The 71,707-nt window shown below is 46.5% G+C and overlaps 1 protein-coding gene across 1 annotated transcript; it reads right to left on the minus strand.

Moving 5' to 3' along the window:
* Positions 1 to 8,028: 8,028 nt before the first annotated feature.
* On the minus strand, positions 8,029 to 43,504 carry BPI (bactericidal permeability increasing protein). Its single transcript, XM_027558214.1, has 16 exons — positions 43,441 to 43,504; positions 37,255 to 37,533; positions 33,960 to 34,074; positions 32,546 to 32,674; positions 30,589 to 30,750; positions 29,074 to 29,137; positions 27,304 to 27,367; positions 25,780 to 25,871; positions 22,347 to 22,523; positions 21,280 to 21,339; positions 19,321 to 19,488; positions 18,201 to 18,268; positions 15,409 to 15,451; positions 11,320 to 11,383; positions 10,029 to 10,105; positions 8,029 to 8,417 (listed from the first exon to the last, which is right to left on the minus strand). Exons 1-16 carry the CDS (start codon positions 43,502 to 43,504, stop codon positions 8,379 to 8,381), a joined length of 1,665 nt encoding a protein of 554 aa, XP_027414015.1. The 3' UTR covers positions 8,029 to 8,378.
* Between the last annotated feature and the right edge of the window lie 28,203 nt (positions 43,505 to 71,707).

Raw genomic sequence — 71,707 nt, forward strand, 5'->3', positions numbered from 1 at the left:
CCTCACCTCCTTTCTTTGCTGCTTCAAGCCTAGGGAGGCTAGTTCCTGGAGGCTTCCTATCCTTCATGGGTTTCTTTCAGCCTGTCCCCCAGCTCTATAAATAGCCCCTTCATTCGAATCCTAAGAACCGTCTGAGCTGGATTCTGTTTCCTGCCTGGAGCCTGATCGACACAGTTGGGACACTGAGTATTTCAAGCAAATGCGGAGAGCTGGGGATTCTTCTCCGAGGTCAGCACAGGTCTCATGTGGGGACAGTAGCCTGTCAAAGACAGAAGAGGACACAGCAACTTTACTCTGCCACCAAGGATGTCTCTGGGGGCCACATTCTGCAGAGAGCTGACATCCTTTTGGGCCTTGAAGGTCACATGAGGTTTTGCAGAGGAGAGAGCCAAGAGCTGTCCAGGAGAAGGATGCAGCAGAAACACAGAGCCAAAACATGTGATGGGCTGGCAGCTAGGAAGCCTGGATCCCTGCCTACTCCTGATGGTCTGTGTGACACAGGGGAAAACCACGGCCTTCTCTGATCCTCACTTTGCCTCTGAAGGCAGGGAAAGGTGTTAGACTAGGACAGCATTTCTCAGATTCTGGGGATCTTGTTTATTGATCTATCTTATTTTAAAATGTATTTTCATTGAGATGTAATTGACAAATTTAAGGTGTACAGTGTGTTGACCTGACATATTTATATACTGTAATAGGATCGCCACTGTAACATCAGCTGACACTTCTACCAAGCATACAATTATCACTTCTTTTTTGTAGTGGGAACAATTAAGATCTAGTCTCTTAGCAACTCTGAAGTTTATGATAGAACATTGTTGTCTGTAATTCTATGCTGTGTGTTAGACCTACAGGACTTATTTTTCTATGAGTTCCAAGTTTGGAGCCTTAAACACTGTCTCCCTAATTTACTCCCACCCCCGGCTCCTGGTAATCACCATTCAACTCTGCTTTTACGAGCTTAACCTTTTTAGATTCCACATATAAATGGCATCACACAGTTATTTACTTATATTTTGCTTAGCATAATGTCTTCAAGGTCCATGTTGTTGCAAGTGGCAGGATTGCCTCCTTTCTTACGGCTGAATAATATATCATTGTGTATATATGTAAACTTCTGCATGTAGAGATAAGGGAATGCTTATAGACTGTTGGTGGGAATGCAAATTGGTATAGCCACTAGGGAAAGAATATGGATATCTCTCAAAAAATTTTAAAAAAGACCTACCAAAAAAAAAAGTAGACCTACCATATGATCCGGCAATTCCACTTCTGGATATACATGCAAAGGAAATGAAAACAGAATGTTGAAGCGATATCTGCACCCTCATGTTTATTACCCCATTATTCACAATAGCCAGGACATGGAAACAACCCAAGAGCCTGTCAGCGGCTGAACAGATAAGGAGGTTGTGGAATGCATAGATACGCCAGGGGTCTTGTTAATGCAAATTCTGATTCATTAGTTTCTTTTGGGAGCCGAGACTTTGTATTTCTAACAAGCTCCCAGGTGGCACCCATCTTGAACCGTACTTTGCAAACAAGAGACTAACTGGGATCCAAGTTCCCTCCAAGCTCAGGGATTCTACATCTCTGTTCGTTCTTTATTTTCTGAGCAGTTTTCTATGATGGTGCCTGCACTCCTGAGCACATCGACTCTAGCTGAAGAGAAGGATGTTGTGAAGACCTGCCATTCTGGATCTCTGTAGGGCACTTCAGAGTTTGATATTAATATTTATGGCAGCCTCCTCCTCCAACCTGGTTACTTGCAAATCTGTGTGTGTGCATGGAAACACACACACACACACTTACACACATACACATGAGCCCCGAGGCATGTGGATTTACCAAAAAAGAAAAGAAATAGTAGTCAGTGACGTTCAGTTTGGTTCAAGACTGTGTCCCCTACTTAGGATGTCAGGACACCTCTGGAGCAGGAAGGCATGAAGGCACACAACTCCCCCCCAGGAAACTATAAGGAACTCAAAGACCCTCCTGTGTCTCCCTCCACCCCTTCTCTGCCTCTGCAATTGGCAGCATCTGAAATCCAATCTAGCCTCATTTCACCGGGACTTAATAGCTTTGGGGACCCTAAGGAGCTTCTGTTAAAGTGAAAATGTCTCAGCAAGAAAAAATTCTGTAATATTTGCCGGAGCTCACTTTATTGGATTCTTCTCGTGGAAGTCCAGAGGGCCCTTGCTTTTACAGATGGGGAGGCTGAGACCAAGAGAGGGAAGACCGGCCACACAGTGAATCCATCACTGAACCCAGATTTCCAACCAGGCCGTGGTTCTGATTCTTGGGGTCAGGCAGCCAGCCTTGGCTCATAATTTGAAAATCATCACAAACTGGCTTTGAGCCACGCAGAGGTGGATTCAGATCTGGACATTTTAAAAATAAATGCTTATTGACTGTCAACCATATGGCAGGCATTGAGAATATACTGTGGCAAGTCAGATATAGTCCTTACGGTAGAGTGAAAATTAGTGGTTTGTTAATGTTTAATGCTGACTTTGATTACCGTTTGTCAGATCCCATAATACAGATTTCACACAGATCTGATTCTCATAACAGCTCCCCGAGGTGGTTATCACTATTTGTTGTTGTTCAGTCGCTCAGTCGCTTCTGACTCTTTGTGACCCTGTGGACTGCAGCATGCCAGGTTTCCCTGTCCATCACTATCTCCCATTATTACTATGATCCTCATTTTACAGATGAGAAGACTGAAGGACAGGGATTTAATTGCTCAAAGTCACACAGCAGATAAATATCGGAGCAGGGACTTGAACCCATGGTGTCTGGGACCACGGCCCCTGCTCTTAATCACCACATCACGAGCTTATCATTCTTCCCAACAACCTCACGCCAAAGAGGAGGGCAAGGTTTTATCTCTACTTTACAGAGGAGGAAATAGAGGATCAGAGAGATCCATTTGGAAAAGTTGTGCAGCTCAGGATGGCTTGAGTTGACACCTCCCCTTCTCTAGGGTACCCCTGCTTCATATTTAAGTCAGAATTGCTGGAAGGAACCCCAAGAGGGCAATGCTTAACCAGAAGTGAAGCCGCTCTGATGATGAGCTTTCAGGCAGTCCAGAGAGAGCAATTCTTTTTTTTTTCCTTCCTTTCCAACACCTTTGTTGACACGCATCTCACACTCCGTAACATTCACCCATTTCAAGGGTAAGTTGAGTGGTTTTTACCGTATTCACAGGGTTGTGCAAGCACCACCACAATCTAATTTTAGAAGATTTTCAGCATCCCCCAAAGAAACCCCGTACCCATTAGCCACCACTTGGAGCGAGCAGTGCTCAGCCTGAAGGGAGAAGCTGCTCCAGTAGTGGTTTTTCAGGCAGCGTGGCAGATAATTGGGAGTGTCCTGGGGGATGCTCTTCACACCAGACCTCCAAACAACTGCCTATTTCTCAACCATTAGCGAGACCTCCCCAGGGCACACTGAGTTCCACTCAACAGTCTTTAGATACAAGAGATAATTGCACTTATTTCTATAGATAGTGGGGACAGGGGCTGCCTGAATGTCTTGGAAAGCAGAGGGCAGGAATGGGAGCGGGCTGACCATCTCCACAGAGAGTAATGGGAGAGGAAGTGGTGGTTTTGGTGGGGGGTAAGGGGAGGCTGGGTTATGTCCCCTACTTAGCAGCTGTGCTCCTACCCCAGGCAGAGGGGTCTTTAAAAAATGTGATATGGAGTGTGTCCTTCTCTTGCTCAGAACTCTCCAATGGCTTCCCTTACTTTTTGGAACCAAATTCAGAGACCTTCACTTCAGTTCAGTTCAGTCGCTCAGTCGTGTCTGACTCTTTGCGACCCCATGAACCACAGCATGCCAGGCCTGCCTGTCCATCACCAACTCCCGGAGTCTACCCAAATCCATGTCCATCGAGTCAGTGATGCCATCCAACCATCTCATCCTCTGTCGTCCCCTTTTCCTCCTGCCCTCAATCTTTGCCAGCATTAGGGTCTTTTCCAATGAGTCAGCTCTTCACATCAGGTGGCCAAAGTATTGGAGTTTCAGCTTCAACATCGGTCCTTCCAATGAACACCTAGGACTGATCTCTTTTAGGATGGACTGGTTGGATCTCCTTGCAGTCCAAGGGACTCTCAAGAGTCTTCTCCAAAACTACAGTTCAAGAGCATCAATTCTTCGGCGCTCAGCTTTCTTTATAGTCCAACTCTCACATCCATACACGACCACTGGAAAAACCATAGCCTTGACTAGATGGACCTTTGTTGGCAAAGTAATGTCTCTGCTTTTTAATATGCTGTCTAGGTTGGTCATAACTTTCCTTCCAAGGAGTAAGTAAGTGTCTTTTAATTTCATGGCTGCAATCACCATCTGCAATGATTTTGGAACCCAGAAAAATAAAGTCTAACACTGTTTCCACTGTTTCACCATCTATTTGCCATGAAGTGATGGGGCAGGATGTCGTGATCTTAGTTTTCTGAATGTTGAGCTTTTTTTTTTTTAATTTTATTTTATTTTTAAACTTTACATAATTGTATTAGTTTTGCCAAATATCAAAATGAATCCACCACAGGTATACATGTGTTCCCCATCCTGAACCCTCCCCCCTCCTCCCTCCCCATACCATCCCTCTGGGTCATCCCAGTGCACTAGCCCCAAGCATCCAGTATCGTGCATCGAACCTGGACTGGCTTCTCATTTCATACATGATATTTTACATGTTTCAATGCCATTCTCCCAAATCTTCCCACCCTCTCCCTCTCCCATAGAGTCCATAAGACTGTTCTATACATCAGTGTCTCTTTTGCTGTCTCGTACACAGGGTTATTGTTACCATCTTTCTAAATTCCATATATATGCATTATCATACTGTATTGGTGTTTTTCCTTCTGGCTTACTTCACTCTGTATAATAGGCTCCAGTTTCATCCACCTCATTAGAACTGATTCAAATGTATTCTTTTTAATGGCTGAGTAATACTCCATTGTGTATATGTACCATAGCTTTCTTATCCATTCATCTGCTGATGGACATCTAGGTTGCTTCCATGTCCTGGCTATTATAAACAGTGCTGCGATGAACATTGAGGTACACGTGTCTCTTTCCCTTCTGGTTTCCTCAGTGTGTATGCCCAGCAGTGGGATTACTGGATCATACGGCAGTTCTATTTCCAGTTTTTTAAGGAATCTCCACACTGTTCTCCATAGTGGCTGTACTAGTTTGCATTCCCACCAACAGTGTAAGAGGGTTCCCTTTTCTCCACACCCTCGCCAGCATTTATTATTTGTAGACTTTTGGATCGCAGCCTGAATGTTGAGCTTTAAGCCAACTTTTTCACTCTCTTCTTTCACTTTCATTAAGAGGCTCTTTAGTTCTTCTTCACTTTCTGCCATAAGGGTGGTGTCATCTCAGTATCTGAGGTTATTGATATTTCTCCTGGCAATCTTGATTCCAGCTTGTGCTTCTTCCAGCCCAGCGTTTCTCATGATGTACTTTGCATAGAAGTTAAATAAGCAGGGTGAAAATATACAGCCTTGACGTACTCCTTTTCCTATTTGGAACCAGTCTGTTGTTCCATGTCCAGTTCTAACTTGCTTCCTGACCTGCATACAGGCTTCTCAAGAGGCAGGTCAGATGGTCTGGTATGTCCACGTCTTTCAGGAATTTTCCAGTTTATTGTGATCCACACAGTCAAAGGCTTTGGCATAATCAATAAAGCAGAAATAGATGTTTTTCTGGAACTCTCTTGCTTTTCCATGATCCAGCAGATGTTGGCAATTTGATCTCTGGTTCCTCTGCCTTTTCTAAAACCAGCTTGAACATCTGGAAGTTCACAGTTCCCCTATTGCTGAAGCCTGGCTTGGAGAATTTTAAGCATTACTTTACTAGCATGTGAGATGAGTGCAATTGTGTGGTAGTTTGAGCATTCTTTGGCATTGCCTTTCTTTGGGATTGGAATGAAAACTGGCCTTTTCCAGTCCTGTGGCCACTGCTGAGTTTTCCAAATTTGCTGGCATATTGAGTGCAGCACTTTCACAGCATTGTCTTTCAGGATTTGAAAGAGCTCAACTGGAATTCCATCACCTCCACTAGCTTTGTTTGTAGTGATGCTTCCTAAGGCCCACTTGACTTCACATTCCAGGATGTCTGGCTCTAGATGAGTGATCACACCATCGTGATTATCTGGGTTGTGAAGATCTTTTTTGTACAGTTCTTCTGTGTATTCTTGCCACCTCTTCTTAATATCTTTTGCTTCTGTTAGGTCCATACCATTTCTGTCCTTTATTGAGCCCTTAACAGTCTTAAAAGCCTCCTGGCCTCATCCCATGCTGTGCTCCTACTTGTCCTCTTCTTCCAACCTAACACGCTGCTTTTTTCTGTTCCTATTCAGTGCTTCCATTAAGTGTAAATAGAAAAAGGTGCACCTTCTTGGGGGATATATTAGAGAAAGGATTTTGTTCCTTCAGCCTGGTGTCTTTTTACAGTGCACGACCTAGGCCCCCGAGCCCAAGAATCCTGCCTTTAACATGCCACGCCCCAAACAGTCAAGATTTGGACATCTGGGAGGAGTGGAAAGAGCCTGGGCTCTGATGGCAGAAAGGGCAGGGATCCCAGCTCTGCCACTTGCCAGATGTGTAAGCTGGGACATGACTCAATCGAAAAGGATTGAACAGGTCCCACTCTGGGGGATGGAAAGTGTTGTGAGGATTAAATGAAATCATTAGTGTGCTGTGCTTGATCAATATCCCTCCCTTCCGCTGTGTGGCCCCAGAGTGTCTACCTCTATTAACGGAGAATCAATGCTGTTAGCAGAAGCATGTACATTTTTCTTTTTAAATTAAAAAAAAAACAAAAACCTTTTATCTGCTTTTTTCCCAGTACAAATGCTTCTTTCTGTTTTTACTACCATCAGCCTGGAAGAAGTCTGCATGACAACAGACTCCTAATTTGTTCCCGCCCCCTTCCACTCTTGCCTTCCCCGTGCTTTCAGAAGTCACAACTTTATAACTAAATCTGGTCATGTCATGCTAAACCCTGCTACCTGTGTCAAACTCTTCCTCATCCTTCTGGTCTCAGACCAAATGTCAGCAGCTAAGGAGGACCGCTTTATCACTTTCAAGTTAGAATCCATCTAATGGCCTAAGACGGCCACACCTGGTGTCCCACAGCAGAAAATGGCCCATGGTTTCCAAGAAATTCACCAAGAGTCCAAGGATGGTCCGGGCTGGTGACCTTGCTTTCTCACCAGCCTGGAGAGTCATGCGTGCATGCCAAGTCGCTTCAGTCATGTCTGACTCTTTGTGACCCCATGGACTGTAGCCCGTCAGGCTCTTTTTCGGTCCATGGGATTCTCCGGGTAATAATACTGAAGTGGGCTGCCATGCCCTCCTCCAGGGAACCTTCCCCACCCAGGACGACTCCCGCATTGGCAGGCGGGTTCTTTACCACTAGCACCACCTAGGTATCCCCATCTGGAGAGTCATGGGGAAATGTTAATTTTAGCTGAGGATGTGATGGACTAAAAACTCCAATGGCGTCTGTCTCCTAGCCTAGTGTTCTGCTTTAGGCACAACGGCTGGGCAGAAAGCATGGACTAAGGGAGCCATCAAGGTGGAGCCCAAGTATGGAGCAGAGAGAACAGTCTGTGGGGGCTAGCTGCTCCACAGCGTCACCATGTGGTGGTGAGAAGAGCAGCAGTCGCAGTAAATACACAGGACGGTGGACTGTGAGGAATCACTGCTCAACAGCGACACCATCTTGCAGTGGCAGGAACAACACCCCAATGAACAGACTACGGACCGCGGCCTGACATTAGAAAGCAAGACGCACTCCTTTTGGACTAAGTAAATCCCAATTATTCTTGGGCAGTGTGGAATGAGGGGTGTCCTCAAAAAGGGACAGTGGGGCTTTCTGCTCAGGAAGGCATGTGGGAGCTCAAAAGGTTTATTAGAGAACTAAAAAGAGATGATTGTATCTTGGCCACACCAGGTACAGGCAATAAATGAATGAATGAACATAAAACAAGAAGAAACAACATGATCACCAGAATTTCAAAGCAAAAAAAAAGGTTTTTTTTTTTTTTTTTAATGTAGTATGAAGCACAAAGAGAAATATTGTGATTACCATTGAAATGCAATTCTTGGAGGAAATGTCCCTGCAGCCTTAGCCCTTGGAAGAAACAATTCCTAAAATACACACCTCTCAGTTTTCCAAAAGACCAAGTTTCATGTTTGGATCATTTCTGAATCTGAGTTCAGAGAAGTTTGCAAGAGTCTCTGAGTCCTGAGCTAGAGAGGGAAGCCTAGAGAGGGGGCAGCCTGTGCCCCAGGGGTGTGTCAGGAACCGGTGCTGACAACCCTGCACCTCCTGATTGACGGCCCCCGGCACCCATGGGGTCTTCAGCTGTAGTGGACATCTGCACCGAACAGCAGGAAATCCTGGGGGAGAGATGAGAACGCCGTCATCTGCCGGAACAGTATCCCTCATTTGTGAGGGTGGGAATGCTGGGGTTTTTAGAAGAAAACTTTGGGAGCTTGCCTGCTGGGAAAGAGAGAGCCTCTCTGCTGACAGAAAGGCAAGAGTGAGTGGGGGCAGGGGGCTGGCATCCCACCCCTACGGTCTGCACATTAGCGGCTGCCCATGCCCGAGAATCTGTCAGCAGTTTCCCTGGCAGCTGTTTTCCGCTCAGACGTGGAGACCCCCGGGCTGCCGTGAAGGCCTTCATTTGTCATCCCTGCCTCTTGGCAGCTCCAGGGAGCCCTCCTTGCCATCAAGGCTGCAAAACCACTTCTCTTTTGCTCCTTCCTGTCCTTCACTCAAGAATGTTCAGAAAGGAATTCAGTTGGGCCCAGGGGGTCATTTTTTATTTTAAGGATGAACTGGGTTAGATGTGGGGGATGTGGGGGATGTGTTTCCTCTGCTCACTCAATTAACTTCTCTATTGTCTCTTAGCCCTGGGAGTTCTCCAGTTAGGTTGAAAGAACTGGGGACTGGTGGACTGGATGTTGGGGGTGAGGGAGAGCGAGGAATCTGGGTGGGGGTTTCCCATGAGGGTCATCAGAAAGCCCTGGACTGAGGTAAGGAATGCAAGAGTGGGTGATGGCTTCCTTGTAGAGTTATCAGCTCTTTGGGACATAGTGGGTGTAAGGAGCTTTAGAGTGGAGACACTGAAGAAGCCAGTATGTGTACTTTGGGCACATAGAAGAGACTGGAACCTCAGCCGGGTCACACGGAGATGACTGTTGTGCTTATGCTGATGAAAGTGACCAGGGAGGAACTTCTTTGGTGGCCCAGTGGCTGAAACTCCATGCTGGTCAGGGAAATAGATCCCACATGTCATAACTAAAGAGTTCACACGAAGCAACTAAAGATCCTGCATACCGCAACTAAGACCCAGTGCAGCCAAATGAATAAATATTAAGAAAAAGAAGACGACAGTGACCAGGGAAAGCAATTGTGGGGGAAGGGCAGAGGCCGGGGCAGGAACCCTGGAGAACTCTCTCTGGGAGGGGAAGAAGGAACCAGTAAAGGAGACCAAATAACACAGTGAGAGGTGGCTGGAAAACCTGGAGAGGGAATCGTCAAAGCTAAGAGAAGAAAGTGTTCCAAGGATGGGGAAAATAGTGTCAGATGCTGTTGGGGTCAGACCAGGGAAAAGGGAAGAGAAGGCTGTCCATTCCGGTGTCTTAATCTGCCAGACACTGACCAAGGGCCTGGAAGGATGCTGGATGCAAAGGAAGGCGTGCGTCACATATCTGTCAAATATGTAAATGCATCCACCTTATAAAGGAGGCTTGGGGCCACTAAGTGAGTTCCATTTCTACCAAGTATTGTGTGGGAGTGGTACAAGTCAGGGGTTAAAAACCGGGACCTGGCTTTGACTTTGGACTTCATTTAATGGCGGTGTGGCGTCCCTGAGTCTTATCCTCTCTTCTGTTTAGCAACATACCCTGTGGGAGTGTTGGAAGGGTCGACAGCGCTTGATCCAGAGCTGGAGGAAGGTGGCTATCGAAGTAGGAGATTTGGCGAAGGAGACCCTGGGGACTCACCTGGTAAGGCTGGAGGGTCAGGTTGAAGAGCTCGATGTAGGCGGGCAGCGGGAGAGGGAAGCCTTTCTGTAGCTTCTCTGCATTGGAGGTTAAGGCAGAGGTTAAGGTGAAGGTACCACCTCTGATGGGAGGGGCCGGGGGAGGGAGAGGGTGGGGCCGGGACTCAGGCAGCCAGTCCGCAGCCTCCCAGGACCCTCTGGGAAGAAACCTAGGCAGGAAGAGTCCGCCCAGAGTCTCCTCTTCTCTCTCCTCCACTAACCTCCGGACACTGCGGACACTGGAATTCCGGCCCCCTCAGCCCCAAGACCGCCCGCCTGAGGGTACCAGCACTGCTGGTGCACCCCTGGCCCGAGTGACAGCCGGGGCAACTGCTTGCTGGGGCGTGGAGGCCTGGAGACACCTGACGGATATGCACATGTAGCCCCTCGATGTTTCGGATGAAACCAGAAATGGGTGGTAGCCAGGACCAGCTCCCCCATCCCACCACACTCTGGCATGGAACTCTGGAGAATTCTAAGCTCCAGCCTAGTCCCTCAGGTCATTATGAAGCTGCACTTGTGAAGGCAGGAGGAGAAGCCAGAGTCTATATGTAACAATTCGTTGTCTTCATTTATAATTTCTAAGTGGCCTAAATCAGGGGTCCCCAACCTCCGGTGATGTGAGGTGGAGCCGATGTAATAATAATAGAAATAAAGTGCACAATAAAAGTAATGCACATGAATCATTCTGAAACCATCCTCTCCCACCCCGTGCATGGAAAAACTGTCTTCCATGAAACCAGTCCCTCGTACCCAAAAGGGTGGGGGCCGCCGGCCTAAATGTTCTCATCGTAGGGTGGGTGGGCCTCTATTTGCACCCTTGCACCTGGCTCTGCAAAGGTCAGGGGTTTCACCAGTGAGTGAGCTGAGTGGAAGTGTTGTTAGCCCAGGTTAGCCCTTCTTCCTTAGCCCTTCTCTCTTGGAAAAAGACCAAAGATTCTGGCTTCAGAGCTGGGATCGAATTCCAGCTTCATCTCTTACCTTCTCTGGGACCTGAGAACCACTCATTCTCTGATCTCCCATTTCCTCCCATGAAAACTGGAGGTATTATTCTCCATCTCAATGGACGGTCTCATATTTCACGAAGGAGGAACTCAACCCTTTTCCCCTCCCTTTTCTGGGCCAGGTGTCACTTGAGGTTCATTTGAGGAGACCACCTCCAGCCTCCACACCAGGGGCCCGATAACCCATGGCTCTAAGATCCACCCCCCTCACTGGGACTGAAAATCAATCCTTTCTCCAAAACTCCTTACTGTTAATCACGGGAAGCACGATGGTGGGCATGACGTAGTTGATGACAGACTGCAGCGACTCAACCTGGGGATCGGGAGGACAGGACCCACGTCAGGGCACTGGGGCATCAGCCGTCCTCCGTCACCCGCCCTCCCACCCAGAACAACCTCAGGAAGAACTGCTGAGAGACAGACCAAGGGGTGACCTGGAAACACTGCAGCTCAAGGTCACCAAAGCACTCTTTTGCTTTAAAGGTTCCAGATGCAAACCACATTCTAGACTTGTAGGGGGCAAGGCGGAAGCAAGGAAGGTCATCACAGAGCACTGAAATGTGAAAACTTTTGTGCAAGAACATGCACTCTCTCAGGCTAGGGGGGGCAAATTCATTCAACCTTTCAGAGGGCTATTTGGTGATGCTCATCAGAAGCCTTAACAATGTGTGTGCCAGGTGGGCCAGCAAACATGCCTCCAAGGCATTTATCCTAAAGAAATGAGGTAGTGCATTAAATAGAACCAAAATGATAAAAGCAACCTGCAGGTCCAGCAATTGTGGAATCATCTGGGGGGTGGCCGGTAGGGGGCGGGCGGGCGTGGTAGCACTTGGATAACAAGAGATACTATGTAACTATTTAGGGCTTCCCTGGTGGCTTAGATGGTAAACAATCTGCCTGCCATGCGGAAGGTTCAGGTTAGATCCCTGCGTCAGGAAGATCCCTTGGAAAAGGGAATGGCTACCCACTCTAGTACTCTGGCCTAGAGAATTCCACAGACAGAGGAGCCTGGTCCATGGGGTTACAAAGAGTCAGACACCACTGAGCAACTAAAACTTTCACTTTTCATGTGTAATTATTAACAATGATCTGGCAGAAATATAGCATCAGGGACTCAATGGACATGACTTTGGGCAAACTCTGAGAGATAGTGGAAGACAGAGGAGCCTACAGTCCATGGGGTAAAAAGTACTGGACACGACTTAGTGACTGAACCCACAACAACAACAGAAATATATTGGGTTGGCCAAAAAATTCATTTGGGTTTTTCCATAACATCTTACAGTAAAGCCTGAACAAACTTTTTGGCCCACCGGAGAATTATCAACATAGACTTTTTTGTGATCTATTTTTGAGTTTAAAAAAAGCAGGCTAATGTATAACTAATTCACTTTGCTCTACAGCAGAAACTAACACAACACTGTAAATCAACTGCACTCCAATAAAAATTAAAAAAAAAAGAAAAATCAGGTTACAGAAACCACGTAATTCCATCCTGTTATTAAACATGCATTGAAAAAAGTCAGGAAGGATATACACCAAATTATTAAGTAAGTGGTGAAAACAGGAGTGATTTTTATGTTTTGTTTTGCAAATCTGTAGGTTCTGACTGTTCTATAATGTACATGTTTTGCTTTTGCAGTAATAAAAAAATTCAAAAATAACGTAACACCTTCAAGATGATGGCCTGTAGTGGTGACATTTACAACCTGTCAATATGTACATTTTTGTTTCTGGAACAATTGAGTTTCCTTCCCCGGGCTGTAATTCCTGGGGCTTATCAAACGTGGTGCCCTTCTTCCCATGAATCTGGGAACTTTAAATTTTTATTTTCTGCAGAAGCAGAAGTTAGTTATTGACTGAGTCCAGCTGCTGCCAGGAGAGCCCTGGCATCAGTAAATCCATGAAAATACAATGAGGTTGCTTTGGGTCTTTCTGTTTGTTGTAATCTTATCAGATGGGAACGGCTGGCTGGATTTCCATCGGATTTGGAGGGGATGTTGGGACTGACTTTAGGGTTGGGTGATGGGGCTGCATTTCAGAGATCTAAGGAAATATTCTCCAGAGGTTTGGCAAGAGGCTCTCTGGCAGATTCCGGCCATGAGCAGTAAGACACTGTGGGCAGAATTAGCATCTTTTAATAGAGAAGGAAATAACCCACTCCAGTATTGTTGCCTGGAAAATCCCATAGACAGAGCAGCCTGGTGGGGTCGCTTAGAGTCAAACAGGACTCAGCGGACAGGACTTAGCAACTAAATAACAGCAACAGTGGAAGTCACAAGAGCAAGGCTCATTCAGGTCAGCTGTTGAAGAGCATCTGACCTGCTGTTTACAAGGGCAGCTCCCCATCAGGGCCAGAAGGTATGGTAGGAGGAGAAGGAGCAGTGAACCTCCTGTTTTTAAAAATAGATTTTGGGGGGATGTGGACCATTTTTAAGGCCTTTATTGGATTCGTTACAATATTGCTTCTGCTTTATATTTTGTTCTGTTTTGTTTTGGCTGTGAGGCACCTGAGATCTTAGCTCCCCGACCAGAAACTGAACCCGCATCCCCTGTATTGGAAGGTGAAGCTGTAACCACTGGACGGACCGCCTGGGAACTCCCAGTGGTGAGTCTATTTGATGACAATGATTCCATGTAGTGGAATCATCTCTGTGGGCTGGCGAGATACCTGTCATCTCCCTCCCATCTGCCCTGCTGTTCATTCACTTAGCTGCTCAAGTCAAAAATCTGGGAGTCATTCTTCATTGCCTTTCCCCCGCACCATGCACAGAAAATCTCTCACCAAGTTCTAATTCTGCTTCCAAAGTTTGTCTCCCATCTGCCATCTTTCTCTTCCTTCCTGGCCTTGTCCCAGCCTCCATCATCTCTCACGTGGACAATGCACCAGCCTCCCCAAGGCAAGGATCCTTATGCTCTGACTCATCCCCCATAGTCCATTCCCCTCATTTCTGCAGGGGCATCTTTTATAAAGTGGAAATGGATCATGTCCCTCCCTGCATGAAACAGTTCGCTGGCTTCTCACTGCCCTCTGAACACAAGCTACTCTAGCCTAGAAGGCTCAGGGTGGGCCCATCCCTGCCTGCCCGCCTGCCTCTCTCTGCCCCCAACTCCTCATCTTGTTTCTCTAGCCACACTGCTTGCCCCCACTGCCCGAACAAGCCAAGCGGTTCACCACAGGGCCTTCGCTCATGCTGCTCCCTCTGCCTGCCACACCTTCACCTTGTGGGCTCCTTCAGCCCAAATATCACCTCCCCAGAGAGGCTTCTGCTGATCACAGGCTCTAACCGTTAACCTGCCCCATCACTTTCTACCCCACCTCCACTTAGTTTTTCAAAGCATTGATCTTGACCAAAATGATCTTCATTTCTCATTGTCTGTTTCTCCCCTACAATGGAAGCTCTAGAGGAGTTGTTTTCTTGTCTAACTCATCAGCACATCCCCATCTGTGGAACAGGGCCTGCCACATAGTAGGTACTCAAGAAGGTAATTCACTTGTTCATTCAACACACATCTGTTGAGCAGATTCTCTGTACCTGATTGTGTACAGTTAATCCCATTTAAAACTCACTGCACTAACTCAGGCAGAAATTATTATCCTTGATTTGTAGGGAAGGTATGAAATTTGTTAAGTGGAAGTGACTTGCTCAGGGCCCATAGTTAGTAGGTTTGGAGCTGCAATTCTAGCTCAGGTCTCTGTGCCTGCAATTGTGTGTGTGTGTGTGTGTGTGCGTGCACGCGCTCAGTCATGTCCGATTCTTTGTGACCCTATAGACTGTAACCCACCTGGTCCTCTGTCCATGGAATTTCCCAGGCAAGAATACTGGAGTGGGTTGCCATTTCCTCCTCCAGGGGATCTTCCCAACCCAGAGGTCAGCACCCTATCTCCTGTGTTTCCTTAGTATAGGAAAAAGCATAGTATATGTAGAGTTCCCTTCTATCTGTGGTTTCAAGCAACCCCAAGGTCTTGGAATATATCTGCTGTGAATAAGGGGGACTACTGTATTCAGTTAAGCTGTTCAAGAGGAAATAAAGATTTCATCACACAATTCATTGTGACAAAACCCTAGACTATCCCACTTTGCTCAAAGGCAGTATGACAGTATATATCTTTTATGATGCTACATCTCCAAATGTACTTGTCTCTACTTGGTCATAGAGACATGGAAGGCAGTTGTACACAAAACCCACAGTGCTCCTCCCCTCATTATTTCACATGCAAATTATATGCAAACTAATCAGTAGTCTGTTGAAATGATGTTATGAGCCCAGGTGGCCCTCAGGACAGTTATCTCAAGATCAGAGGAAGGAAGGAGCCACCAAGGGCCTCAGACTCACCGAGAAGGGGCCGATGTCTGAGTGCTTCAGTTCCAGGAGCAGCCTGTGAGAAGGGGAGGGGAAAGTTGAGACCACCATTTGCCTGACCCATATTAGAATTCAATTACTGGGGAGAAGGGCTTCCCAGATGGCGCTAGTGGTAAAGAACCTGTGTGCCAGTGCAGGAGACATAAGAGATAGGTTTGATCCCTGGGTTGGGAAGATCCCCTGGAGGAGGGCATGGCAACCCACTCCAGGATTCTTGCCTGGAGAATCTCCTGACAGAGGACCCTGGGTTGACAGAGTCAGACACAACCGAAGCAACTTAGCACAGCATTGAGGAGAAGGGACACTCACTGGTGGGTGTTGTCCGCTCTTCCCATCCTGTATCCATTCCTCCTTCCTCTGGTGACAGCTCCCTGATTTTTTCTTTGGGACAGTCATCTGTTCCCTACATTGTTAATTCTGGGTTCTGGGGTGGGCTGGCCAAAGGGCAGAGTCTACCTCCGCTGCCATGGTGATTGCTTTGAGAATTGACCACTAACCCATGCTGGTCCAAGGACTTCTGCTGGAAATATTGGGAGTGAGGTATTCTCTTTTCTCCAGCAAAATTAGCTGGTGACCATTTTTGCCACCACTCGGTGACAGCCTGCTGGGAAATGAAGCCAGTATGGGGGAGAGCAGAGCCAAGAAGAGAGTCAGAGCCCTAAGGATATCATTGGAGCACCTGGATCTACCTGTGTCTGAAACCCTCAGACTTTGAATAATTTGAGCCCATAAACAATCCCCTGAAACGAGTCGCCAGTCCAGGTTCGATGCACAATACTGGATGCTTGGGGCTGGTGCACTGGGACGACCCAGAGGGATGGTATGGGGAGGGGAGAGGGAGGAGGGTTCAGGATAGGGAACACATGTATACCTGTGGCGGATTCATTTTGATATATGGCAAAACCAATACAATATTGTAAAGTTAAATAAAAATAAAATCCCCTATTTATGGACTTCATGACATCTTAACAATGATCCAGGAGAAAGGTAAATAAATGGCTATTTAATGAATCCCTTTTATTCACTATGTTGGATGCTATATCCTACTGAATTCCTGTAACACCCAAGAGGCAAGGGCCATCACACTCCCATTTTACAGATGATGTCCTTGACAATCAGAGAAGACAAGCAATCTGCCCAAGGGCACGCAGTTAACAATCAGCCAAGTAGAATTTCAACCAGGTCTCCCTGATGCCAAAGCTTCTGTTGTCTCCAGTACCCTGCAAAGCTTGAAAACTCTTGCCCTGTGGAGTCTTACCACTCCCTATTCCTGTATATTTTAGGAAGTCTGTGCTCAGCCATCACCCAGCTGTATTTTCTCCAGCTCCTCCACTCGAGAGGCCCACAGGTGTTTCCAGGAAAATGAAATCCACATGTTTCCAAAGCAGTAACACTTGTCAAAATGATGCCAGGAGAAATAAGCAGCATGCAAACCTCTGGAGCCAAGCTCAAGGTTAAGAAGGACAGCTCTGTGCCAGAGAGAAGGCAGAAACAGACAGGAATGTGGGTCAAGACTCAATTTAAGCAGAGTGAAAGTGAAGAAGAGGTAGACGCCAGGTTGGAATTCGGGGGTCATCACGTCTGCTCTGCTCGTCTCCCTCTCTTTCCCTCTTGCCTCCTTTGGTGTCTTTCTGTCTCTCTGACGGTCTCCCTATTACTGTGTCTCTGCATGCATCTGTCTGTCTTGCTCTACTTTATTTCTCAGTGTCTCTCCCTGCCTTACTGTGTCTCTCTGTGTTTCCCCATCTCTTTCTGTCTCTCCCCCATTTCTGTATTGCTCTTCTGTGTGCCCCTCTGTCTTTCTCTCTTCCTCTTGCTTGTTGAGCACTTATTATATCCTTCAAAGCGTTCTAAACATCACAACACATATTAATACAATGATTACGGCTGGCAAAGAACAGTAGTAATTGGGCTTATTTTACCAGCCAGGGAAAACGGCTGAAGTCTGAAGAGTTCTGTGCTTGCCAAAGGTGAGCCGCACTTGAAAGGCAGCCGCCTCAGCCTCCGAGCCCATGTTCCTAACCCCCACCTCCTCTGCTGGGATTCAAACCCAGGCACGGGTTCCAGAGTCTCCTGGCAGGAGGTGGCTGATGAAGCCCCAAGGATGGGGTGTGAAGAAGTTGAAGTGGGTTTCCAAATGTCCCAGGGACGTGGGGTGGCTGGAGGCTGGAGCAGATTTATCAACTGGCACTGCCCAGTCATGAATGGACTAGGATAGGGGCGTGACCTGGGATGCGGGGGTTTCAGTGCTAAAGCTGGGTCACTGCAGACAAGCCGAGATGGCTGATCACCCTATGACGGGTGGTCTTGGGTGGGTCACTTCATCTTTGAGCACCAGTTTCACTATCTGCAAAATGGGGATATTGTACGTACTGTGCTCTGTCTGAGGTTTAAATGGGATGAATGAACACGAAAGCTTGGAACTTGGTAAGGTCATTGTGAACTCACAGGCACCAAGATTGGATGGGAAGGACTTCCCCAGTGGTCCAGTGGATAAGAATCTGTCTGCCAATGCAGGGGACATGAGTTCGATCCCTGGTCCAGGGAGATTCCACATGCCATGGGACAACTACTGAGCCTGAGCTCGAGCCACAACTACTGATTCACATGCCCTAGAGTCTGTGCTCCCAACAAGAGAAGCCCGAACACCGCAACTAGAGAGTAGCCCATGCTTGCCGCAATTAGAGAAAGCACACTCGCAGCAACAAAGCCAAAAAAAGAATGGATGGGCAGTCCCCTCCTCCCATGCCCATCGCCCAACTTACTTGTCCAATCTGAGCTCTCCAATAAGTCTGTCGGACTTGGCACCAACAACCACAGAAAGGTTCAAGTTCTGCAAAGCAACAAGCCAGGGAGTGAAGTCCACTGACCCAGAATCCTGGGGCTCTGCAAAGCCTCTAAGACCAGAAGGTCTGCTTCACGAAGACCCAGCAGAAGAGCCCACATTGCTGGGTCAGACCCACAGAACCCACAGAAGGGAGGAGTCTTCCTTTATTCAACTTTGTGCTTGTTATGAGTCCTGGACTGTCAAACAATTACCATTTTTCTCCCCTTGCTTCTGGGACCAGTTCAGATTCGCAGGCCACTCCCATGGGCTGTAGGAGACAGGCTGTGAGGTAGGTGTCCAGGCCAGCTCTATTTCACATTCATTCATTGAGTCATTCAACAAATGAGGTTCCCAACCTCAGCTTTCCTGTCCACTGTCTGTGTGACCTTGGGCGACCCCCTCAGAACCCACTGAATCTGCAAAGTGAGGAAAATGGGTCTCAACTTGAGGCTGGATAGACCTGAGTACCTGCTGTTGGGGAGAGTCTGGCCCTCACCTCCAGTAGCCAGAGTGGGTGTCACCAATATTTGTGGAGTGACAGAGTGATCAGATGAATGAATGTACAAGTCAACCATGGGATGAAAACTTAAATAAGTGAAGGATTAAATGCACAAAGGAAGGAATAAATAAAGATAGGCATGGATGAATACATGATTAATGAATGAATGAACAAATACACAAAGGAATGATCCATTGAACAAAGATATAATAAATGAATAATGGAATAAATGCATGTATGAACCAGCAAAGATACAGTAGATTTCAAGTTAGCAGTTGAATGAATAATTGAATGACTAAATAAATGAATGAACAAACCCACAGGTGCATAATTGAATGGCCAAAGATATGCATGAACAGATTGGAAATAGTATACCTATTTCAAGCCAACCACAGAATGAATAATGGAATGAATGAAGAAATCAGAAGATAGTGGCTCTGGACACACACAATGCAGGTTTGAGTCTGGGTAGGCTTTACGCCAGTCCCCCTGGCTCTCAGGGCAGTGCTCTGAGCCCTGTCCAGGGCTGCCTGTCTGCTCAGACCTGGGATCAGCTTACCATCTCAAGCAGGAAGAGGGGGTCCAAGGAGGAGTTTGGGAGGATGGCAAAGGCCTGGGTGTCCAGGACAAAGATGAGGTCAAGGCCGCTGGGCTTCATGGTGAGTTTCGGAGGCAAAGAGGCCCAGATGAAGAGCTGCATCTGCATGTCAGGGAACATCTTGGCCACCTGCAAGCCACAGGGGACGACCAACAAAAGAGGCCATTGATTAAAAAGTGTCTAAATCCTATCTTGTCCTGGTCCTGCAGAAGCACTTCCAATGTCTTCCCACTGTTGTTTTTTGGCAGTGCTGCATCTTCAATGCTGCACGAACTACTCTCCTCTGGTTGTGGTGAGTCGGGGCTACTCCTCTTTGTGATGCACAGGCTTCTCATTACAGTGGCTTCTCTGTTGCAGAGCACAGGCTCAAGGGCACACGGGCTTCAGTACTGTGGCTCCCTGGCTCGACAGCACAGGCTCAATAGTTGTGGCGCACGGACTGAGCTGCTCCGTGGCGTGTAGGGTCTTCTCAGATCAGGGATCACTGAACCTGTGTCTCTTCCATTGGCAGGCAGATTCTTTGCCACTGAGTCACCAGGGAAGCCTCCCCATTGCTTTCGGAATAAATTGTAAAGACTGTATAATTCAGCACCTGGCACCCTGCCAGCCTCACCCCATGCCCACCCCCTCCATCGCTTCTACCACTTGCCCTCTAACTCCACCCACAAGGGACTTCTTTTCCTCAAATGTGACTTGCTGTCCTTGTATACATCAACTCAATTAATCAATCGCAGCTTTATGAGGTGAAGTTGTTATTACTGCATTTTATGTATGAGAATACTGAGATACAGGCAGAACATGCTCAGGAACATAAAACTAGTAAGTAAGGACCAGAGTTCAAACCCAGATAGATCCCAGGAAGAGATTTATAATTCAAAACATCTTTTTGGATGGAATAAAAGTATCCTGAAATTAACTAAAAAAATTGCGCTCTACTCTCTTTCTGTCTAAAACTCCTTGCATTCTCTGTTCCCTCTCCCTGAGTGTTGATCCTGTATTCCTCCTTAGCTTGGCTCTTTCCCTTCCTTCAAGTCTAGAGAGCAGTGGTGGGTTCAAGGAGGATCAAAGGAGAGCTTTGACAACACCCCCATCTCAGCTAGCCTGCAGTCCTCCTCCAGGTAAACTCACAGTCTGAGTAAAAAGAATGCAATTGCTATGCAAATTAAGTTTCCCTTTCTCTTTCCCTGATCCCTCTACTCGTTGCAGCTCCTCCACACCAGTACTGCCTATATATAAATTTCTGGAAGTTCACCATTAAAGAGGCTATTATGGACTGAATGTTTGTGTCCCGCCTGCTCAGCAAATTCATATACTTAAGCCCTAACCCCCAGCGTGGGCATTCCAGGTGGCTCCGCGGTAGAGAATCTGTCTGCCAAAGCAGGAGCTGCAGGAGACACAGGTTTGATCCCTAGATTGGGAAGATCCCCTGGAAGAGGAAATGGCAACCCGCTCCAGTAGTCTTGCCTGGGAAATCTCATGGACAGAGAAGCCTGGAGGGCTACAATCCATGGAGTTGCAAAGAATATGACACAATATGACACAATTTTCACTTATCACAGTCTGTTTTCTTTATTGTTTTGGGTGTCTGAACAATAATTTTCTCTCTCTCCACTGGACGGGAGCTCCAGGAGGGCTGGGATATGATCTGTTTTGCTGGATGCCCTGCACAGGGCCCCAGAAATGCAGTGGGCACTCAGAAACTATTTGTTGAATGGATGCGCCCTCAGGATCTACTCACACCTGGTCACATGAGTGCTTGGGGCCTTTCTCCGCACTGAGGATGAGCTGCACAAAGCTGTGTCCACAGGCTCAGGCTGGGTTGCCTCTTGATCTGGACAGGGGCAGCTCTCAGCAGAGCTGTTCTCAGCTCCCCCCAGGCCTCCTCGCAAGATGACTAAAGGGGAACAAGTCCTTTCTCACCTGGGGTATCAGGATTCCAAAGAATTTGGTTGTCAGGCGGAACTTGGATTCCTTTGGAATCTGTAGCGAGGGAGGAAGAGAAAAGGATCTTGGAAGATTATGTTATAGATTGGGGGGCAAATTCTATATGAGGGGTGAGAGAATGAATACATAAACAAACCGTGGCCAGATCACGTATGACCGAAGAATGCTGACCCAGAATGGTCAGTGACTGCCAGCTTCCCTAACACTGGAAAAATCAAATATGCTTTTCAAACCAATCACATAAGATGTCTGGCTTCTGTTAGTCCCGCCTCCAGCTTGCCCACACCAACAACCTCTGTAAGAGCCTACCCAGCCCTTTCCCTTTATTTAATATAAAGCGTTCCCACCCCTTGCCCCCCCCACCGTATGCCTTTGAGTCTGCCAAAGGTAAGAGTTCTCATTGGGATGGTCTTTGTTTATCTCCACAGGGGGACGAGTCAGGGCTCAGCATCTCTTTGATGCCTCTCCAGAGGGGGAGGATCTGGCATCTCTTCTGAGAGCAGCAGAGGAGGAACCCCGTGTGGCTGGTGAGCAGGGTGGGTCCTGTTGCCCCTAGACTCTGGGGAGGATGGTCATTTGCTCATTCTATAGATGGGCAAACCGAGGCCCAGAGCAGGACTCAGCCACAGATACGGAGACAAAGTCATGGAGGATGATGACCATAATGTTGATATGATGGTAAGACTGGATTACGGACAGACACACAGCAGGGACACGGTCAATGTTAGCTGTTATCATTAGGATGCAGGGGACTTCCTCCACACTCATAAGCCTGTGCTGGGGCTGCCAAGTAATCATATCTCATTCAACCTTCCTTACACCCTTTGGAGGAAGATACTATTATTGGTGTTTTACAGATGAGGTTCTTAGAGGCTGAATAACCAACCTAAGGTCACCAGGATGGAAAAGAGGGGATCTGGGGTTTGAACTCAGGTCTGGCTGACTCCAGAGTTCAGAACTCGATGTTCCTGGCTGTGAACCAAGACTCATAACCAGACCATCTACTGCACTCTCTTCCCACATTCACTCCCATTTGGCCTTACCATGTCGTCTCTGAGGGTCAGATTCAGGGCTCCAGCCTTCTGATACACGAACCCGGCCGTGTTGAAAAAATACTCAGAGATGCCCAGGTACACCATGCGATCGTGGTCTGAGGGAAAGGCCAGCGCTGGCGGGGCAAAGGGCGGGGGGCTGCGGTGGGCCAGACTGAAAAACTCCCCCTGCGGGCAGAGGCAGTAGAGTGAGCCTGGGCATCCTTCAAGAATTACAATTCAATGTCTCCATTCCAGGAAAAAAATGCGCTAAGGATACTAATCATGGATTCACAGAGGAGAAAGCCATGGCCTGAGACTAACAACAGCATTGCATGCCTCCTTGTGCTAATTTCTAAGTGCTTCTCCACCAAGGCTGTGTGGTAGACGAGATCACCCGCATTTTACAAGACAGGATGCTGGTTTCCCAGGTGGCTCAGTGGTAACGAATCTGCCTGCCAATGCAGGAGATGCAGGTTTGATTCCTGGGTTGGGAAGATTCCCCTGGAGAAGGAAATGGCAACCCACTCCAGTATTCTTGCCCGGAAAATTCCATGGAGGAGTCTGGTGAGCTACAGTCCACGAGGTCACAAAGAATCGGACACAACTGAGTGAGTGAGCACACAAACACACTCTGAGGCTTGGGAAGGTGAAGTGGCTTGCCCAAGCTCACTTAAAAGGGTGAGTGCCAGAGTCAGTGATTGAACCCAGACATCTGGATTCTGGCAAGCACATTCCTAACCATGCCATGGTCTCTGCCTCAACCTTGCAAATAAGTGCAGAAATTCTCCTAAAAGAACAAGGAGAATTCATTTTGTTTTCACTTATCAAATTAGCAAAATATTCAAGAGAGAGGTAAATTGTTTTAAACGTGTGTGTATTTTAAACTGACACTATCCAGTTTTTGGTGAGAGTATTCATGGGCTCCTGGGGAATATGTTTACATTTCTGAAGAGCAATTTGGCTACGCATTGCAAAAAACAGATCATTCACTTAGCTGAAAAACAATAATGTTGCGTTATAAAATAGCAAATTGTCGATGGATACATATGTTAGAATACCATTTATGTAAATTGTGCTTTAGTCACTAAGTCGTGTCTGGCTCTTTGTGACCCCATGTACTATAATCCACCAGGCTTCTCTGTCCATGGGATTCTCCAGGCAAGAATATTGGAGTGGGTTGCCATTTCCTTCTCCAGGGAATCTTCCCGACCCAGGGATTGAACCCGGGTCTCCTGCATTGCACGCAGATTCTTTACCGACTGAGCTATGACGGAAGCCATTTATGTAAAATTAAAGGCCTAGAAAACATACTATATAAGAATTATTGACACCAGAGATAGATAGCAAAAGTATAAAAAGTCAGGCGAGGACACACAGGGACATCATCCACGTGATTCCCTGCGGGGTAGAGGGTCCCCAAGGGGGCCTCAGCTATTTACTTCTACAGTATTTCATCTCAAGAAATATTAAAGGTAAATACGACAAAGTAGTAACACTTCTAAAATCTGGGTAGTGGGTATGTGATAATGTGTAATATTCTCTGTACTTTTGGATCATTATTTGCCGTTAATGACCACGACACCCATCTTATAGAGTAAATATCATAAGCAACTCTTAAAAATAGCTGCAAAAAAGACAAAAAATAAAAATAACGGGTGGACTTATGTACCAGCCAGGAACCATCTCTAATATATATCACTAGGTGAGAAAAGAAAGTGAAGAACAATGCAAACAGATTCTCAGTAAAACTAGATGGGCTTTCGTGTAAGTGTATATGAATGCTCAGGACCAGATTAATACCTGCCATGGCTGACAGCTATCACCTCTGGGCAGGAGCCCCGAGTGGGGGTGGGGGGGGGGGCAGTAAACAGGACATTCTCATTCGCTAGGGATAATCAGGTATTGTTTTAATCCTTTGTTCCATCTTATCACTTAGATTTTTTTTACAAGTATGCTATTTGGTCCAGCAATTTCACTTCCAGAAAGTAATCAAAGATGGGCAGAGACACAGCTACAAGGATACTCATGGCAGTTCTGGTTACACTTGTGGAAAAAAGGGAAAGAGCCCAGACATCCCAAGAGGGGGCACTGTCTACGTAGCTTATCACAAGCTATCCACTGAAAGACCCAAGAGCCAGTGAAGGGACTAGGGGAGGACATTTCACTGATGGATGTATGCCTTGCACCATTCTGGTTTTAAAAGTTGTAAAACATGACTTGTATACATATATATGTTTATATATGTTGTTTCTGTGTGTATTTGTTTCCAGGCCTACATGTGTGTATTTTTGTTTCTGCCTCTTTTACATGTGTGCATGTGTGTGTGTGATTTTCTGTGTCTAAGCAGAGGAAAGGATTGGCGGGTTGGAGAAGTGTAATTTGTGTGTCAACATACAGGCCTCAGTCATATTATTAGGGTAATTTCTCTTTCCTTCTCCCCTTCTTTCCTCCCTATTTATTTCTTCTGCTCCTATGTGGTTTCTACATTTTCTTCCAGACTTTAAATGTGTTTTAGAGAAAACAAGCAAAAGTAGTAAACAGACACACCCCTTGTGGAGGGATTGAGGTACATCCGGAGGGGATTCAGAAAGTGGGACTTATTCCAGCTGAGATGGGGGACGGCTGCTTAGGGAGTGACATCCCAGCCCAGACCCACTGGAGGATAAGAAGAAGATGGCTGGGAAGAGGAGGGGAAGGAGGAGAGGGGAGTCCAAGCAGAGGGAATGGACAGGATGAAGGCCCTAAGGTGGAAATTAGCTGGAAGTGTTGAGGAGGTACAAGGCCAGTGAGCCTGATTGGAGGGTAGAGAGTGAGAGGGAAAGTGGCGTGAAATGAAACTCACTCACTCCATCCATCCATCCATCCAACCATCTAACCATCCATCCATCCAATACACATTTACAGAACAGTTATTACACGCCAAGCATAGTTCTAGGTGCTGTGTATGGTAAAGAACAAAACAATCACAGCCCCTTCTCTTTCATCGTATTGAGGGAGACAGGCTTGTGACTGCGGTGTGTGTACATGAGTAATAAGTGCGGCTGAGAAAAATAAAGCAGGATATAGGGGAAGAGGAGGGTACTGTTTTAGCAATGCTGGTCTGGGAGGGCTTCTCTAGGGAGAGGATACTTGAGCAAAGACTTGAAGGAGGGAAGAGAGAGCTGCTGTCGATATCTGGGTGAGAGCCTCCTGGCTAGAAGGAGCAACAAGTGCAAAGGTCCTGGGGAGGCAGCAGTCATGGTGCATTTCAGGACTAGCAGGAAGGTCAGTGTGATTGGAGCCAGGAGAAGGCATGGAAGGTGGACTGGGGAGAGTGGTGAGGATGGATAGGAAGGGGGTGGGGTCATTGTAAGATTTGTTTCCAAGGACGATGGGAAGCCGCCAGGTGTGGGGGTTCTGAGGCAAAGGCGTGAGGGTGTATGATTCTTGATATGAGTCTCACCTTCAGCAGCCAATCCAGGTTATTGGCTGTGGCTCTTGGAGGTGCCACCAGTGAGTAATCGACCCCAGCCACTTTGTCTAGTTTGGTTGTCACTAGGGGAAAGAAGATGGACCATGAGCTGGCTCCCCATGGCAGCATCTTTGGAGCCTGGGATGCAGACTCAGCATCTCCTAAAGTTAAATACAGACCTGCAGTGCTAATTCCATTCCCACTGCCTCCAAGGAGCCCTCCTCCCTGTGCGCCCCTCAAAGGAAAATGAGCCCACACCCCACATTCCCAGAATCATCAGCTCCCTCCCTTCTTCCAACAGCTCTGAGACATGGCCAAAGCAGAGTCAAGGAACAGAATGACTTGGGCTTAACTGAACTCTGTGTGACCTTGGACAAGTCCTTTCACTTCCTCTGAGCCACTTGTTTTCATTTGTAGGATGGAGTACTAACGACTTTGCAGATGCTCTGTACATGGTAGGGGCTCAAAAGCCAGAAAGAGTCATTATTGCAGTGATAACATCCCAGGCAGAGCCCAAACTGGCTTCAAGTCTGATTGGTTTCTTTGTTTCCAGCATTAATCAATGAAGATTAAATGAATATTGGTTTCTCCTTTAGCCCTGCTTTCCCATGTTAGAGGGAATAAACTGAGTCTCAGAATACGTAATTAGTCCTGGATGGCAAAGCTTGTGAGTGACAAGGCTGGGACTCAAACCAAAATCTTTTTCCTGCCCAGTGAGGCTAAACCTGGGACCCTGAAACTGCCTTGAATACACCCAGGATGAGCTCTGCACCTGGAGGGGCTGGGACAGTGCCCGGAAGAAGGAAATGTATCTGAAATGGACAAGTACCACGTGCAGGCCACATTAGGCTCTGTGGGGAGGCAGCCCTGGTAGAAGTTTGGGGCACAGGCTCTGGAGTAGGAAAACCTGAATTTGGATCATATTTCTGCTTCTTACTGGCCCTGTGAATTTGGGCAAGTCATGGCTCCTGTTTCCTGGTGTAAATTTGGCAGAAAACAGTGATCTCAGTGTGGCATTGGGAGGCCAAGAGGAAACATTACTGCTGGGTACATGACACATGTTGACACTTGGCCAGATGGGTCTTCCTGTACCTTCTGCAACCCTTCACAATTTACTGAGCACTTGGGGAAAGAGAAGATTGTGTCCATTTTAAAGATATGGAAACTGAGTCCTTGAGAGGGCAAGTGACCAACCTCAGATCTCAGATCAGCTATGTACCTCTGGCTTCAGGGGGCTGTGGGTACTTGTTGTTTGTAGGGAAACCTTGTAGGGTTTCTCTTCCATTTAACTCCCAGACCTGCTACAAGGACCTGGCCCCAAGGGATCTGATACTAATTACCATTTGAAAATAACCTGCTCTACTCATTCGCACCCAAGCCTGGCCTGCCTAGGAAACTTGCTGGCTCCATCACACTCTCCCTATCTCCCTTCTATCCCAACTTCCCCTTCCCCCTTCTACCCCAGGTTCCCCCTCCCCTTCCACCCCAGCCTTCTTAGCCCTGCCCATTTCTTACCTGGCAGCGTCTGGAAATAAGGCTGCAGCTTGGAGGACACGGTACTAGTCACCACCTCGCAGATCTTAGGAGAATAAAAGAAAAAATCAGCAAAGGCTTCCCATAGTGGACAGTGTCCTTTAGGAATAATTATCTGGACAGGTTTTGCTTGTCTTGAATGTTTCCTTGAAAATCATGTAGCTACTCAAGCTTCCCTTTTCTCTTTGGCCACCAGGAAGCTCAGAGTCCAACATATAGCCTGGAAATAGTAGCTGTATATGACTGTATGGGGGCTTCCCAGGTGGTGCTAGTGACAAAGAACCTGCCTACCAATGCAGGAGGTGCAAGAGACGTGGGTTCTATCCCTGGGTCGGGAAGATCCCCTGGAGAAGGAAGTAGCAACCCGCTCCAGTTATCTTGCCTGGAAGACCTCATGGACAGAGGAGCCTGGCGGGCTACGGTCCATGGGGTCATAAAGAGTTGGACATGACTGAACAACTGAGCACACATACGACTGTATGAGATGCATTTCTGCGTTTTATTTCCTACTCAGATTCTAAAACCCATTTTATAATCTACTATGCTGTGCATTTTGACCACCATGCATGGGTATTTTTTTCTCTTAATATTTGACAGAGTGCTTTCAGATAGATGGTTGATATCTCCTTACCCACATTGTCAGCGTCTTTGACTGGAAGACCAAGGTCTCCCATCTGGAAGACTGCACAAGCCTCCTTGGTTTCCCCAAGACTCCTGCCCTGCTCTTGGCCCCTCCAGCCATTCTCACGGCAGCTAGACTAATTGATCTAAAGCACAGATCTGGCCAGGTCATCCCCTTGCCTAATACCTTCAATGGCTCCCCACTACCCTCTGGAGAAAACCCAAGCTCACTTGGCTTGGAAGACAGGCTCTGGGGTTTCCTGGAAGCTGATGGTTTATTAATGGGAAGCTAGCTCAAGAAACTACCCCTTTTCTCAGCTGAAGAGGTTGGCTTGTAGGGGATGGGGGTTAGAGTGAAAGCAGAGCTGGGGGGACACACTGGTCTGTCTGTCCTTCATACCAGTTCCAGCCTCAGGACATAGCTTGGCTACACTCTAGTCTAGCAGCTTCATCAGCTGCACGTTTTCTGGGTGGGGCTTACCACCAAGGTGGAGAAGGCAATGGCACCCCACTCCAGTACTCTTGCCTGGAAAATCCCATGGACAGAGGAGCCTGGTAGGCTGCAGTCCATGGGGTCGCTAAAAGTCGGACCTGACCGAGAGACTTCACTTTCACTTTCATGCACTGGAGAAGGCAGTGGCAACCCACACCAGTACTCTTGCCTGGAGTATCCCATGGACGGAGGAGCCTGGTGGGCTGCCGTCTATGGGGTCACACAGAGTTGGACACTACTGAAGCGACTTAGCAGCAGCACCACCACCACCAAGGGGGTTCTGGGGTGGGGGATGAGAAAGGAGGCCGGAGGGATATGAGGGTTCAGCAGGAAAGAACAGTAGTTTCTCTGCAGGGAGGGACGACCTCGGGGAAGGCAGAGGTGACTCAAGTGTGGGGCAGTTTGCTGAGGGTGCGTGACATGAACCTTAGTCTCTTGCTAGATTCCCAGGAAAATTGACATGACACATTGTAGAGCTGGACTTGCGCTCCCTAAGGGCTGTAGGGGACTGCTGAAGAGGTCTGGATGAGAGCGAAAGTGTCCCGCGATGCGTGAGGTTTGCGGACACCGCGGGCCCCACCCACCGCGGGCCCCACCCACTTTGACGGGAGCGGGCTGAAACTCTAAGCCCCTCCTACCTTTCTGGTCATGGACTTTTGGAGCAAAGACTCGATTCGTTTGCGGAAGAGTTGGATCAGCCACCTGGATTGACATGTGGGGACAGGCGTGAGGCTTTCCAGGTACTCCCCAGGCTGTGTTCAGAAGGCTGCCTCATCTGGGAAGCCTTCCTCCCTCTCCTGAAGAGGCCTAACCGCCCTCATCCCTGGGCTCCGACTCTGTACACCCCCATCAGACCCTTCTTCTGCTGTGTTCAGTGACTGGTCATGAGGTTATTTCTTACACAGGTGCACAGCGGGAACCCTGCCCCGTCCCAGCCTCATTCCTCACCACTCCCTCTCTCTCTGTCCTCCAGCCCCAGCTCGGCCATGTCCTCCTGTGTCCTCTGCTTCCTCCCACCACAGGACCTTTGCACACGCTGTTCGCTCTGCTTAAAACACCCACTGTCCCCAGTCTAATTAACTTCTACTTCTTTTCATCTCAATTCAAATGTCATTTCATCAAAGAACTGGGCAACCGCCAGACTAGGTCAGAACCTTCTGTTCTATGTGTTCATCACACGTTGTACCTCTTTTTCCTACTTCTAATATCCTTTTGTAATTCCTTGTGAGCCATTCATTAATGCAATGATTTGATTAATGTCTGTCTTCCCCACAGGCTGAAGCTTCAAGAGAACCGGGACTGTGAGGCTAAGAATCTGGGGGCTGGGAGTCCTGGATTGAATCGCTTCTCAATTCTCATTAGGTATGAAAACTCAGGCTACTTCCTATTCTTTCTGTGCCTTGATGTTCTTCTCTGAAAGTGGGGTAATAATAGACTAACCTCGTAGAGTCTTTGTGTGGACAGGATGGGATAAGGCTCATGTCTGAACAGTGCTAGGCATCCATCAACCCTCCAATCACTGTCAGCAAGGCCAGATTTTTAGTGACCACTGCTTTTTCTTGAACACAATGAACAAGCCTCATGCACAGCAGTTTCTTAGTTGATATTTGTTAGTTGGATGGAGAGATGAATGCCTACAGGCTTGTGATAAGGATTAATAACTTGGTGCACTGAAAGTGTTTAGTGCAGAGCCTGCAGCATAATAAGTGCTCAGTAAAAGTTTGCTGAATGAATATTGAATGAGCAAGGGACCCTTCAAGGCAGGGAGGGGGTGTTCCATCTGTGAACCTTTGTATCTTCCTTACATCTGAGACCTTTGGACAAGGCTGACATGGAAGTGGTATTTGGGATGTGCTTTCTGAATACAAGAATGATTAGGATAATCCTGTCCCTCCTCCCAGGACTTCCCAGGTGGCTCAGTGGTAAAGAATCCACCTGCAGTGCAGGAGATGTGGGTTCAATCCCTGAGTCGGGAAGATCCCCTGGAGGAGGAAATGGCAACCCACTCCAGTATTCTTGCCTGGAGAATCCCATGAACAGAGGAGCCTGGTGGGCTACAGTCCATAGGGTCTCAAAGAGTCGGACATGACTGAGTGATTGAGCACACATACACATTCATCCCTCCTCCCATCCACAGCCCCAGGAGGTCATACCCCAGGCTGCTGCCAGAGATGTGTATGCGGACGGTGTTGATGCCACTGCTGCAGCTGGAGCAGGTAACAGTGGAGTGGCCCGAGGCAGGATCATAGCCCAGATTCAGACCCGCCAAAATAGAGATGCCCTCCACACTCAGGTCAAAGTTGCCACCGAGTTTGCTGAAGGGAAACACAAAGACAAGACTTGGAGCAAGCATTTTCTGCCCTCTGCCAGTCAAACTTCACACCAATGCTGGAAGGTAGGTTTTGCTATTATCCCCACTCAGGATGAGGAGATGGAGTTCAGAGAGGGAAGGCCGCTTGCCCAATGTCACACAGCAGCTGAGTGAAAGAACCAGAATCCCAACTCAAAGTTTGAAGCCATGTCTGCCTGGCAGAACCTCCTCTTATCCACTGCCTCAGCCTCTGCTTGTGCTGTGTGGCACGGGGAGTGTTTCTCAACCTCTCTGAGCTTCAGTTTCCTTACTCAGACCTTGGACCAGCAGTGGGACACTGGTTTTGCCACTAGAAAGCTGAGTTTTGGGAAGGGACGTGTCTTTAATTAATTAATGACTTGGTTCATTAAATGGGGTTAATAACTACTCCCTCCTGAAATGAGTTTGGGATAAGACAGTGGATGTGAATGTAATTTGTCAACTCTTCTATAACGTGAGGAAGTATTGCTATTTATTTGTTTATGATCAGTAAGTGAAATGATAGATGTGAAAGAGCTCACATGAAAAATTAAGCAAGTCCCTCTGCTGTATAACACAGGGAACCCTGCTCAATGTTATGTGGTAGCCTGGAATGGGAGGGAAGTTTGGGGGAGAACGGATGCATGTATATGTATGGCTGAGTCCCTTTGCTGTCCACCTGAAACTATAACAGCATTGTTAATATAAAATAAAAAGCTAAAAAAAAAAAGAAAAATGAAGCAAATCTTATTGTGGGGAATTCCAGATCAGCAGTCCTTATAACGAAGGGCAGACTTACGCCTCTATCCTCATCAAAGGGTCTGTTTGCTCCCTGGATTCCCCACAAAGGAGAAGTTGCTAACGTGACAGGTCAGTCTGGGCCACTGTCACCACTGCACAGTCACCGCAGTGAGAGCCCAATATTTAGATTCACAGTTGTGGTTTGGATGATTGGCCCCAATTTTCACCCTCCCTGCGTCCATACCCTCTCCATTGCCTGTCTTGGGAGGATACGTGTGTAATTCCATGTTCTTGACTTTGGACTTGGGCACGTGACTTGTTTTGGCCAATGGTATATGAGTAGTGACTATGGACCAGTTCAAAGTCTAGGGCTTAGTATGCTTCTGGTTACCCTTTTTGCACCTCTGCTGTCACTAAGAACATGCTCTGTGTAGCTCATTCATTGGTCCAGGGAAGACGAGGAGATACATGTTGAACAGGGCCACCCCTAGCTGAGGCCAACCTATGGCAGGGAACCCCAGCCAACACATAGATACATAAGTGAAGATATATGACTTGCTTTAGGTCACTGAGTTTGGGATGGTTTGTAACACAGCAATTGCTAACTGATAAAGGGGTAAAGTAAAGGTCCCACTTAGCCTTCCCTCCTAAGCCATATGTACCAACTCAGCCTTGCTGGTGTCCTGCATTGAGATGTGGGAACATGCTCAGCTATTAACCAAGAGTTATGTTAAAACTTCGGAGAAGGCAGTGGCACCCCACTCCAGTACTCTTGCCTGGAAAATCCCAGGGACGGGGGAGCCTGGTGGGCTGCCGTCTATGGGGTTGCATAGAGTCGGACATGACTGAAGCTACTTAGCAGCAGCAGCAGCAGCATGTTAAAACTTCTTTTGTGAAAAATTTTCCCAGTAGCTCTGAGGGGGCAGATGGTATTTGGCCAGGCAAAAATTCGGCATGCTTGAGATCTTGGCTCTCCTCTCTTCCAAGTATCACCAAGAGCTTACCCCCACACTCAACAAACAACAAGCTTGGAAACTCACATGAAATTCTTTCGTGCCTTCCATTTTCCTCTGATCTTGATACTGGCATCTCTGATAGAGAGATCAAGGCCCTTATCTGGCAACGGTCTTATCTGGGAATTGGGAAGATTGAATCCTTGAATAACCATGCTGCAAGGAAGAAATAATCAGTTAGTCTCCTTGGGGTCCCCACAAGGACTCAGTCAATGGTCAGTGCAGACTCATTCCCCTCCAGCCTGGTCCTTTATCCCATCCATTTTAAGAGAGCCCAAAAGTTATGATGAGAGCAGCCTTGGGAACTCTGTGGCTAGGCTTTAAAATCAGACAAATCTGCATTTGAATCCTGCTCTTCAATTTACTTTTGTGTGATCCTGGCCACATCGCTTAATCATCCTGAGTCTCAGTTTCCTCATTTGTAAAGTGGGCACAATAACTTCTGTCTTGCAGGGTGTGTGATAATCAGTGAAGATAACAAATGTAATTCCATTGACTACATGTTCTGTAAGGGATGGAATGTGTCTGTCTTTTTTTCCCTATTGTACTATAGCAAAGCCTGCTGAATCAGACACATAGTAGGTGCTCAAAAATATCTGCTAAGTGAGTGCATAAAATTCGTTAGAGGACATTTATGGGTTTTCTCCCCAGCACCCACATCCCTCTCTTGTTGATAACAGAACTGCCATTTTTACTTTGGAGGAACTCTTCCCCACATCTAGCCCATGCTGCTCCCAAGAAAGTTGACTTCACAGGTCATCTTCAGGGGGTGGAGCTTGAGACTTCAGTACAAGCTCATTCGTGTTTTCTATTCCCTGGCCACAGTGATTGGTCCAGCAGTGTGTATGGACCTAAAATGGACCAATCAGAGTGAATCTTAGGAGTTTTGCTTGAGTGGTAAGAAGATGGTACCTTCCTCCTATAGGGCTGGAAGTGCTGAGAAGATGCTGATGGCCTCTTTGTAGGGACATCCTACCCGAGAATTAGCCTTTCCAGAGGGAAGAGATGCTGAGAGATGGCAAGAGAAAAACAGGGTCCAGTGATATTTGAGCCTTCCTCAAGCTGAACCTGAAGCCAGATGATCCCAGGGACATCTCAGTCCTCTGAGCCCCTACATTCTGGTTAAGGTCATTTCTGATTAGGTTTTCTGTCATAGAAACCTCACCTCTGCCCCTAATCCCAATTAACATAAGGGCTTGGCACAGAGTTTGGGGATTTATGACATCCCCTCGGGAGTCACAGTGAGTGTCTGAAAGACAGTTTGGGTGGTTTCTTCCACACGCAGCTTGGGGACTGTATCCCCTCGGAATGATGTGAACATTAGCTTTGGGATCCTCTAACCTCTCTTAGTTTAGGAATTTGTGGCTCTATGAATCTACGTCTTGGTGGCCCCAACACACGACAGTCCTGAACACGGAGGACTGAGCAGGACAGGGCTTACCTGAAGAAGCTGTATTGCCCTTTCCCGAGGTACTTTATCTTAAAGTTTCCTGAGAAATTGGGAATTGTTATCTTCTCCAACTCCTTCTGCAGAGTAAGCACTCCCTGCTGGCAGGCTGAGAGGAGAGAGAGGAGGCAGAGGTCAGAGGCATGTAGCTGGTTCATAGCAGAGACGATGGGATTGGAAAGGTCAGTTAAGGGCTCTTGTCAATGTCCCGATAATAAATAATTTCTGCTTTTTAGATCTTACTGTCTCCGTCACAACCACTCAGCTCAGATGTTATTGTACAAAAGCAGCCATAGACAGTAAGTCAATGAATAGGTATGGCTTTGTTACAATAAAACTTTACTGATAGAAAATGAAATTTGAATTTCACATCAGTGTCACTAGTGGTAAAGAACCCGCCTGCCAATGCAAGACACATGAGAGACATGGGTTCGATCCCTGGGTCAGGAAGATCCTCTGGAGGAGGGCACGGCTACCCACCCCAGTATTCTTGCCTGGAGAAACCCATGGACAGAGGAGCCTGGCTAGCTGAAGTCCATGGGGTCGCAAAGAGTTGGACACTGAAGACTGAAGTGACTTAGCATACACAGCACACACATCATTTTCACACGGCCTGAGACCAGATTCTCCTTTTGATTTTTTTCCCAGCCATTTAAAAATGTAAAAGCCATGCTTAGTCCCTGGGCCATACAAAAACGTGGTGACCCAGATTTGGCCTACAGGCTATTGTTTGCCAACACTTAGTTTGAAATATCACCCACTTCAAACACCCAGTCATGCATCCTATGGGTGTTTATTGATCATCTGCTCTGTGCTCTGCCTTCACAGATACTGGTCTCTCCGGGTTTTGGACTCTCTTGCCACAGGATCTTTGCCTGCACCTTTCCCACTGCCTGGGAAACCTTTTCCTCTCATCTTCACCTGGTCAGCTTCTAGTCATCATTTCTTCTAGGAACTTTCTCTGGTCTATCAGAAGAGTGCGATCCTGCTTGTTATCATTCTCACGATGCTGTGGGTATCTCTTTTGGAGCTCGCATTACCTTTTGTAATTATGCAACTATTCATGTGATTTTCAGATTAATATCTCTCTCCCCTACTAGATATAAGCCGCCCAAGGCCAGGGACGGATGTCACAGACATCCGCCACGTTTACCACAGGGACTAGAACCTAATACCTGATGGATGACTAAATGAATGAATGTCCCCACGGTCAGGAATTCTGCCATCTCTTATTATGTGGTTAACAGCGTCAGAGAACCAGTTAGATGGCAAACATGTTAAATGATAAGAGTAAGCAGTAAAATGATGGATCCTAGGATTTGCGTTTTTCCAAGAGCCAGTTAAGCATACTAATAATAACAATTGTAATAATAATAGTAACAACAACAACATTTATCAGGTTCTTATTCTGTTCCTGGCACAGTTCTGGGCTCCATGCATGTATTAAGTTACATACGTGTAACTGAACATACGAGAATCTGAACAGTCCTGGGTAGTAGGTCTTGTTGAAAAGAACTGATTTGGAACCCGGGTCTCCCACACTGCAGGAAGTCTTTACCAACCGAGCCACCAGGGAAGAAGCCCAGTGGGTCTTGTTACACCTCCCAATTCACAGACAAGGAAACAGACTCAGAAAGGTGACCACACAGCTGACAGGTGAGGGAGGCAGCATCTGAATTCAGGCCTTCTGTTCCCAGAGCCCATGCCCTGGGACAGGCCTTCTGGGGGTCCAAAAGTAAACCAAGCACAGACTGGCACTGCCCAGAGAGAAATGAAAATGTGGGATGGCCACCATCTGTGGAGCTGCAGGGGCTGGGTCTCGAAGGGTCTCTAATGCCAAGCCCAGGACGCCTTCTGAAGGCACTCGGGAGCCACTGAATAGTGTCAGTAATGAGGGTCCTGAACCGATATGCTGCACCTCAGGACACTCACTGGTGGCTGAATGGGGTGTGAGTAGAAGGAGGGACTGAGGCTGCTCTGACAGAATGTGAAGACGTTTGGGCTTAAAGGCTGAGCCCAAGTCTCTGCTCCCGGGAAGCAACCAGAGGCACCCCAGGTCTGGGTACAGGGCAGGGGCATAATCCTTTCTCCTAGCTCACGGGGAGTCTTCCGTCTGCAACCCTGGGATTCACAGGTGTCCTGCCTGGGCTGGGGTAGGAATTCAGGGATGGAATACCAGGTCTCCTTGGTCCTGTCCGGGGCTTCCCTGATAGCTCAATTAGTAAAGAATCCACCTGCAATCCAGGAGACCCTGATTCGACTCCTGGGTCAGGAGGATCATCTGGAGAAGGGATAGGCTACTCACTCCAGTATTCTTGGGCTTCCCTTGTGGCTCAGCTGGTAAAGAATCCACCTGTAATGCAGGAGTCCTGGGTTCGATCCCTGGGTTGGGAAGATCCTCTGGAGAAGGGAAAGGCTTCCCACTTCAATATTCTGGCCTAGAGAATTCCATGGACTGTATAGTCCATGGGGTTGTAAAGAGTCGGACATGACTGAGCGACTATCACTTCACTTCGGTCATGTCCTGATTCCTCCGGGCGTCCACCGCCCCTGAGAGCCTGCCTTCTCCTGGGTCTGATGTCTCTGGCACCGGCTGTCCCCCACTGTTCTGCAGGTCATCTCTCTGCCACAGAGAGGCAGCATTGAGCAGCCCCATGCCGATACTTCACAGACCAGAGCTCAGATCCAGGCCACCCCCTTCCCCTTCCCTCCTTCCAGTCTGTCTGCTCATCTGTAAAGGTCACTAGTAACATTTTGTGCTTTTAGCATAGTGCCTAGACCGATATGAGCAGGTCAGGAGGCTGCTTCATAACATTCTCTGCCGTGTCTGGGCCTGAGGGAGTGGCCTGGGGGGATCGTCTCTGTGGCACCCGGGTGGCTACTGTGCAGAGTGTGGCTGCCAAGCACCACCGCTCCTCACGGAGCCTGAGCTCGGCCCACGCTGAGGACTGAGCCAGGGGCTGCCAGACGAGTATCAGGGCTGAGAACCAGCTAGGAAGGAAGTGAAGGGCCCAAGCCCGAATCGGTTATTGGGTAGAGGGAGGGGGACCCTGAGGGGCCTGAGCACTGGACTCAGAGTCCTCCAGACTAGGGTTCCATCCCCCCTGCTGCGGCCTCCCAGCTCTGTGACCTTGGGTAACTCACCCTGGCCCAGCTTCTTGCTCTGTAAGACGGGGTGAGAGGGTCACCTTGAAGGAGCAGTGAGCAGGCCATACCCTGGATTTAAGGGCTGCACACGGCAGGTGCTCAGTCAGTGATGGGAGAGAAGGAAAGGAAGGCAGCCAGTTACCGTAGTCCAGGCCCTTCTGGGTGATCCTGGCCACGATGCCAGGGTTGGTAGTCGTCACAGCCGTGCTCAGGGCGGCCAGCACCACCAGGGTTGCCCACCTCCGCGCGGTGTCAGGGCCTCTGGCCATGTCTTCGTCCTGCAGAGCTGCCAAAACCTCGAGGTCTTGGAGGGGAACCAGGGACCTATAAAGGAGGCAGCTGTGGAAATGCAAGTCAGGAGAACGGAGAAAGGAGGAAGGAACACGAGCAGGGGCGGAAGAGGGGGTGGGCGGCTGCCTGCCTGCGGTTCCCCACCGTATGGTGGGGCCACAGCCCCAGAACAGCCAGCAGTGGAGCCTGGGAGCCCTGTGCGTGTGCGTGTGCTGTGTGTGTATGTATGTGTGGCATGTGTGTATGTATGTGTGTTGTGTGTGTGGTTGCATTTGGTGTGTGTGTGGTGTGGTATGTTGTATGTATGTGTGGTGTGTTTGTGTATGTATGCTTGGGGTGTGTGTGGTATGGTATATGTGTACGTATTGTGGTGTGTGTATGTATGCATGCGTGATGTGTGTATGGTGTGGTGTGGTGTATGTGTATGTATGTGTGGTGTGTGGTTGTGTTTGTTGTGTGTGTATGTATGTGATGTGGTGTATTGTGTGTGTGATGTGTGTATGCATGTGTGGTATGTTTGTGTGTGCTGTGTGTGTATGCATGTGTGATGTGTGTATGATGTGTGGTGCATGTGTATGTATGTGTGGTCTATGTGTATGTATGTGTGGTGTGCGGTATACATGTATGTGTGTTGTGTGTGGGATTGTGTTTGGTGTGTGTGCGTATGTGGTGTGGTATGTTGTATATATGTATGTGTGATGTGTTTGTGTGTGGTGTGTGTATATATGTTTAGGGTATGTGTGGTATGGTGTGTGTGAATGTATTGTGGTGTGTGTATGTATGTGTGGTGTGTGTATGCATGTGTGATGTGTGTATGGTGTGGTGTGGTGTATGTGTATGTATGTGTGGTGTGTGGTTGTGTTTGTTGTGTGTGTATGTATGTGATGTGGTGTATTGTGTGTGTGATGTGTGTATGCATGTGTGGTGTGTTTGTGTGTGGTGTGTGTGTATGCATGTGTGGTGTGTTTGTGTGTGGTGTATGTGTATGCGTGTGTGGTGTGTTTGTGTGTGGTGTGTGTGTATGCATGTGTGGTGTGTTTGTGTGTGGTGTGTGTGTATGCATGTGTGGTGTGTTTGTGTGTGGTGTGTGTGTATGCATGTGTGGTGTGTTTGTGTGTGGTGTATGTGTATGCGTGTGTGGTGTGTTTGTGTGTGGTGTGTGTGTATGTGTGTGTGGTGTGTTTGTGTGTGGTGTATGTGTATGCGTGTGTGGTGTGTTTGTGTGTGGTGTGTGTGTATGTGTGTGTGGTGTGTTTGTGTGTGGTGTGTGTGTATGCATGTGTGGTGTATTGTGTGTGTGATGTGTGTATGCATGCGTGGTGTGTTTGTGTGTGGTGTGTGTGTATGTATGTGTGGTGCGTGGTTGTGTGTGTGTGTGTATGTATGTGTGGTGTGTGGTTGTGTGTGGTGTGGTGTGTGTTTGTATATGTGCTGTGTGTGTGTGGTGTGCATGGTGTGTGTAAGTCAAGACCTGGCTCTGAGCGTCATTCCCCTCCCCTTCCCCGCTCCCTGAACCCTCCACCCAAATCCCTCCACCCAAGGACTTCCTGGAAGCTGGGTGGCAGGTATATCAGAGTTGATTATATTTTTGTCTCCTTTTTTATGCTCTACTGAGGTACAATTGGCAAAATTGTGCACAGTTGCTCCTTGAACAGCGCAGGTCTGAACTGTGCAGGTGCATTTGTATATGGATTTCCTTCAATAAATATGTACTGCCGTCCTGCACCACCTGTGGGTGGTTGAATCCAGAGATGTGGGACCTCGCATATGATGGAACTGCGTATATGGAGGTCTGACGCTAAATTATACTCAAGTTTTTGACTGCTTGGGATGTCAGCACCCCTAGCCCCTGCATTGTTTAAGGTCAAGTGTACATTTAAAGTGTACAATGTGATAATTCAGTATGTGTACACATTGTGAAGAGATTGCCACAACCAAACTAATTAGCTCATCTCTCTCTTCACGTGGTTATCATTTGGTGTGTGTAGGGAGAATGAAGATTTACTCTCTTAACAAATTCCAAGTATATAGTATTCTTAACTGCAATTATCATGCTATACATTAGATCCCCAGAACTTACTCATTTTATAACTGAGAATCATATTTTTCTTTCTACTTTTGATTTCCTTGGTGTTTTCCACAGTAAAACCTTTAAGGAAACAGAAGCATTTTCTTGTCCTGAGAGGCAATAGTGGTAATAATTAAATGCTTGAATTTTGAGTCTGGTATTTTAACTGGTTTTAAAGCTCAGCTTTGCCACTCTGTGGTGGTTTGACCTTGGTCAAGCCCGGTAACCTTTCTGAACCTCAGTTCCTCTTTGTAAAGTGACGATAACCAGAGTACACCCCCCACCTCGGGTTATTGTGAAGACATAAAGGGTTTTAAATCATATAAAGCACTTAACACAATACCCCATGCATAATATGCTCACAAATGGTAGCTATTACTGTCACTCTGACTTTCAAAGCAATCCATGTTCACGGGCCAAAATTTGAGAAAGAACCAAAAAAAATATAAATAAAAATTACGTGCAATCCCCAGTTCCAGAGAGGACAAGCAGAAGTGTATTTTAGAGTATTTCTCTCCTCGCTCCCCACTTTTGGTAAGCATAGATCAGGTGTGTCTTTCAACACAGAAATATGTAATCAACGCCAGTTTTGTGAAGTTCCCTTTTTTAAGAACAGTATGTGCGGTTCTCTGTATTTCATTGCTTCCTTACCCTACAGTTTTCTTCACCAGGCTTTTGTTCTTATACCTTTTCCCCTTTCCTTTGACATATGCGAAGCCTGAGGCTTCGAGAGGGGAAGTGTTCTTTCCACAGTCACGCAGCTAGGCTGCTAGCAGAGCTGGGATTCCAGCGCAGACGCATCCCATACTAACCTGAGTCCTTCAGCATCTTGGGAGCTGGGACGGGGTGGGGGTGGGGGTGGCATCAGCACACACACTCCCCACCCTCCCTCCAACTTTCCAGACGGAATTCTGTCTGCTAGGCCCCTGCCCCTCCCTTTGCAGCAGCCTCAGGCCCGGTGTGGGCGGAAACCCCACCAGGCAGCATGGCACTGTCTCCATGGTGATGAGAGGAGGGGCGGGGCTGCAGAGAGGGAGGCCAGCTTCTCTCCTGCTGGGTCCTCCTCAGCCCCCTGACGCCCTGTCTCCCCGACTCTGATTTGATGAAAATCTAATGAAGCCCATTGAGCCTGGAGGACATGAGACTTTCTGAGTTTTTTTTCTTTCTTCTCTTTCCACTGTTTCTGAAAGGATCTCCCTTCCTGCCGCCACCCACCACAACCAAGAATCCTTCTGGCTTGCTGTAGAATGAAAACAGTGGCTATGGACAGAGCATCTACTATGACACTTTATTTATATTGTCTTCAAGCCTTTAAATAACCAGTGAAAAGTGAAGAAATTGTTAATCCCTCAGTGTGTCCCATGGATAGTAGCCTTCCAGGCTCTTCTGTCCATGGGATTTCTTAGCCAAGAACACTGGAGTGGGTTGCCATTCCCTGCTCCAGGGGATCTCCCCAACCCAGGGATCAAGCCCGAGTCTCCTGCATTGCAGGTGGATTCTTTACCGTCTGAGCTACCAGGGAAACCCCAAATAACCTGTGAGAGAGGAATAATTATCCTCCATTTTGAAGATAAGGAAACAGAGTCACAAGGCAATTATGTCCCTGTCAAGGTCGCAGTGCCTTTCATGGAGAGAAATATTCTCCTCTCTTCTTGGGGTAGTTTCTAAGAGAACTTGTCACCCTGGGTCTTCACCCTAGCTCTGCGTTCCTGGGCCCCCAGATTCCCATGTCTGTATCCGTACAAGGAAGACACAGGCCAAAACACACAGACTAATGACTTGTCAGAAAATCCATTTTTTGAAAAGTTATCTTACACAGTTTGGAATACCTGCAGCTCTAACTGCCCCAAATTCTTGAGTCCCCTGGGTCCAGGCAGATATTGCCTCTGTGAGGATATCAGACAGGAAACTCACAGAATGATAACTTAAATTGCCACAACGTAAGCATCTTAAAACCAACTGGCAATAAGCCAGCCCCACTGGCTTCTGATGCTTATGCTCAGTCAAATCCAGAAGAGTCCATCAGCAAACCTCTGACCTCCTTTTTGGTTCTGCCCCTGGCCATGGTGGGGCCCCACTGCTTCAGACCTGACTCTTTACTTGGTGTGAGTGACAGTGTTTTCAACCCAAGCGACAGAAATCCTCAGCTCACATTGGCTTCAACAGTCTACCCATATGTCAGAGATGAAGCCCAGAGAGAGAGCAGGTTTGAGGATCTGATTAATTCAACAGCTAACAAGACTTCCCTGGCTATCCAGTGGTTAAGACTCTGCACTTTCACTATAAGAGCTGTGGATTTGATCCCTGGTTGGGGCACCTTTATGATCCCACATGCTGTTTGGCCAGGAAAAAAAAAAAACCCACCAAATTTGCAACAAAAATGCTAATTTAAAAAATTCATTAATTAACAGGCATTTACCATCTCTCCACACCTGTCTGCTCTGCCACCCTAGTATCTCAAATTTACCTTTACACTGGCTTCTTTCATAGTTGTGTGAAATAAAATTCATATCTTATGGCAAGACAAGAAAAATTTAAACATAAAAAATGTATTTCTGTCCTTTGGCTTCCTCTTTCCCTTCTACTGTGCATTGTGTATCTGCATTAGGCATCGACTAAATCTTCGCTGTTGGCAGAAATACCAGCTCAGCCCTAAAGAGAAGCATTCTCCCAGCATCAAGAAGACAACTCTTCTTGATGGAAAGGTAACATTCCTTCTTGATCTTGTAAGGGGATCACATCATCACCTTGTACTTGCATATCTGAATTGTGTAAAATGTCAGTGATTCATCATGTAATTTACAGTCCTCTGTCTCAAAAAACTTATGTAACTGTGTTTTGACTTCTCATGGTAGAACAGCCCTCAGAGCTTTCTGAGATGCTGTTCCTGTTTTTGTTTGAGATTGAAACAATACAAGTTTTATTCAGTGGCCAAAGAATGGAGAAGGGGAAACTAAGTTCACAGATTAATTTCTCATATTCCTGGGTTATAATCCTCAGTTTGGCTCAAATAAAAATCTTCATTTCTTTCTTAGATTGACTGAGTAATTTTTCATTGACAGTTGCAAGATGACTGCAGCAGCTCCAGCCATTGCACCTAAACAGGCTTTTTCCAGTGTCTCCTCCTTCTCCTCTTCTTTTTCTTCTTCCTCTTTTTTGGCCTTTTTGTTATTATTGTAAAATCTTTCAAATATAAAGGTAAGAACAGACTACCCAAATTTGTAAAATCTTAACATTATGCCGTATTTACTTCATATAGTTTCTTTTAGCTCTATGAATCGTTAATACACGTACAGCTATGTATAACCAGGATCGCCATAGAAATATAGAATATTTCTGTCATCCATTCAAACTCTCTCCTGTTGTCCCAACTCACAACATAGGAAAATACACTACCTCAGCAGAAATTTAGAGGTGGGATGGGTCAAGAGTGGATGATTCATGGGCTGGTTCTTTCCGTCTTTCTAATCCATGCTCCTTAGGATGTTGATTTTTTTTCCAAAAGAAAGTGCATTTGGCTTGGAGCCCTGAGTTTATAGTTCCAGCCAAGTTATTTGCTCTGGTCAAGTTATTTGACCCTTCTGAAATTTGGGTTCCTCATTTAAACATGGGGAAACAATGCCCAGCATGGGGGTTGTTCTGGGGATTAAATAATAGGCGTGAATCGATTGGCATGGAGAAAGTGCTCAAGAAATAGTCCTAATTTAACCATCCTGGCCAGCTGGTTGGAGAGTCCTGGAGTCCCCAGGAAAACACACTAGGGCACCACGCACTGAGCCCTCGCTTGTCAGGTCTTTGGGTCTGGGCTGGACCTTGCAGAGGGAGAGGTCTAGTGCTCCCGTGGCCTCTGTGAGCTGCCACTCAGCCAGGCACTGCAGGGAGAAACGCCCCCTCCCAGCACAGCAAGGCAGTTAGGAGTGTGGGCTGAAACCTGACGGACCTGGGCACAGATCCCAGCTTGCCACTTACTTGCTTTGTGAGCTTGACTTTGTCGCTTAACCTTGCTGCACCTGTCTCCGTCCCCACACTCCATCCTCGGGGGCAGCTCTTCTTCAGGCCCCTCCCAGTGTTAGGATGAGGCCATCCTTGTGGTTAGTGGAAGTCCCGGAAACGACTCCCTCTCCCTCTGCCCCGATCCTCCAGCTCTTTCCCTCCTGGCCCCACATCCTCTGGGTGTCTGGCTTCCCGTGTATGTTGTCAGTTATTTACTGACCCTGGATTTGCGGTGCAGGAACAGGAAGGGGTTCGTGGAGGGTCCTGGGGGGTGGAGGGGAAGGGAGGAATAGGACTTCATGGAGATCAGGCCTCAGGGTGTGTAGTATCTAAAAGGCAATCATAGGACTTCCCTGGTGGCCTAGTGGTCAAGAATCCACCTTCCAATGCAGAGGACAGGGGTTTGATACCTGGTTAGGGAACTAAGATCCCATGTGCTGAGAGGCATCTAAAATCTGTGCACTGCAGCTACTGAGCCTGGGCTCTCTAGAGCCCGTGCTCCGCTAGAGAAAGCCCTTGCACCGTGATGAACTAAGACCCAGAGCAGCCAAAAGAAAAAAAAGATGTTTTGTACTATGGCGATAACCTCTTGCTGGAGAAGGGCATGGCAACCCACTCCAGTATTCTTGCCTGGAGAATCCCATGGACAGAGGAGCCCGGCAGGCTACAGTCCATGGGGTTGCCAAGAATCGGACACGACTGAGCGACTGAACAACAACAACAACCTCTTGAGAGGTTGTCTCCCCTACCTTGTTAGCTAACAAAAGTCTCTTCCAGAGCCTTGAGTCTCATAAAAAGGCCCCTTTGGGTACCTTGTCTTAGAGGTGAACGTAAATCTTTCTCTTATTATTTTATTACTAGTGCAGTTCTTAGAGTAGATCACAAGATATATTCAGTAGTGAGTAAATGAATACAACAAACTAGTGAATATAATATAAAAGAAGCAGATTCATAGAGAACAAACTGGTGGTTACCAGTGGGAAGGGAGGAGGGGTAATAGAGAGTGGGGGAGTGGGGAGCATAAACTACTGGGTGTAAGATGGGTTCAAGGATGCACTGAACAACATGGGGAATCTAGCCAATATTTTGTCATAGCTGTAAATGGAAAGCAACTGAGAGGGTAACAGGCAGGAAGCCCAGGGGTCTCCAAACAGAGGACATAGGCTGCAAGTGTCAGACATTTTTTCTCTCTCTCTCAGGCGGCAGGAGGAAAAAAACAAGTATCAGATTTTTTTTCCCCTTCTCTATACAAAATTAAAAGGAGGTTTCTCTTAAAATATGTGTTGCCATGATACCTGGCTCCACCTGAACTTAACTTTTCTCAAACCTTGAGCTAACCAATGTGTGTCTTTCTTATGGAAATGTTTGTCTTAAATCTATGTTAATGAACTACGTATTTACCCTGCTGCTGCTGCTGCTAAGTCACTTCAGTCGTGTCCGACTCTGTGTGACCCCATAGACGGCAGCCCACCAGGCTCCCCCGTCCCTGGGATTCTCCAGGCAAGAACACTGGAGTGGGCATGTATTTACCCTAGACTCTGTCTTTCTCCAAGTCAGTTCCGCTTAAGATGCAGAACCCATAAGTGAAGTGAAGTGAAAGTGGCTCAGAATACTGAGTGGATAGCCTTTCCCTTCTCCAGGGTATCTTCTCAACCTAGGGATCGAACCCAGGTCTTCTGCATTGCAGGTGGATTCTTTACCAGCTGAGCCACAAGGGAAGCCACAGAACCGATAGTTCAGTCGCTTAGTCGTGTCTGACTCTTTGTGACCCCGTGGACTGAAGCACACCAGGTGTCCCTGTCCATTACCAACTCCCGGAGCTTACTCAAACTCACGTCCATAATGTCGGTGATGCCATCCAACCATCTCATTCTCTGTTGTCCCCTTCTCCTTCTGCCTTCAATCTTGCCCAGCATCAGGGTCTTTTCCACTGAGTCAGTTCTTCGCATCAGGTGGCCAAAATATTGGAGTTTCAGCTTCAGCATCAGTTCTTCCAATGAATATTCGGGACTGATTTCCTTTAGGATGGACTGGTTTGATCTCCTTGCAGTCCAAGGGACTCTCAAGAGCCTTCTCCAACACCACAGTTCAAAAGCATCAATTCTTTGGTGCTTAGCTTTCTTTATGGTCCAACTCTCACGTCCATGCATGACTACTGGAAAAACCATAACTTTAACTAGATGGACTTTTGTCTCTGCTTTTTAATATGCTGCCTAGGTTGGTCATAGCTTTTCTTCCAAAGAGTTAGCATCTTTTAATTTCATGGCTGCAGTCACCATCTGCAGTGATTTTGGAGCCCCCCAAAATAAAGTATGTCACTGTTTCCAGTGTTTCCCCATCTATTTGCCATGAAGTGATGGGACTGGATGCCATGATCTTAGTTTTTTGAATGTTGAGTTTTAAGCCAACTTTTTCACTCTCCTCTTTCACTTTCATCAGGAGGCTCTTTAGTTCTTCACTTTCTGCCATGAGGGTGGTGTCATCTGCATATCTGAGGTTATTGATATTTTTCCCGGCAATCTTGATTACAGCTTGGGCTTCATCCAGTCCAGCGTTTCTCATGATGTACTCTGCATAGAAGTTAAATAAGCAGGGTGACAATATACAGCCTTGACGTACTCCTTTTCCTATTTGGAACCAGTCTGTGGTTCCATGTCCAGTTCTAACTTTGCTTCTTGATCTGCATACAGAGTTCTCAGGAGGCAGGGCAGGTGGTCTGGTATTCCCATCTCTTGAAGAATTTTCCACAGTTTGTTGTGATCCACACAGCAAAGGCTTTGGCTTAGTCAATAAAGGAGAAGTAGATATTTTTCTGGAACTCTCCTTTTTCAATGATCCGACAGATATTGACAATTTGATCTCTGGTTCTTCTGCCTTTTCTGAATCCAGCTTGAACATCTGGAAGTTCACAGTTCACATACTGTTGAAGCCTGGATTGGAGAATTTTGAGCATTATTTTGCTAGCGTGTGAGATAAGTGCAATTGGGAGGTGGTTTGAACATTATTTGGCATTGCCTTTCTTTGGGATTGGAATGAAAACTGACCTTTTCCAGTCCTGTGGCCACTGCTGAGTTTTCCAAATTTGCTGGCATATTGAGTGCAGCACTTTCACAGCATCATCTTTCAGGATTTGAAATAGCTCAACTGGAATTCCATCACCTCCACTAGCTTTGTTCACAGTGATGCTTCCTAAAGCCCAACTGACTTTGCATTCCAGGATGTCTGGCTCTAGGTGAGTGATCACACCATCATAGTTATCTGGGTTGTGAAGATCTTTTTTGTATAGTTCTTCTGTGTATTCTTGCCACCTCCTCTTAATATCTTCTGCTTTTGATAGGTCAATACCATTTCTGCCCTTTATTATGCCCATCTTTGCATGAAATGTTCAACCGATAAGGGCCCAACAAACCTGTATGTTCTACTCATGCATTGTTCCCCTGATCTATGTTAATGAATCTCCATATTTACTTGGAAACCTGCCTTTCTTCAAGATTTATGTCAATCGTTTTAAGGCCGGGGATGACTCACCTGGTGCCGCTGTTATCTCAAAGTCCATGTTGTGGGTGAGGGGCCTGGTGCCACTCTGAGTTTTGAGACCTCGCCTTTCTCTAATTAACAGCTTGCTGATAGGTATATAACATCCTGCTAAAGGAGAAATATCAATAACCTCAGATATGCAGATGATACCATCCTTATGGCAGAAAGTGAAGAGGAACTAAAAAGCCTCTTGATGAAAGTGAAAGAAGAGAGTGAAAAAGTTGGCTTAAAGCTCAACATTCAGAAAACTAAGATCATGGCATCTGGTCCCATCACTTCATGGCAGATAGATGGGGAAACAGTGGAAACAGTGGCTGACTTTATTTTTTGGGGCTCCAAAATCACTGCAGATGGTGATTGCAGCTATGAAATTAAAAGACACTTACTTCTTGGAAGGAAAGTTATGACCAACCTAGATAGCATATTCAAAAGCAGAGACATTACTTTGCCAACAAAGGTCCGTCTAGTCAAGGCTATGGTTTTTCCTGTGGTCATGTATGGATGTGAGAGTTGGACTGTGAAGAAAGCTGAGCGCTGAAGAATTGATGCTTTTGAACTGTGGTGTTGGAGGAGACTCTTGAGAGTCCCGTGGACTGCAAGGAGATCCAACCAGTCCATTCTGAAGGAGACCAGTCCTGGGTGTTCATTGGAAGGACTGATGCTGAGGCTAAAACTCCAGTACTTTAGCCACCTCATACGGAGAGTTGACTCATTGGAAAAGACCCTGATGCTGGGAGGGATTGGGGGCAGGAGGAGAAGGGACGACAGAGGATGAGATGACTGGATGGCATCACCAACTCGATGCACATGAGTTTGGGTGAACTCCGGGAGTTGGTGATGGACAGGGAGGCCTGGCGTGCTGAGATTTACGGGGTCCCAAAGAGTCGGACACAACTGAGCGACTGAACTGAACTGAACTGAAAGGCTAGCAGGGGGCACTCTTTCTGCCCCCTTCTGATGTCTATGTCTGAAGCTTTCTCTATCTCTTTTATACTTTGATAAAACTTTATTACACAAAAGCTCTGAGCAATCAAGCCTGGCCCCAGATTGAATTCCTCTACTCTGGAGGCCAAGAATCCCAGCATCTTTCATGGCTCAGCAACAACCTTTCACAACCTTTAAAATTTTATAAAAATTGAAAGTTTAGGAGAATTCCCTGATGGTGCAGTAGTCAGGACTCAGCGTGGCAGTTTAAACTGCTGTAGGCCCAGTTCAAGCCTGGTAGAGGAACTAAGATCCTTGCAAGCAATTTTTAAAATTAAAATTTTAAAAAAATATATTGTCAGTAAATGAAAGAAGAGTCAGAGCCCAGAGCATAAATTCCAGACAATAAGTTGTTTGGAGCCTAAGGAGAACAAGTGCAGCCTGACAATCCTCAGAGGCTTCCTGGAGAAGGTGAAAATTGACCTTGGCCATGGAGGGGCAGCCTTGGGGTTGAGAGAAGCAGGCCACTTCTGAGCCTGAAGGTATTGGCTTTGCAGGAGGGACAGTTTCTGGAGAGAGCTGAAGGCTGTGGGAAAGGGAAACAGAAAGCAGAGAGGTTCTCCTAGGGAACAGAGGGGAGGGAGTGTGTCCCTCTCACTTCTCATTTCTCTCTGGAAGCTGAAACCCTTCGCCAGGGTTACAGTGTTGGCTCCAGCAGGCTGGGCCTCCTCCAGCCCCAGGGACGATCACAGGAAGTAATGCAACACATAGTTGCCAAATGTCCAAGGAACACCCAGAGCCATTTCCCCCCAGCCAGGTTGGGAAATAGGTGTGTACTCAGCCAGCTCTGGAGCCTGCTGCTGGTAAGGAAAAAACCATTGCCAGCCTGGCCCTGCTTGGTAGTGATGAGAGCATGGGGCTGGAGACCTGGGCAGGTGGGGATCATGGGTGGCCAGTGAGGACCGGGGCCAGGCTTTTAGCCCTGGCTTTGCCTCTACACGGCTATGCGAACTTGAACGAGTCTTTGCACCTTTCTGGGTCTCAGAGTCCTCATCTGTAAGAGCAGCCCTGTCTTTGGAGGATGTAAACGAATCCCTCGGCAACAACCAAGCCAAACCCTTGGCTAACATTCTCTTTTAATAATCCTCACCTGTCTCTGAAAGTAGGTATTATTGGCTCTATTTCACAGATGAGAAAATTGAGGCTCAGAGAAATTAAGTAGCTTCCCCAAGGCCACACAACTGAGAAGTGGCATGTGGATATAGAGGACCTCAAAAAGAGGGAAGGGAGCACGTCCTGTTAGGTTGCATGATGAAATTGACTCTGAAATGTCAGGACTCCTGCAGAAGCACATCCCCTTAGACCCCTGGGCATCCTCCATGGACTGTGTGGGGGAAGGGTAGGCCAGGTGGAGGTAAGCAAAGGCATGTTGTGGTCTTGTTCTCAGAGCCCAGTGTCCCCTAAGTTTTTCAAGTATGAAGATCCTCATGTGATAATAATTAAGTTTGCATCCAGTAAGTTGAAAAAAAGCCACTGCAAATCTAGAGACTTTTTTAAATGAATTTGCATTTTTCAAACTCAGGGTTTAGAGACATTCGAGATGAAGAGGCAGGGGCACATTTGGATGATATTTAATAGTTAGGCTATGCTATGCTATGCTAAGTCACTTCAGTCGTGTCCGACTCTGTGTGACCCCATAGACGGCAGCCTACCAGGCTCCCCTGTCCTTGGGATTCTCCAGGCAAGAACACTGGAGTGTCCTTCTACAATCCATGAAAGTGAAAAGTGAAAGTGAAGTCGCTCAGTCGTGTCCGACTCTCAGCGACCCCATGGACTGCAGCCTACCAGGCTCCTCCGTCCATGGGATTTTCCAGGCAAGAGTACTGGAGTGGGGTGCCATTGCCTTCTCCGATAGTTAGTCTAAGGGGCCTCTAAATGACTAAAACTTGCCCGACCAGTTCCCCACCCCCTGGCCCCCTCTGCACCTGGGGAACTGAACTCAGACTGTCACACTCGGAAGCAAAGTAGTGATTCATGGTCAGTTGGGCCAGTGGCCAGTGGCTGAGGCTGGCCTGGAACAGAGGTGGGGGTGGGGGTGCAGGTCTCATCCCCTCCCAGCCCTTGGCTGAATGCATGGGGGTGAAACCCCAATGGCTGGCTTGGGTGGAGAGAGGGAGAGGGAGAAAACCAGAGTGAGCTTTGGTTAGGCTTACTGGTCACGTAGCACAGAGCAGAAGAACTGAAAATGGGCACCTGGATGTGTACCCTTTAGCCCCCGAAACTCCTGCCCACTATCAGACAAGAACCCATCAGTGTTCTAGAATCCAGCCAATTGGAGTAGCAATTCCAGATTCCTAGGGGGAGGGTCGGTACTTTTGCCTGGAAAATCCCATGGATGGAGGAGCCTGGTGGGCTGCAGTCCATGGGGTCGCTGAGTCGGATATGACTGAGCGACTTCACTTTCACTTTTCGCTTTCATGCATTGGAGAAGGAAATGGCAACCCACTCCAGTGTTCTTGCCTGGAGAATCCCAGGGATGGGGCAGCCTGATGGGCTGATGTCTATGGGGTCGCACAGAGTCAGACACGACTGAAGTGACTTACCAGCAGCAGCAGGAGGGGAGAAGGATGGTGAGAGCAGGGAAGCAGGTGGGGTTGAGAGCATTTCTTACCCTCCTGGGGAATGTGTGCTGGCTTCTAGACGAGCCTTCCTGAACTATTTGGATTCCTAGATCCTTTGAAAGAATTCAGATCCTCCACCCCACCCACCACAGCCTGAGGCCAGGACTACGTTGGTGACAGGAGCTATTAAAGGATTTTGAACAGAGGTGTCACATGAAAAGGTTATTCTTCTCTTAGCCGTTATGGAGCACTGTGAGCGGCATAATACTGTGTGTGCGTGCTAAGTCGCTTCAGCTGTGTCTGACTCTTTGTGACCCCATGGATTGTAGCCCGCCAGGCTCCTCTGTCCATGGGCTTCTCCAGGCAAGAACATTGGAGTGGGCTGCCATGCCCTCCTCCAGGGGATCTTCCTGCCCAGGGATCAAACCTGCATCTTTTATGTCTCTTGCATTGGCAGGCGGGTTCTTTACCAGGCTTCCCTTGTGGCTCAGCTGGTAAAAAAGCCACCTGCAATGCAGGAGACCTGGGTTCAATCCCTGGGTTGGGAAGATCCCCTAGAGAAGGGAAAGGCTACCCACTCCAGTTTTCTGGCCTGGAGAATTCCATGGACTGTATAGTCCATGGGGTCGCAAAGAGTCAGACAGGACTGAGCGACTTTCACTTGCGTTCTTCCAGTGTCACCTGGGAAGTCCAATACTATGTGTGCCTCTCAATTAATTTTAATTAATTAATTCACTCTGCCTTCATAGTTAAGGCATAGAAATTCCTGTGATTGCATAAGCCAAACTTCTATCTTTTTTGTACATTTCTTTTCCTGCTCCAATCAGCACAGCTGCTTTCTGTTGCTGCCATTAGGAACAGTGGTTAGAACAATACCCATACGTGTGTGTGTGTGTGTGTGTGTGTGTGTGTGTGTGTGTGTTGTACACAAGCTTGCATGTGTAGATATGCAGTGACCCCAGTGATAAGAACCACATGAGTCAGTGTCTCAGATTCTGTTCCCAGGTGTCTGATAGTCTGAAAGTGGAGGCTTCTTTTCTCAGAGAAAAGGGCAGACAAGCATTAACAAAATGCTTCCAGGTACTACATTTCACTGAATCCTGTCCACTCAGGAAGGAGTTAACATTTGTATTTTTACAGAAGACACCGAGGGTCCAAGAGTCTGGAAGGCTGCCAAGGCTTCAGAGCTACTAAGGGGTGGAACTGAGGACAAGTTCAAACCCTGGCCCCCTCCCACTGTTACCCATTGCCTTTCCCCTGGAGCTCAAAATGAGTGGGAGATTGGCCAGTTGGGGGTCTTCAAAAGGGGTGGAGTGCTCTGCCAGCATGGGGTACTGATCTCTATAAGCACACAGCAAACCCCTGCTCCACACGCCGCCCCAGCACATCAGTGGATTCCAACATGGGCCATCCACGGCCCCTGAAAGAGATCTGTCCAGGGGCCGTCTTCGGGGGCTCTACTAGCCACCAAGAGCCTACTGTACATTTTGCCCAATGCTGTACCTTCCCTGAGGAGTGAACAACAGTGGGGAAGTTGCTGCCTGGAAGTTGCTGCCAATCCAAATGAGACTGAGATGACCTTTGCAAAATGAGGCCACCATGGCTAAGCCCCTCCTGTGCTGGCTGGACCTGGAACTCTCCATTTGTAATGGATATGGCTGTTGATGACTGGAAGTGCCAAGTCCTGCCCAGTAAGGAGAGTCTGGCTCAGCTTCATCCCGTCCCCCCACTCTCTGAGGAGGGGGCTGCAGGGGTTTGGGAGTTCTGAGTGGCAAAACAATGAAGAAGGGAGGGTGGGGGGGAGAAAGAGGGAAATGATAGAGGTTCTAGGGCAGGGCTAGCTCTGGGGGCTGGCTCTTAATCTACATATGGATAAAGAAGTTTCTTATCTGTTTTGCTCCCAGGTACCTCGGTTGGCTTCTGGCACACAGTAGGTGCTTGTTGGCTGAATTAAGGGAGTTTGGAGAAGGGAGACCTCCAAAAAGCTGATAGTGATGGTGGTGAGGGATATAAACAATCGAGGACAGGGAAATATTGAGAAGTATTAATATCTCGGGCTTGCCTGGTGGCTCAGTGGTAAAGTATCTGCCTGCCAATGCAGGAGAGGTGGCTTTCATCCCTGATCCAGGAGGTTCCCACATGCCGAGGAGCAACTCAGCCTGTGCACCTTAATTCTAGAGCCTGGGGGCTGCAAGTACTGAAGCCCCCACACCCCAGAGCCTGTGCTTCAAGCAAGAGAAGCCCGTGCACTGCAACTAGAGAGTTGCCCCTGCTCACTGCAACTAGAGAAAAGCCCTAGCAGCAGTGAATACCCAGCACGGCCAAAATAATAAAGAAATAAATGAAATTTTATATATATATAAAGAAATGCCTCAGGAGGTGGTGCTTATTCCTTTCAGAATGCTCTAAATTACAAGTGAAGGACTTGAGTTGTTTAAAAATTATTTGGGGGGGTGTCAGGACAGTGACCCTGTGAGCGCCACCTGCCCTGAGATGGGACCAGTAGGCTCATACATCTATCAGCAGGATTTTCACAGCAAGGATGCTAATGCTTAGCTAATGCTAAGCACTTAGGTGGCAGACATTGTTCAAAGCCGTTTGCACATGTGTGCATGCTCATATACACAGACGACATCCTGATGAGCTAGCCTCCATCTTTATCCTCATGTTACCAGAGGAGGACACGGAGACACAGAGAGGCTGAGTCCCTGATGCAGGGACACAGTGATTAATAAGTGACTAATTAATTAATAAGTGATTAATTGGGCATCAGTCAGGGTGGGGGGCACCAGAGCACACCCTCCTGACCATACCCCTCATGTACTAGAGCCTAGGTCATGGGGAAGGGGCGAGCAGGTGTGAGCCACTGCCTGTGAGATGGTCAGGCTGCCTTGTGGCAACTGAAGGGGGCTTATGGGTCTGAATTACTGCACCCCCTCACCCCTGCCCACTGTTGCGCAGTCTCCTGCTTTGTCTACTCAGGGAGGAAAAATAAACATTGACGGGACAGGGCTCAGGGTTCATCTGGGGGCTGCTGTTTTCCCAGCTGTGGAGTGGAGGCCTCCTCCCAGGCTCCCAGAGCCAGCCCTGGACTCCAGCGGTCACAAGGAGCCAGGACCAAGTGTGGTCTTTGTGGGAAAATCAACCAAAAGAAGAGCAAAAGAAAATAAAGATCAGCTGTGATCCCTCCACTCAGAAGGATGTGGACACCGTTTCTGGTGTTTAGCTAGCAGTGAGTCTTCCTACCAGTGTGTGTGTGTGTGTGTGTGTGCACGCACATGTGTGTATATACACACATACACACAAGTAGATGAAGCCTGTTACACAGTTGTGTGGCATGATATTCATTTGGCAATATTGGGAACGTTTATCCATATCATTAAATATTCTTAGCATATTTTTCTCTAGCTTTCACATGGTTGGCTTGTTTTAATTTATAAAGGTATTATACACCTTTTATACTTTGCATCTTTTTATTGAGGTGTAGTTTGCATATAGGAACACTTTGCATACAGTCACACTTTCCAGTGTTTATATCTGAGTTTTGACAAACCCATAGTCTAATCACCGCAGTAATCAACATACACATTTCTTCAACCCCAAAAGCTTCTTTGTCCTCTTTTGTAGTCAGCCCCTCCCACCACCCCCACCACTAGCAACCCATGATATTTTATTTTTCTGTATGTTTGCCTTTTCCCAAATGTCTTATCAATGGAGTATACAGCCTTTTGAGTCTTGCTTCTTTGATAGCACAGAGCACTGAGGCATATCCGTCCGTCTGTAGTGTCTTTCTTTGCTGAGTAATATTCTATTGTATGGAAACACCACAGTTTGTCATTCACCACATGAAGTAACCTGCATTGCTTATAGTTTTGGGTCATTATGAGCAGACCTGTTATAAACATTCACATAATTATGTTTTTGTTTCTCTTGGATAAGAACCTAAGAGTAGAATTTCTGGGTCCCGTTAATGTATGCAATATTATTTATTTTTTAACATAGGAAAAGCGAATTGTGTTTTATTTATGTTTTTCTGACATCACTATGAAAAACGTGAACAAAACACATAAACTGCTGAATTCATTAACTTGAAATGTTTCATTTTCTCTAATAGTAATTTTTTGATGTTCGGACTACCTGGTTTTTGTTGCAAAAATTCCTGTATATCCTGGTTTCTCCATTACCTCTTCAGAGCAGTCCCTCAGAACTATCTGACAGGCTGCTTCCCAGGCTTAAGTCCTCAGCAAATCTGCTGAATAAAACAGAATTCTCAGCTTTTAGATTGTGCATTTTTTTTTTCAGTCACCACATGTCACCACATTAAAACCTACTACATCTTAGATTACAGCGTTCCTTTGTATGGATGTACAATAATTTATTTAAACGATCCCCTCTTGTTGGATATATAAGTAGACTTTTTGTTTTGTTTTTACATCTTATAAACAAAATCTTTGAGCCAAAAGTTGTGGGTTTTTTTTTTTTTTTTTTTTTTTGCATTTATAGGTATTCCTTTAGGATAAATACATAGATATGGACTTGCTTGGACAAAGACCTCCATGCCACTTTATTTCATTCTACCTTTTCCTTAATATTTTTTCCCTCGTGCATATATGAAAAGTTGGTGTATAACACAGCCTACATTGCAAATGCAGATGGAAATATTGGTCTTTCCAATAAACTGCCAGAATAGCTGTCTATTCATAAGGAAGAAAATGAAAACCATTCTCTATCTCATGTCATATATTAAAAACCCATTCCAGGTGAATTGAGAATTTAAATGTAAGTGGTAAATCTTATAAGTTTAGAATAAAATGTAGAAGAGCATCTTTATGGAAAAGTCCTTTAACCAAAGCTTTTAAGAGCAAGATACAAAAGGTTTAAACCATAAAGGAAATACATAAGTTTGACTAATTGAAAACTGAGAACTTCCATTCATCAAAAGGCCCCATGAAGAGAGTGAAAAGACAAGTCACAATTGTCTATATTTGTAACACATAGAACTAACCAAAGAGCTGTAAGATATGTAGACAAACACCTATGAATCAATAAAACAGACTAATAAATAACACAAGAGAAAATGAGCAAAAATACAAACAGAAATTTCAAAAATGAAGCGGAAATGATCCATAAACGTGAGTAAAGACACTCCACCCATTTTGTGCTCATCTCAGTCTATCAATAAGCAATGTGGTTGGAACGGCCTTTGTGGTTCTTATTATGATTACAAGATGCCCTTAAGCAATAGCCATTAGGAAACTGAAAAAAATGAAAGTTTAATACTTACAAGTCCTGGAAAGTACACAGCACACTTGAGGCCACACAGCAAGGTTGCAAGTAGAAAGAAGAGAGAATGCATGTGAGAGCCGGAGGCTCAGCTTTTACTGGAGAAGAGTGTGAGGCCCTTGGGTATCCTGGGCTCTCTCTCTATTGGCAAATTTAAAATATAACAGCCGGAATCTAAAGTGCAGGAAGAGAAAAAACAGGTGGCCCAAACGGTCATTTATTAAAATCAACCAAGGTCTCTAAAACAAAGGCCCCTCAGTAGGGAAAGCTGGCTTGATTCTTCACCTAATTGCTTCTTTAAGATAGACCTGATTGAAGTGGGTGCTTGGGCAATCAAAGCTTAAGGCAAACACTTCCATTCCAAAAGGAAAAGTCATCTGTCAAGGTTTACACTACAATCTACCCTGTGATGTGGAGGCAACAGAATTAAAGGTGAGTCAACTAATTGCCTGGGTAGACAGTTGCTAAAAGTTAAGGGTAAGTCAAGTTGTAACCCAGAAACTGCACACCTAAGTAGGATCATAGTAGCAGAGCCTACAATAATTGTATAGGCAATAGTCTGAAACCCACTTCATGGCCATTGTCTCACACTTGAACGGCCTCATGATGAAACCAAGTCAGTGATTTGGGAGCCCTAGCAATATCTTCAAAGATTAGAGTCATATTATGAAATATTTTTGAGCTTTCCAGGTGGTGCTAGTGGTAAAGAACCTGCCTGTCAATGCAGGAGACATAAGAGATGTAGGGTTCGATCCTGGGGCCAGGAAGATCTGTTGGAGGAGGGCATGGCAACCCACTTCAGTATTCTTGCCTGGAGAATCCCACAGACAGAGGAGCCAGACAGGCTATAGTGCATAGGGTCACAAAGAGTCAGACAAGACTGAAGAGAGTGCATAGGGTTACAAAGAGTTGGACAAGACTGAAGAAACCTAGCACACACGCACTCGTGAAATACTTGAACATCTTCAGCCATTTGGTATAAATATGTTTGAATCTATCCTGATTTGGTAGATTGCTCCATATGTCATTGAATTGGTCTCTTAATCCTGACAAGTTGCTTTAGTTAAAGGGTTGTGTCTTATTTCAGTTGAGGAAATCAGTCCTGATTATTCATTGGAAGGATTGATAGTGAAGCTGAAACTCCAATACTTTGACCAACTAACTCATTGGAAAAGACTCTGATGCTGAGAAAGATTGAAGGCAGGAGGAGAAGGGGACAAGAGAAGATGAGTTGGTTGGATGGCATCACCGACTCAATGGACATGAGTTTGAGCAAGCTCCGGGGAGATGGTGATGGAAAGGGAAGCCTGGCATGCTGCAGTCCATGGGGTTGCAAAGAATCAGACACAACTGAGCGACTGAACTGAACTGAACAATGAAGCTGAGCTCTCCAGCTTAGGCCTACACAGTGCATGTATTGGCATCAGGTTATTTAGTAAGAGGCATTTCTATGGAAGCAAAAGATTCTGAGTTTTGAAGGCAATCAGTTGAGAAGATTTCTGGATGCCAAGCTTGAAGTATCTTCAGATGGAGTGAGGGCAGGCAGTGGTGATCTAATAGAATTTCCTTGTTTGCAGTTTGAACGCCACTGGTGATCTTTCTGAGGGTCCCACACAGCAACAACTATGAAGATCCTCCATTTATGAGCTGGTGTGGTGATTTCTCTAAAGTTTATTTCAAGTTGTTCCACTTTAGCTTTCATGCCTTTGGGAAAAGGGCAGTTTTAGTTCTCAGTGATTCCAAGTCAGAAAGAAGGAGAGATATTGGAAACATTAGTTTGGAGAGTTGGAGCCAGATAGCAGAGAAAATGAAAACAGTTCATATCTAGTCCCGTTTACAGGTAGAAAACACAACCACAAAGACCACTAACAGAGCTAGACTCTAATATCCACAAGTGTGTGTTATAGTTTCTACTGAAACATAGTTTTTTTTTTTTCCCCTCTATAGTCACCCCTTTTCTATCAGAGATAATCAAAGTAAGACTAATTTGTTTGCAAAAGAAATCTAGTCTCATTAAACTTGATCTTACTATTCACACAAATGCAGTAAGAATAGTGATTGACCATACAGACTCTTTTATGTCTGATTTGCTGAAACTTTTCATAAGGAATCTCGGATTGAACTTTTAAAGGCTAGATTTCTCTGGTGACCCAATGGTTAGGACTGTGTTTCCACTGCAGGGAGTGTGGGTTCAATCCCCAGTTAGGGAACTAAGATCTCATATGCCCTGAAGTGCAGCCAAAAAAAAAAAAGAATCTAAGAAGCAATGCCAAACACTTACCATCAAACTTTGCCTGCAGTACCTATAGATTTAGATGAATTCCTTTCTTCTCAAGGTCTTCCAAATACCCTGAGGTTCCTGGGCCTGACCTTTCTTACTCATCTGGTAAGGCTACTGGGAAATCTATATGTGCCAGGCTGATTTTCCTAAGTGGCTGTTACTGAGCAAGGGCTCATGTACCCCTAGTGCAGAAAGCCAAATGCTAACAGGCAATGTTTGCAACAAAGTAAAGGTTTATTTGCAGGACACCAGCGAGTGAGAAACAAGTCTCGAATCCACTCCAACTTGGTCTTTGAGTTAGGGATGTATTGAAAGGGAAGAAAAAAGGAATGGGGAGTGATCATCATCTTGAGCCATTTCTGTGACGTTTCTATTTTTTTTTTGTTTCAAAATAAACATTTTATTTTAAAAAGGTTATCTGTTATTTTATTTTGACAATTAATTTTTTTAAACAGAGATAAGAAAAATATTTGTATAACCATAGAGTTACTATCAGTTTGGTTATAGCAAAATCATACAATACAAAAAAATTTGGTAATAGGAAGATAATATACCTGACAGGGTGAGCTGACCCTCCTGATCCTCTTTAGATTCTAACAGAGGAATGTGAGTGAATAGCCACCAATCATCCAGGAACGAAATTAATGTTTGCATCAGTACATAAGGGGTTAACTTGGATTTAATGGGATCTTCTTTGGAATGTAGAAAATCACTTGCATCTAAGCAATTCTGTGACATTTCTTAATCATAGTTTTGGGAGTAGGAATTCTTCCGTTTACAATTCTCAGGCCAGGTGGTCCATAAAATGGGGGTCTCTTAGGTCATCTTGCCTTGGAGAAACAACTTGAATTTGTATATGAATGATTATATCTAATAATGGCAATTTTAGTACATTAATGATGTTATCGACCACAGCAATCTTAGTCATCTGATTCTGGTTGATTAGTGTTCAGTTAGCACAGGATTGAGGTCAGAGGAGATCAAAAAGGGATTGAGGTCAGAGACAAGCAAGGGAATAAAGTTTTGGATAGAGAAATTAATCATACACTCAGTAAGGGCACTTGGTTTTAGGGGAACTTGGTTTCTGGCTTTATTGGCTCCACAGAGTCAGCCTTAGTTCTTTAACCCTGGTCGTATGTATGTTTATGCACATTCTCAAATACGATGTCCCAGCCAAACCCTTGGTAATATGCCCAATGATTCCAATTGTGTCCTGTCACAAGGAGAACAGATTCTTATTGAATTTAGGCAAATAATTATATTGCTGTGAACATAAGAATATTTAATAAGAGTTTCTAAATTCTGGAGGGATCAGTAGTGAGAAAAAAAATTCAGTTGACCAACATGAGTTTGAACTCTGTGGATCAATTTATAATCTTAAGTTACCTCCTAGGGTGTTTAATTTCATCTCCATTTGTTTGTTCAAAGACATGGTAAGAATTACAGCTTCAAGGGACAGGGAAAGAATGTAAGTTTTCTCCTAGGAGTTTTCATGCCCTTTGGATGATTTCAGCAGTCCCAATAAAATGTAGTAGCATTGCCCTGAAATTAGGGGAGGTATCTGTTAAAATAGGGCTTTCCTGGTGGCTCAGAGGGTAAAGAATCAGCCTGCAATGCAGGAGACCCAGATTTGATCCCTGGGTTGGGAAGATTCCCTGGAGAAGTGAATGGCTACCCACTCCAGTATTCTTGCCTGGAGAATTCCTTGGACAGAGGAGCCTGGAGGGCTACAGTCCATAGGGTTGCAAAGAGCCCAACATGACTGAGTGACTAACACTTTCACTTTCTGTTAAAATAATTCCTTGGATTCAAGGTCAAATGGGGCCTCTTCAGGAGTGGAAGTGAGGAGGGGGTCTTTTGGGTCACTGTGGTCATGGAAAAGATAAACCCATTGGATCAGGTCAACTCTGGAATGGGAGATGGGTCTCATCTTAACGTTTTTCATTCACTGAGATATTTAGCAGTGATCCTCATTGAAGGCCTCAATAACCCCGTCAGCTTTTCCCTTGGTGGCAGGGACTTCTCATGAGGTGTGTTTTTTAATCTTGTCCCACTCAAGGGAAAGACGAGAGGACTTAGGATCTCTGGTGTCTTGAAGGCAATGAGCATGTAGCCTGGATAGATCTTTATGGAACTTATGGAACTTGGGGTCCTCAGAGATACCCGTTGATCAATGTGTTTAGAAGCCAAGAATAATAATTCAGTATCTATAATGCATGTGCTCAGTCATGTCTGACCCTTTCTGACCCGGTGGACTGTAGCCCATCTAGGCTCCTCTGTTCATGGGATTCTCCAGGCAAGAATACTGAGCTGGTTGCCATTTCCTCCTCCAGTGGATCTTCTTGACCCAGTGATCAAAGCCCATGTCTCTTATATCTCCTGCATTAGCAGGCTGATTCTTTACCACTGAGCCACCTGGGAAGACTCTTCAAACAAATAAAACCCCACAATAATCAATGAGTTCCTAGTTCCTTTTCCTGCTTCCTGTTGCATAAAACCTTTAAGAAAGATTTGAATTTTAATAATATAGCTTCTGATTTCAGTTTTTACTTCTCTTTTTTTTTTGACTGTGTCTCATAACTCTTGGAATCTTAGTTCTCAATATTAGTTCCCTAACCAAGGATTGAACCATGCTCCCTGCAGTGGAAGTGTAGACTCCTAACCACCGGACTGTCAGGGAATCCCTAGTTTTATATGATTTTTCCTGTTACTTTAATCTTCTGTGTTGCTACCAGCAAATTTTGGATGACGTCATTGTGAGCCCTCTTTGTAGGTGGCAACAATTTTTTTCCCCAGGGTGTCCCAAGAGAACTTCTAGGGATTGGCTTTTGCCAGCCACATCATATCAGAAATTGAATCCACAGTAAACAGAAGAGCAATGAAGAATAATGGTTGTGGGTGAAGTGGTGGCCCAGAGCCCGTAGGCCTGTTACATTTTCCTTAAGGTGTTGCCATTTGTTTCAGGTTCCGAGACTATTTTACTTCCGGATTAGGACATGCAGTCCAGGCACAACTTACCGACTCCATGCAGGCTGAGTTCTCCCACCTTCCCTGCCCCCCTTACTTATGGGACTCGTTTTCTTGGTATATTTAGCCCAGAGCCTCTCCCTGGGCAGTGACAACAGCCCTGGGATCCAATCCCCTCCTCCTTAACTCCTCTTAGCCTTGAGATGTAGAAGGCCCTTATGCACATTTATAGTCAATTAAAGCCTTTGTAATTAGTGGTCTAATTGTCTCTTGAAACCATATGGCCTTGATCATGCTGCTCTGGGGAGACCTTTTGGATGATTACAGTAGCCTTGGCATTTTGGGTTAGCTACGCAGGCAACACACGGCTGAGAGGGCAATATGCAAAAGCACTTAGCAACATGACAAGCCCAGCAAGTGGTGCTCCTTTCTCAGATGGAGTCCCCACCTGAGTTAGGTGACTAGTAAGAAAAGGTGGCAAGAATACACGGAAGAACTATACAAAAAAGATCTTCATGACCCAGATGATCACGGTAGTGTGATCACTCACCTAGAGCCAGACATCCTGGAATGCAAAGTCAAGTGGGCCTTAGGAAACATCACTACAAACAAAGCTAGTGGAAGTGATGGAATTCCAGTTGAGCTATTTCAAATCCTAAAAGATGATGCTGTGAGAGTGCTGCACTCAGTATGCCAGCAAATTTGGAAAACTCAGCAGTGGCCACAGGACTGGAAAAGGTCAGTTTTCACTCCAATCCCAAGCATAGGCAATGCTGAAGAATGCTCAAACCACCTCACAATTGCACTCATCTCACATGCTAGCAAAGTAATGCTTAAAATTCTCCAATCCAGGCTTCAACAGTATGTGAACCGTGAACTTCCAGATGTTCAAGCTGGATTCAGAAAAGGCAGAGGAATCAGAGATCAAATTGCCAACATCTGTTGGATCATTGAAAAAGGAAGAGAGGTCCAGAAAAATATCTCCTTCTCCTTTATTGACTATGCTAAAGCCTTTGACTGTGTGGATCACAACAAACTGTGGAAAATTCTGAAAGAGATGGGAATACTAGACAACCTGACTTGCCTCTTGAGAACTCTGTATGCAGATCAAGAAGCAAAGTTAGAACTGGACATGGAACAACAGACTGGTTCCAAATAGGAAAAGGAGTATGTCAAGGCTGTATATTGTCACCCTGCTTATTTAACTTATTTGCAGAGTACATCATGAGAAATGCTGGACTGGATGAAGCCCAACCTGGAATCAAGATTGCCGGGAGAAGTATCAATAACCTCAGATATGAGATGACACCACCCTTATGGCAGAAAGTGAAGAAGAACTAAAGAGCCTCTTGATGAAAGTTAAAAAGGAGAGTGAAAAAGTTGGCTTAAAGCTCAACATTCAGAAAACTAGGATCATGGCATCCAGCCCCATCACTTCATGGCAAATATATGGGGAAACAGTGGAAACAGTGACATACTTTATTTTGGGGGGCTCCAAAATCACTGCAGATGGTGACTGCAGCCATGAAATTAAAAGACACTTGCTTCTTGAAAGAAAAGTTATGACCAACCTAGACAGTATATTAAAAGATGGAGACATTACTTTGCCAACAAAGGTCCATCTAGTCAAAGCTATGGTTTTTCCAGTAGTCATGTATGGACATGAGAGCTGAACTATGAAGAAAGCTAAGCGCCGAAGAATTGATGCTTTTGAACTGTGGTATTGGAGAAGACTCTTGAGAGTCCCTTGGACTGCAAGGAGATCCAACCAGTCCATCCTAAAGGAAATCAGTCCTGAATCTTCATTGAAAGGACTGATGCTGAACCTGAAACTCCAATACTTTGGCCACCTGATGCGAAGAACTGACTTATTTGAAAAGACCCTGATGCTGGGAAAGATTGAGGGTGGGAGGAGAAGGGGACAACAGAGTATGAGATGGTTGGATGGTATCACTGACTCAAAGGACGTGAGTCTGAGTAAACCCCGGGAGTTGGTGATGGACAGGGAAGCCTGGCGTGCTGCAGTCCATGGGATCGCAAAGAGTCGGACATGACTGAGCGACTGAACTGAACTGAACTGAAGAAAAGGTTGCTTCAGGCATGCCAACTCTTTCTGACCCTGTGGACTGTAGCCTGCTAGGCTCCTCCGTCCACGGGATGCTCTAGGCAAGAATACTGGAGTGGGTCACCATGCCCTCCTCCAGAGGATCTTCCCGAATCAGGGATCCAAACTGCATAGCTCTTGTGTCGCCTGTATTGCAGATTCTTTACCCCCTGAGCCACCTAGGAAGCCCCAAAGGGGCATTCCCCTTGGCTAATTGCAAGGGCAATCATGGAATCCAGCCAACTCGCCTGCTGGTCTCAGCCCATTAATAAATGTTTGAGTTGGATCCACCCTTGTTGTTCCTATGATTGCAAGATGCCCTTCAACACGAAAAAGATAAAAGTTTATTACCTGCAGGACCCGGAAATTATACAATACCCCAGGGGCCACACAGCAGGATTTTGAGTAGAGAAAGAGGATGAGGAACTGAGGTTCTGTGCTAACTGGGGTCAAGGGATGGGACCTAGGGTTTCTCAGGCTCTCTCTTTATTGGCAAATTTGAAACATCAGAGCGGGAATTTTAAAGCACAGGAAGAGAAAACAACAAAAACCAAGTAGCAAAAGGTCAGTTATTGAAATCAACCAGGATCTCTAAAACAAAGGAGTCTCAGCTGGGGCAGGGGTACCTGGTTTTTCCCTAGTCCCGTGGCCACCAATGTGTTTATTCAAGACAGCCCTTTTTGAAGTGGCGGTCTGGGTGATTAATGCTTAAGTCAGGCAATTCCTTTACAAAAAGAAAAGCCAATGGTCAGGATTGATACCTCATTATCAATCAAAGAAGTAGAGATTAAGACTCAATGAGAAGACTTCCCTGATGGCCCAGTGGTTAAGATGCTGGGGACACAGGTCTGGGAAGGTTCCACATTCACAGGGCAACTAAGCCTATGCACCACAGCTACTGAGTCCACGCTCTAGAGCCCATGTTCTGCAACAAGAGAAGCCACCACAAGGAGAAGCCCGTACACTGTAACTAGAGAGTAGCCCCTGCTTGCCACAACTAGAGAAAAGCCTGCAAGCAGCAATGAAGACCCAGCACAGCCAATAAATAAGCAAATATACATATTTTTTAAAGGATTCAAAGAGATATCCTTATATACCCACTGGATTGGCAAAATTTTGAAAGTCAGAAAGAGATGATGAGGGCCTGAAGGGAGCTAGCAGGCAGGTAAACTTTGAAAAACAGCTTTCTATTATCCACAGTATTGCTGAAGGTTCTGGGCTTTGATGCAGACATATCTGTACATGCCTTCCCACTGATTGTTGTCATTGCTCAGTTTTGTCAGACTCTGGGACCCTGTGGACTGAAGCCCGCCAGGCTCCTATGCCCATGGGATTCTCCAGACAAGAATACTGGAGTGGGTTGCCATGCCCTCCTCCAGGGGATCTTCCCGACCCATGGATCAAACCTGTGTCTCTTGCATTGGCAGGTGGATTCTTTACCATTGGTCCACCTGGGAAGCTCCCTGCTAGGTTTATCCAAAAGAAGCACATCTGTATATCAGCAATTTCTGCTGCTGCTGCTGCTAAGTCACGTCAGTCGTGTCCAACTCTGTGCGACCCCATAGACGGCAGCCCACCGGGCTCTCCCGTCCCTGGGATTCTCCAGGCAAGAACACTGGAGTGGGTTGCCATTTCCTTCTCCAATGCATGAAAGTAAAAAGTGAAAGGGAAGTTGCTCAGTCGTATCCGACTCTTCGCGGCCGCATGGACTGCAGCCTTCCAGGCTCCTCCGCCCGTGGGACTTTTCAGGCAAGAGGACTGGAGTGGGTTGCCATTGCCTTCTGCAGGAATACTCAAAGAAACATTGTTCACAACAGAAAAACAACAACGACAAAAACCTGGAGGAAACACAAGGATCCATCCACAGTAGAACACAGATACATTGGGTAATATGTACTGTATACTGTGTAATATGCGTTGTACAATGTACACAGTAATATGCAGATGATGCAGTTCTATACAACAGTGAAGGCAAGTGAACTTCTGCTGCTTGTGTTCACGCAAATGAATCTCAAAAGCAGAAGGTTTGGGATGGGGTGGAGGAGAAAATCACAGAGAAATGTATTCAGTATGACTCCATTTTTACAAAGTTTGAAAGCAGACAAAGTAAAAGAAAATTTTGTTTCACAAACTGTAAATAAGGTTTAAAACTATAGATAAAAACAAGGGATTGGGTTTTCTGGGGTGAAGAGCATGATCACGGGATGTGTTTATGAATCATATTTTTTATTTTCTGTATCTTGTGGTGTTCTGACAGCTTGAAAATCTTGCTGGCCCAAGAGAGATGGCACTGCAGGGTAACCAATTCTTAGAGATCGCCAAGGATTCCATCAGGAGTATGCGTTTTATGTGCAAACCAGCGAATCCAGAGACCGTACCCACTACTACCTATTGGGGTTGGCCAAAAAGTTCATTGGGGTTTTTCTATAAACTGCATAGAAAGGGACATCCCTGGTGGTCCAGTGGTTAAGATTACCAGCTTCCACTGCAAGTGGTGTGGGTTCGATCCCTGGTCAGAGAACTAGGATCCCGTGTGCTGTGTGGTGCAGCCTACAATAAATAAACTTTTAAAAAAGATGCTATAGAGAAACCTGGGCAAACTTATTGGCCAACCAATACTTTATCTAATTTTCACACACCAAACCAATACTTCCCCACCTTAAATCATCCCAGGGTCAGCTAACCTGGCAACTAAAAACCACCCCTACAGTCATGGTCGTTGTTAGCCGTTCAGTTGCCAAGTCCGACCCTTTACGACCCCATGGACTGCAGCACGCCAGGCTCCTCTCTCGGAGCTTGCTCAAACTCATGTCCATTGAATCAGTGATGCCATCCAACTATCTCATCCTCTGTCATCCCCTTCTCCTCCTGCCTTCAATCTTTCCCAGCATCAGAGTCTTTTCAAATGAGTTGGTTCTTCGCATCAGGTGACCAAAGTATTGGAATTTCAGCTTCAGCATCAGTCCTTTCAATGAATTCGGGACTGATTTCCTTTAGGATGGACTGGTTGGATCTCTGCCAAGAGACTCTCTTCTCCAATACCACAGTTTAAAAGCATCAATTCTTTGGCACTCAGCTTTCTTTATAGTCCAACTCTCACATCCATACATGACTACTGGAAACTCTATTAAAGGCTCTTAAACTCCCCACATCCTTGCTTCTGCCTTCTAACCACCCAGATGTCTTTCTCATGTGCCCCTGAGTGGTGTGGGATGCCTCCTTCCCTTGAAAAGTATTAAGTCATCAGTTCTTTTTTTCAATGACTTTAGACTCTCTGAGTCATCCCTCGGTCACCTCCTTATCTGTGAGTATAATCATTGAGATAGGGAGACTGGTCAGGGAGGGGCACCCAGAGATCTTCAAGGTAATGGTAAAATTCTATTTCTTAAATGGACTGCTGGGCTCAACGACATCATCGTTATTCTTCAAACTGCACATACATACCTTTGTAATTATGGTATAGTCCACTATAAAAATTAAGAGAATCCATAAGCATTTTATTTACTACAAAAGTAGCACATCATTGTAACATTTTTTTAAAGTGTTCATTTATTTGGCTACACCAGGTCTTAGCTGCAGCCTGAGAGCTCTTAGTTGCAGCATGTGGGATCCAGTTCCCTGTCCAGGGATTGAACCTGGGCCCCCTGCATTAGGAGCACGGAGTCTTAGCCACTGGGCTACCAGGGAAGTTCCCAACGTTAATTTCTTAGTTTCGTTGTTTTCTTTTTAAACGTTTTGGCTGCACACATGGCATGTGGGATCTTAGCTTCCCGACTAGGGATCAAATGTGCACCCCCTGCAGTGGAAGCACAGAGTCTTAACCACTGGACAGCCAGGGAAGTCCCTTCATCTCTTAGTTTTGATAAAAGTACTATGATGATGTAAGATGGTAACATTAGGGGAACCTTGGTGAAGGATATGTTAAAATTCTTTATATTGTCTTTGCCACTCTTCTGCAAACCTGAAATTATTTCAAAACAAGAAAAAGGTTTTTAAAAGTACTGCAGAAGCCAAACCATGCAGGATCCTCCTTGGAGGCCACTCTGGCGTGTTTGGATTCTGTTCTCTGAACAACAGGGCGTCACTGGAGGGGTTTCAAAAGGTGGGGCGGAGTCCAATCATGTGAAAAGACAACACACAGCTTCTCATAAAAAGATTTTTTTAAAAACCCAGAACACAGCTTCTTAAGAATTTCAAAACTGTCATAGATGTGGAGGCCATCTTCCCTGTGGCCAGATGCAGATGGCCTTGACTGACCCCGGCGGTGAGGTCCTTGTGACAGTGGACACGTTGGGGGTGGGGGGCGCGCTGGAGAGAACACAGCATCCATTGATGAACAGCGGTGGGAGGGAGTGTCATAGGAGGGTCCTGGGGCGACGGGGAGGAAATGAGAAGGACAGAGGCTGCAGGGCTTGGTGGGGGATTGGTGGGGGATTGGGAGGGAGGCCTGTGAACAGAGAGGGCTGCGGAGACCCCACCTGCAAGCTTCCCGTGTCCCTCAGCCAAGCTCTCAGCCTCCTCCTCACACCACCCTTCAGCTCCATCAATAGGCCTCCTCCTTCCCCTCCTGTCCTCCCGTCCCCCACACTTATGCATATACCCCGCCTCTTCGACCCATCCCTCCTTCCTCAAAGTTCCCAGAAAAGTCCCAGCTCTCCACCTGGGATCTGCCCTCTTCCTTGAATTTTTTTTTGAGTCTTCTCAGCTCACAAAATTCTTCCTCATAAAGATTAGATAAAACTTCCCTTTGATCCCAGGCCTCCCTCCAGCTGTCACCCTCCACGCCTTCTTCAGCCAAACCTCCTCAAAGGCCTGATTGTCTCCTTGGCCCAGACTCCCACTTCCTGCCCTCAAGCCACCCCTCCCCTCTCAGCCCCAGGAACCTTTCCTCCTCTGTGTGAGACCCCACAGCTTTGACCTCTCATCCTCTAGTCCTGCGAGTCTCTCTCCCTCACACACCTCACCTTCTAAGGCAGCATATGCTTATTTGTTTATCGTCTGTCTCTCTCACTAGGTTTCATAAGGTGATGTTATGAGCTGAACGGTGTTAAAAGTGTTAGTCGCTCAGTTGTGTCCGACTCTTTGTGACCCCATGGACTGTAGCCCGCCAGGCTCCTCTGTCCATGGGATTTTCCAGATAAGAATACTGGAGTGGGTTGCCATTTCCTTCTCCAGGGCATCTTCCTGACCCAGGGATCGAACTTGAGTCTCCTGTGTTTTTATGTAGAGTCCTTCCCTCTCAATGATCATGAACCAGCTCAAATGACCAATGGGTCCAGCCTCTCTGCAGCCCTTCATTATGCTATCAACTCCCTGCCCCCCTCATCTCAGACCCCATCTCAGATATCTCTGGAGCCCCAGATCGTCATCCTTTTGGACAGGGGCATCCCACAGGAACCCCAGGCTCGGGAGTTAAAAGCTAAGTGTACTTTCCCCCAGTCCTGTGCATCCAGGTCCAAGGATGCCTCTAAGAGATGACCCTGTGTCCCACCAATAGCAACCAGTCCAGCCTTGTGGATGCTGCTTCTGGAGAGTAAGTTTAGCATTTTTTTTTTTCTCCTCCACCTCACCACTACCACCCTCGCCCCACCCCGGCCACCATCTCCTCCCACCTGGACCACCATAGCAGCCTCCTCAGTGATTTTCCTTGCTGTCTGCTCTGTTGTCTAAATGGCAGTCAGGAGGACCTTTAAAATATACATTAAGGACTCCCTGGTGGTCCAGTGGTTGAGAAGTTGCCTGCCAATGCAGGAGACACAGGTTCGATCCCTGTTTAGGCAAGATACCACACGCTGTAAGGTAACTTAGCCCGTGCCCCATAGCTGCTGAACCTGCAGTCTAAACCCCACATGTGCTCTAGAGCCCACGTGCTGCTCCCCCATACTGACTCTATATGCCTGGAACCCATGCTCTGCAACGAGAAATCAACTGAATGAGAAGTCTGCACACCACAACTGGAGAGTAGCCCTCGTTCTTGGAAACTAGAGAAAGCCAGCATGCAGCAGTGAAGACCCAACATAGCCAAATATAAATTAAAAAAAAAAATCTACATTTAAGCTCCTTCCTCTGCTTAAATCTTTTGCTGATTTACACTTTTACATATAGAAGAAAAACAAAATTCTTAGCATGCTGCATAAGTTCCTCCTTGACTTGGTCCCTGCCAGCTTTTCTCCATCTCACTTGAGCCTCAGGACCTTTGCACTTGCTATTCCCTCTTCCTAGGACATGTTCCACTCAAATTCTTTATGACTCACTGCCTTGCTTCTTTTAAATCTCCACTAATGACTGTTTTTCTTTAAGAGGACTTCTTATCTGCCTCTCACGAACTAGGCACCCCCAGCCTCTCACCTTGCTTTCTATTCCTTCTCAGCATTTATCACCTTATGCATGTTATATGCTTGTTTGCTTACCAGTTTGTGTTTTTCTCTCCTTCCTACTAGAACGTGAGGCCCAGGAAGGCAGGGATTTTGTTTGCTTTGTTATCTCCGCCCAAACCCAGCACCTGAAAAAGGTCCAGCATACAGTAAGCACTTAATAGATATAACCAGTGAGTGAAATTTCTAATTCCTCCCGCCTCAGATTTGGGGCTTCAGCAACACTGAGCTGCTTTTGGCTGCCCATACACATCACTGGAGAAAGAAATGGCAACCCACTCCAGTATTCTTGTTTGGAGAATTCCGTGGACAGAAGAGCCTGGCAGGCTACAGTCCATGGGGTCACAAAGAGTCGGATGCGACTGAGCAACTAACGCTACTTCACATCATGCTGTTTATCACCTCCAAGCCTTTGCTCAAGCTGATCTACCTTCCTGGAGGGCCCTTCCTCTGCTAACGTTGATATTCCGTAGACTCTTCCTTGAAGAGTCTGCTTGGGTTATCACCTCCTTCAGGCAGCCTTTCCTGATTACTGCCCCATTGCCTGGTTAAGTAGCCTTTGCAGGGCTCCTGCAGTATCTTGGATGTCTCAGTGGTCAGATTTATCACTGTGCTTTTGAAGGACCTGTTTATTGCTCATTTGCTTATTGTGAGCATCTTGTTAGCAAACCTTTCTGGTAAATCCTTAACATATAGCCTGATAGAGTCAGTGCTGAGTGAATGCTTTTATGACTGAATGAATGAATGAGTTGGCTTGGGTCTAGCCATAAAAATTGCTCTGTGACTCTGAGCAAGTCCATAGCTCTCTGTGGACCCCAGTTTTTCTCAATCTGTGTAACCAGGTGTCTCACAACCAGCTGTGCTTATGAAAATATACAGTTTCCAGGCCCAGCCTTGGAGGTTCTGATTCTGGAGAAGAAGAGACAGTTTGCATGTAATGCACCCCTTTGGGTCATTCTGATGTGCCGACAGCTGGACACCATGGCTAGGTCCCCTGCTCACTGTGCAGACCTAAGATTCTGCCTTAAAGAGAAACCAGAAGGGGAAAGTGGCACTTGGTGGCCCTTGGAGGACAGTCCTGGGGGATCCCCTGGGGCTGGGGGGTGGAGCGCATGCAGGAAGAAAGCGACCTTCCCCCCCACTGACTTCCCCCATCCCCTATCAGGGCTGCAGATTGAAAGGAGGGCAGCGGGGACAAGCACAGCTGCACAGCACAATTTAGCCCTTTCATTAGGAGCTTAGTTCTTGGCTGGCTGGTGGGGAAAGGCCGCAGTGTGACCCCAGCCCCATGGCCACAGCTCCGTCTGCCCAGTTTTTTCTTGCTGCTCAGGCCTTTTCACCCCAAGAAGTCCCTGGGTGTCCTTGGGTGGCCCTAGAGCCTTAAAGTGGGGCCACAGAGGGGAAGGGGCCATTCTCTTGAGAAAAGAGGGAGAAGGAACTAGAATCTGGGGGACAGAAATATTTTAGTGCTGAGAATTCCAGGGATGAAGATCAATCAGGCTAAAGCTGCGGATGTTGAGGGCATACATGACTTGGGGAAGCCCATTTCCTATTTTTTCGCAATTCTGACATTCCAAGGTGATGTGGAAGAAATTCAACCAACCCTTCGAGCCCCACTTACCCTCTCTATGAAATGAGTGTTCGATGGTAGCAGCTGTGATAATACTGTAAACAGACCTTTTAGGTGCTTCCCATTTCTAGCACTCTGGAATTTAGGGGTAGATCCCTGGGCTAACAGTCAGGATAGTGGGTTTGAATCTTGATTCTGCCATGGACACGCTGTGTGGCCTTGTGGAAAACTATTGGACTCTCTGGGCATCTTTGCAAAGTAAGTGGGAGTAGAGTGCAGTGTGCCTAAGACAGTTGGTAACTTAACTTCATTACCTTATCCTTGTATGTATCAAGAGCATTTACTCCCAAGAGGGTTTATCACTGTTGATGTTGACCTTGATCAATTGGCTGAGGTAGTGTTTTCCAGGTTTCTCCATGTAAAGTTACTCTTTTTTTTCCTTTCCATACTGAGCTCTTTAAAACAAAATCACTATGTGCAGCCCACACTTTGGTGAGAAAGTAAAAGTTAGTCATACAGTCGTGTCCAACCCTTTGCGACCCCATAGACTGTAGCCCACGAGGTTCCTCTGTCCATGGAATT

Source organism: Bos indicus x Bos taurus, chromosome 13, assembly GCF_003369695.1.
Source record: "Bos indicus x Bos taurus breed Angus x Brahman F1 hybrid chromosome 13, Bos_hybrid_MaternalHap_v2.0, whole genome shotgun sequence".
NCBI lineage: Eukaryota > Metazoa > Chordata > Mammalia > Artiodactyla > Bovidae > Bos > Bos indicus x Bos taurus.

Bases quoted from the DNA above. Each gene is read 5' to 3' on its own strand.
- BPI (XM_027558214.1), bottom strand. From the start codon at position 43,504: ATGGAGTGTGGGGACGGAGACAGGTGCAGCAAGGTTAAGCGACAAAGT. The intron at 30,751-32,545 runs GTGAGTTTCCAA...GTTTCCCTTCAG, and splicing joins AAGGCACGAAAGAATTTCAT to CAAACTCGGTGGCAACTTTG. The intron at 27,368-29,073 runs GTAGGAGGGGCT...TATTCTCCTAAG, and splicing joins AAAAGTCCATGACCAGAAAG to ATCTGCGAGGTGGTGACTAG.